At 40.3% G+C, this 72,089-nt stretch overlaps 1 long non-coding RNA gene across 1 annotated transcript; it reads right to left on the bottom strand.

Moving 5' to 3' along the window:
- Positions 1-43,956: 43,956 nt before the first annotated feature.
- On the bottom strand, positions 43,957-57,517 carry LOC103482504 (uncharacterized). The gene is made up of 3 exons (XR_536482.2): positions 56,844-57,517; positions 55,466-55,564; positions 43,957-44,230 (listed from the first exon to the last, which is right to left on the bottom strand). It is a non-coding gene; the product is annotated as an uncharacterized LOC103482504 (long non-coding RNA).
- Between the last annotated feature and the right edge of the window lie 14,572 nt (positions 57,518-72,089).

The following is a 72,089-nucleotide window of genomic DNA, read 5'->3' as shown; positions in this document are numbered from 1 at the left end:
AGACATCAGTTGGATGAAACGAGTGTAATTGGGGAATAATGTAGTTAGTTTGGTCTAATCTTCTGCATAATATTAAAATGTTCCCAATGTGTACCAGCTGCAAGAAATCGTCCTACTCTGAGGGAAACTCTGGACAGCACTGTTTGGAGCGAGACTGAGAAGGAGGTATGGAGCAGATCGGAAGAAAAGACGGCAAAAAAGGGAAGAAAGCTGCTACTAAGAGGCCTCTGCCTACACGTACAAGCCCTTCCTCTGCCTTCTTCCTCCTCACATGGAAAAGCAACTCTTGCTCCCTGCTGCTGATGAACTAATTTGTTCTGGTGGCTTGTTGGTTGCCAAGCTTGGTTATGGTGCTGGTGAAATCAGGAGCAGTGGGGTCCAAAACTGTCAGCATGGGCTTCAGATGTTCATTTCCGCCATGCTGCGTACAACCTGATACAGCCCGACTGGCAATGCACGGCTGTGCGACAGCTGAGATATGAGCCACATGTCAAGTTCTTTCAGAGCTAAGGGACGTATTTTAACGTTGCCGTTTTATCTATTTGCTTTTAAATTGGAACCATGGTCAAGATGGGGGAATATTAAGTTTTGATTGTTCCTCAATATATAATTAGGGGCTTTAAGTTGTAGTGTAAGCAATCACAACAGTAGCCTCACTGTGGAATTAAGGGAGAGGTTTTATTAGTCCCCCTTTGGCTTAGCCTTGTCTGTGATTTCAAGGCAAATGAAAAAAAAAAAAAAACTAGCTCTGAGGCGGCTTTTTAACTGGAGTTATTGTGCAAGGAAAATTGTCATTAGACAGTGGAACAAATAACCTCGAAACGTCATGGGTGTCTTCACGAGGGATCTAAAACAACAACAAAGAATTAATCAAATTAAAAGGAGGCCTTGTTATGCGATTTCAAATTAATTTCCAAAACCAAGCCTGTATTTAGTGGTTGACAAAAACTAAAAGGGGCAAGTCACAGTTTAGGGGCTCAGTAACAGTTTTATATTAGTGAAGAATTATCAATCCTTTAAGCTAATTTGGGCAGGTTGGGGAGCCATAAAGTGGGCTAGGAACATGGAGTAGTCTGTTTGTTAAGCTCCCATCCCCTTCCACAGTCTTTTTATTCCACTAGGCCACTAATAGACTTTTGTTTTCCCTTGTTGATCATCTGCCATTTGTGGCACATTAAATCCAGAAAATTAATATAAATCTATGAAAGCAATTATTAATTTCTACGCTGTGTCAGGCAGACAGAAAGGCCTCCCCGCTGAAGAGATCCCACGTGATCCTAAAACGACGTAAGGTCTCCGTAACGCTGCAAAATGTTCTGAACTTTTATAGTTTTAGGAAACTTTGAGTTTATGATTTTTTTTTTTTTTTTTTTTTGTGGCCTTATATCATCTGCAATTCCAAATCCCAAGATCCGCTTTTTTCCCCATCTCCATCAGAATTTCGCAAGATTCAATTTCTTTGCTCTTACCCAAATCATCCCAACTCCTCTCTCCCCCCCCCCATTTCTCCTCTCCTCTCCTCGTAGGCAAGCAGTTTAGGCAAGTGCCATATGCCCTGATTAAAGCTAGCGGCAGGCCAAGGAGCACAGGGAGGCTGTTTTGTCATTAGCCCCTTGCGCAGCTGAGGTGGAAACTCATTTAGCCCCATGCTGGACCTTCATTATGATAGACTTGTATCAGATGGCATCTCTGGCTGGGATCTGTGGCTCCTGGCTAACGGATGGGAAGATGCTGCGGCTTCGGCCCCTCTCCAGCCCCAGCAGGGAAAGAAAAAGGGCTTTAAATGGGGTGGGGGGAAAGGCTTGAGGAGTGTTTTTGCAGCAGAGTAATGGGAAGTGAATGGGGAAGAAAGCAAAGCAAAGTGACTCGCTGACACAAAGGAGGAGGAACAGGTCAGACTTTGGGGTTAGGGTTGAGGGCCTGAAGGTGGCTCGGGGAAGAACCAATGCAGCAGTTTTGTTCCAATAAGTTTTGTGAAGTAAGCATCAGTGAAAGTTCCCGTACATGGTGTGAGCAGATGTCAGTGAGCTGTGTAGGAAAGTAAAGTCCTCGGAGAGGTTTTGGTGTTCGGAGCCAGTCAGGCGGCTTCTGCTGTAGAGATGCATCTCGTCTCCGACACACCAATCCAAATGAGTGGTTGGCTACCGGGCCTCTGCATGTGCAACAGGATGGGATGTGTTGAAGGAGGAATGCATCCGAAAGATGCAGGACAACAACTCTTCACTTGCACACCTCTGATTTAAGGTTTCCATCCATTTTTCTAACTCTGTTTGTTTGTTTTAGAGCCAAAGAGGGTTAGACCTTATTTTAACTTTCATCAAGTGAAAGGCAACTAGGTCCTAGATGTATTGCCAGCTCATCAGAGGGACTTCTGATGAACAGTAACTGCTCACATGAGAAAGACTGGAAATTAAATTACTATTACAATGGTATATTTTCTTATTTTCTAGTTCTTAAAGAGAGTTGAAACTGGCCAGTGTAAGTATCAGCAAGTCAAAGCGTTCCAAAAGAACAGATAATAAAAATTCTACTGCAGATATCTTGAGTAAAAAAAGCAAAGCTTCCCTTGCGATTACAACGCAAACATTAAAAAAAAGAAAAAAAAAAAACATTACAGGCTATGCCATTTGTATTGTTCTGTATGAACGCATGTTGAAAGAACTTGGCCTTTAGAATGGAAGAAGCTGGAGAAGAGATATGCAAGTAGGCGGTCTTGTAAGTCTAAGGTTGATTGTGCGGAAGAGGCACATGAGGGATGGAGATAGAGGAAGCTTCTGCTGAGACTGCATAAAAGGAAAAGACATAGGCCTGGGGGTCCCAATTCAGGGCTACTAACATGGTTCGGTGTGAAGACAGAGAGGTGTGGGGCGGAAAGAGCTGAAGAAGACAGTTGGGCCCGGAGGAGAAAGGAGTTGATGGGGCTCTGGACCCGAGATGAGCCTGTGGAAGGATCTGGGTCTCGCTCAGCCTGGTGCCTCTCTGGCAGATGCTGCAGCAGACTGGATGAGGGGACCACCACTGACACACTGCTGGCGGCAAGAGCTGTGTGTTCCTGGTAGACCGAAACCACCTCTCTGTCTGGCTGTCTCCTTCTCTCGGAGTTCATCTGCCCCTCCCGCCCTCCTTCTATCTTTCCCTCCGTCTGCACTCCTTCCTCTTTCTCCTCCTTTCCATTGTACACACACTCTCTTCTCATGCTTACAGCTTGCACCCTCCTGCACTCGGACCTACACGCAGACAGCGAAAACATGCCACAGCTGCTGACGCGCCGAAAATGCCGTACGCACAATGTGTAGGCAGGGTGCAAAAAAATTATAAGCTTGAAATGTTGCAAAGTAAATGGCCGAAACAATTTTTTCCCTATTTGCTGACAGCTGTGCTAGCTCCTGTAATAAAAAGTCAATGAACCAAGGGCAGTCAATATACTCCTATATAACAAAGACTTGGAGATTTGTCATTTCCCATTTCGTTTTGTGCGTGCATGCATGCATGTTTTTTTTTTTTTTTTATTTGAATTTTTTTTTTTTATTCAGAAAAAAAACAAACTAAACAGCCATTTCCATGCGCTGTTCGAAGATGCAGATAGCCGTCGAGCCCCACGCGCGCGCACGCAGGAACACATTTAAGCTGTCTCTTAAAATGAAGAAATCTGAAAGCAAATGCCTTCACAGCCCGTTGCAAAACGCAAACCTGAGGAGAAGGCATCTGACTGTGACAAACCAAATACGCTCTGTAACAGAATTTTCCATTTCTGCAAAACTGATAAGGGAGAGAAAACATAACAACTGCGAGTGGCACATATCTGAGGGAGGTGATTTCAAAGAACAACACCCAGGCGCTCCAGATGCCTCCTCTCTCGCTGCGTTCTTACATAAATATGCCGTTAAGCAATATGATGTATTATTATTACCTGAGAACATGCTCTGAGCACGGGTAGGCAGCATATGAGCCAAGCGCTTAAGTTCCCCAAAGGAGATTGTCTCGACACCACATATCAGGCACTGCTATTGGATTCCCTGACTTTTAACTGGGTTAACCCACTTCCTGGTGAATACAAATTCAATTTTAACTGCCGCAGTATTTTTATTTGCCATGCATTTGGCTTATCCCCTTATGCCCCCCCCTCCTACCACCCCACCCCCAACCCCTCACCCTCCAACCGCATTCCCTTTTCTCGCTCTCAATAGACTGGCATAACCAAGTAGAAACAATTTTCCTCTATTGAGCATACGCAAACTCTAAAATTAAAATGAAGTGCTATTTTATGTTTGGCAAAAAAAAGAAAAAGTGGTGGCGGTGAGGTCTAGAAGCACAGACTGATCCATCTGATGTGTCTTTATTCCCTCCACTGATCTCATTCTACATGTGGTAATTCCTCCACCCTCTTGTTGTTTTATTCGAGGCAGTAGATGTCACACCTCTCTGGTTGAGAACAGAAGCCTGCTTGTTTGTTACTTACTCTGTAACACAGGGGTCAGATTTGATTGCAAAATAAACATTTCATGTAGAAAGTTCAGAAACAGTGCAATGTTATTCAGCTATTATTTGAATCCGATAGAGAAGCTGTGGAGAGGGCTAAAGATTAGGGTGATGGCAGAGAGTCCTTCCTCAAAGAGCTCATCACCCAATTGTCAAAATATCAGTAGAAACGTGAGAAAAGCTGGTCAGCAACTAAGAGAACGGTTTGTATGATGCAACGCCGATAAAGACTTTTTTTATTGACAACTGAGAAGGATATGAATACCGTTCAATATAATGTTTTCTTTAATATAATTTATCTATTTCAAACTGATACGACTTGTACATCTTTTGAGTCTTTATCAGAAAAAAGTCACCTGAAATGAATGAGAAAATAATTTTGACAAGGGTATGAATAACTCTGGGTCTTATTGTGTTGAATCATGTTTTTCTCCCCCCCCCTTTTTTTTCAGTTCTTGAAACAAAAGAAACAAAGATAAAATTATGTAATTAGCTGTAATAAAAAGGATTATCAAATAATTGTGGCTCAAACAAACATTTTAATATGATCCTAAAGATCAGCTTCTGGTACGGCAGCCTCTGGTTAAATGCAATTTCACAGTAAGGCACAGCATATTCTTTCATTTTAATCATAAAATTATGTTTAAATGAAATTATGTTTAAACTTCCAAAACTGATACAGTTACATGTAAGATTAGTAAAGTAAATTCAGATTGTAATACGTAGATTTCTCCAAAAATGCAGATTAAATATTCACAAAATTTAGTGGCAGTTTATAACTATGTAAAAGTTATGCAGTCATATTTCCAGTCTAATTAGATCTGGTTAACTCGTGAAATAGTGAAAGTAAAGCAGCTCTCTTCAGCCAGCTGACCAGCAGTGCACAGGGAACACATAAGGTGCAGAACAGTGTTACTTTAATGTTTCACACATCCACATGTTCCAAAAGAAAAAAAATAAAAAATAATAAATAAAATAAACTCAGCTATTTACCCACGCAGCTTAAAACGCACTTCCTGTCTGGTTATGTTTGGAATAGGAAAAGATGAATAACACGCCATCAATGTGTTAAGTCAGCACTGAAGAGGAGGCGTGGGACCGGCCTCAAAAACCCACCAACTGAAAACATGCATGTTTTTAACCGTGCAGACCTGTCTTCCAGGGTATATGTGACTGTCTTCCCAATGGGTTAATGGCTTCCTCAAGCAAGAGGAGCCAGAGCTGGGCCTAAACAAAGCCAGATGAGGGACTCAGGAAGCCTTTCAGGACTTCATTAGGTTCTCTCTCGGAGAGGGGAGGCTAAGAGCCCAGCAAGCTGGTACTGTTTAGCTGCTTTACGTCAACAGGAATGCTCACGCAGCTGCTTTGTAGACCCACCAATGAACACACACAAACACACGTATACGTCCCACACCGTGCGGCGTGCACGGTCGCAGCCCAAGACGTGGTCCTCGGCTCACATGCATGCCCCGACTGTCCCCACGTAGCCTCCGGTTCAGACGACAAGCAGCAGTAAATTCTATCTTGTTAGCATGAGAGAAAAAGGGGGCCACACAAGGACTTTCACAATCACTCCCCTCGGTACAGTTCTAATGTTGCTGTGGGCACCGGCGACATGCATGCACACTCTAATGCGGTGGATCTCCAGGCCTGGGTTGTTTGCCATCGCGGATTTATATTATGCCGCTGAAATAGTGTTTGGCTCAATTAATTTAGACTTTATTGATCTGTGTTTCTTCATGAACACTTGACATTTTATCAGGGAACAAGTTCACTACAAATCCAGATGATGTTTGCTGTTAACTGGGAACGCTTATTTACTCCGTCTTCTCACACGTGTTCCTGCGCCCGAATAAACTATTAGTCGAGGGGAGCTCAGTTTAAGCTGTGTTTTTACAAGAGCTCTGTGTCTTTCGCTATGATTTTAGAGGTATTGTGTTGCAACGGGTCGCCTGGCCTGCATACGACCGCGTCCCTTTAGCGGCGCTGAAAGGAAGCAGAGGAGAAAGGGCCCCGATGATTAGATGGGTATCATGGCTTCGGACACGTGTAGCAGAGATTTGATGAGTAAGGTTGAGAGAGGTGCGTCTACGCGTGTGTGCGTGCATGTGTGTGTGTGTGCGTGTGTGTGTGACAGGCGTGGAGGGAGGGCTGAAAGGGAAGCCGATGAATATCAAATGAACAGAGGAGAGGTCTGTAAGTCGAGCCTTGTATCCCCCCCCCCCGCCCCCCCCCTCTGCTTTGTGTGTGTGTGTGTGTGTGTGTGTGTGTGTGTGCGTGTGCAGGGGTGGGGGTGTTTTGTTGTTCTCTTAGAGTGAAAATAATGGGAGCTGATGACTGTGTGTGTGTGTGTGTGTGTGTGTGTGTGTGTGTGTGCAGACGTAAAGAGGCGTGTGTTATCTGTGTAAGAGGGTTGTGTTTAAGCACCACCTAGTGCCCGAGTGCAGCACCTTACCTGTGCTGATAAACAAAACAGTTCCATTCAGTGGCGTGGAACATGTCGACTGATTGAGAGATAGCAACATCCGATCAGTCTCCATAAGTTCGACTTGATTTTTCTTAATAACTTAGTTGAAAGAACGGGTTATGGAACACTTTTAGTGTCATTTTATGTCAAGTGGCAAAGCATTTTTACAATAAATCAGTTTAAACTATTAGCCGTGGACATCCCAGAAAGGCAAAAACGTTACAGTGGCAAATTCACTTTCCGTACTCTTACAGATAAACTCTAACACACGGCCGTAACGTAGCCACAATACAGAATGTGACGCGGTCCTCCCACGTAACACCTTGTCGCTGTTCTGAGATGTAGGGGCTATTGTGAGACGGAGATAATGTCACAAGCGATTCTTCAGTCATCTGACAATCCCAACCAGCCACCAGATAAGAGGCATGAGGAGAGCCCGGGCTAATTATGGCACACATGGCTTAGCAAACTTTCCCCCATTTCATCCGCTCATTTCAATGTGCCCTTGAATGCAGTCTACTGTCAACACACATCCATCGCAGTTGGCTTGCTCTAACTTAGCACCGCAGCCCCATCAAGCCCTTCCAAACAGGCTGGTGACAGTGATGTGAGGCTGTCGTGGTGGATCAAGGTAATTCAGTCTGAGCCCCCCACCCCACCCCAACCCCCCTCCGCTCTGCCGCCCCACCCCTCCTGCACCCTCCCCACTCCCCCGTTGTCAGTCGAGCGCGCTGTGACCCTCAGGCCTTCAGATTCAGCTCCCCAGACCTGTTTATTTTTATCACAACAATGAAAATTAGCATGATGCTGAACGCCTATGCACAGTGAACGCCTTCAAGGCTGTTTGTGTGCGTGTGTTGATATGTGTGTGTGCGCGTGTACACGTGTGGTTTTCAGTCAACAGGATATGTGTGTGCGTGCGTGCGTGTGTGCGTGTGTGTGTGTGTGGGCAGGAGTGACAGTGTCACCTTCTTATCACGGGGCCAATGCTGTGTAGACAGGGAGATTTAGCTGAGAGATTGAGGGGGCTTGGTGGTTACTACTGTGTGCTGTGACAGGTATCACCAAAACAAGGATTATCAAAACAAAGATTCCATGAAACTGTCACAGAAGCAGAGTCCCACAGGCATTTTGCAGAAGAAATGTCAAAATTCTTGATTGTAATGGTGTTTCTTTTTTATATATATATATACTTTATCTCATTTGGTTTTAATGTCAAACTGATTTCATTCCCAACAGATTTGCATCGTGAATCGACTTTGTTTTGGTGGGCAATTTCACAAACTTCACTTTGCAAGCTCAGCTGTAAGACTTAAAGAGAAAGTTTGGATTTTTTTTTTTGTTTAAGTTACACCTCTGTTCTGATCTCTAGCGTGTTTTAGACTGATGTCACATCACTGTGAGTTTCTAGAAAGGTATATATGAATATGAATGAATACTCGAAACAATGGAAGGCCTGAGGCTAGTCTGATGGATTCCTCTTAGCAAATCGAAACAATTCAAAACACGTCAAACTGAAAATATCCATTGTACACTACAGTACATTTGCAGATATGGATACTTTCAGAAAACAGTTTTTTAAAGGTTTCTAACAACATGTTTCTATGCTAAAGCTAACTCTGTAGAAAAACTCACTCAGCTTTAGTTCAAAAGAGTTTTTTCCACTGTAATTTGTAATATGGATTTTGTTGCTATGCCCTGCTCTGCACCTATTCCTACCTTCCTAGTTTAACTTTTCTTTAAAAACTTTTTTTTTATTTATGGTAATAAATACCAAGTTTCAGACTAAAACTACTAAATTTGACTACAACTCTTGTACACACCTTTTTTGTGTGTGTGGCTTTTTACCAGTGGCAGTCAGGAGTGCTGCAGGCTGAACATTTTGCTTGAGAAATACTGAAGTTGTTGAGATGCATGACACAGAGACAGATGTTTAATGCCTTCTCTGCTTGCACACATGCATTTGTGTGCAATCTGGCCTCTCACGAAAGCTTACCGATGCACGTTTTCTTTCCACACAAGCACCGCAACAAAAAAAGTCTTCCAGTGTGACTGGCAGCAGTCCTGGAGGTGAAGATAAGTCTGATTAAAAGGGAAGATGAGTGGAAGTGGGAGGCTGTGCGGTGCTATTTTAGCGAGACCTTTTTTCTGCATCGCAGACGGCTACTCAATTTGACAGCACATTTATTTGACCGCACCTATGATCTCCATATTGCAAAGTAGCATTTGTCATCGCTGAAAAATGAGCTTCCCGAAACAACTTTGACACTTGACTTTAACATTTTTTTCTTTTTTTTTTTTTTGTGGTTTAGTCTCAAGAGAAAAGCTGTACATGAGAAACATGGTTTAGACTATTTAGCCCACCAGGGTTGAGAAAAAAAGAGTGCACTTAAAGTCAAACCATCTTTCTGCCTGAAAATCATGCACTGGCTACAGAAAGTTGACTCACAAACACTTCCTCTTTAAAAAAAAAAAAAAAAAAAGTATTTGTGAAAAAGTCAGAGAGATTTTAACAATATGACCTTTAATATATGAAATGTGTGTGTTAAAATGGACTGAACCCATGTAGCACTTTTTTTAGTCATACTGACCACTTTAAGCACTCTACGGTTCAAGTCAATTTATACACAGATTTAGTTGGCATCGACATGTGACAGGAAGAACCTGGAATCGAACCTGCAACCGTCAGACAAAGTTCACTACTGAGCCACAACTGATTAAGAAAAATAGAGGTTTACAATGTATATTCCACATTCTTCTATAAGATGAGCAACGCTTATATAACTATGTTGTCAAATTGGTCGAAACAGAGATTCGATTTGGCAAGTCTTATTTGAATATTTGGGGGAAGAAAATGTTTTTGGAGAAAATATTATCTTAAAATAAATGAAGGTGGACTAACTCTGGACTATCAGGTTTACGCTGAAGGGAGGCCAGTCCAACATCTGTTTAATCCAAAGTGAGATATAATTAACAAAAAAGCAGACGCTTGAGGAGTGGTTTTTGCCTCTTTTCTGGTCAACACAGGGGTAACTGTATCCATGTTTAAACTACCCAGCATGATGGTTTGAGGGAATTTTGAGTTAGTCCACCTTTATAATTTTGTTTTACAGTTATAAACCCTGAAAGCATGCAGCTGCCTTCGGGACTAGAAGATGGCGAAGTGTTTTTGAGGTGTAATGCCTCACCTATATTGCAAACATTTCTGTGGCCGTCGTGGCCAAAGAAGTCAATCTTTGTATCACGTTCGACAACGTTCTTCCAGAAGACTTATTGCCTTTATTCATGCGGTCGGCAGCAAACTTTCATTTGAGCTGCAGGGTGTTAATTTTCGAGGAGAGGAGCGATTTATAAACTGCACGTTGTGGCCTGGCCTTACCAAGTGGAAAGATATTTTAGACATTTTTTTTTTTTGTACCACTGAATTCCAAACTAAGAGGACATACGCTGTATGTTTACACGTGCTGAAATGCTGAAACGTCAACGTAGAAGTAGAAAGTTTGATTTTGGTATTTGTGAAACATAATGATACATTTCGGTGCTTTAACGTGCCTTACTGTTTGGATGAAAATACCAACAACTTTAACAATTGTCACCTGTGACGCAGAAATTTGACACCCACTAAAACGCGAGAAACACTTTTCAGTTTCAGTTGTTTTACAATGCTTCAATTATCTAAAACGATTTGTTTAGCTGCTAAGATTTTACCAATCTAAGGATTTAACCTTACTGTAAGATTTTTTTTCTTTGTTTACTTTAGTTTTTTTTTACAAGCAAAGCACTAATCAAAGTATTATCAAAGAAACTGATTTCTGAGTTACAATTCCTTTGCAAAATGTTTTTTTTTTTTTAGTTCATAACAATTCCAACATATTTCTGTGTTTCTGCTTAAGTGTGAAAATGTAATCTTTAATTCACAAAGGTAAATGGGAATTTTGTAGCTACACCCATTGTTGGAGGAAACTTGCCCCTCTATTTGAAAGCTAAATATAACCTATATGCAAAATTCAGTTGGGTGTAGGTTGTGATATAACGATCCCTGAGAGCACTCAGTCAAAACTGCATGGCGAAAGGCAGATATAGCAGACTGGTGAAGATCCATTCAAATATGATTAGAAGTGAATTAATAAACATTGACATTTGTGTTTGTTCCAACGTAGCGAGCGGCCCGGCGTTTCCTGCCAATGGCCCTGTGGATGACACTAATACCTCGTAATCAAAGGAAATGCGTATAGCCCCACAACGATTACATTCAGATTTTGTCTCTTTCGTTTTCCATACTTCACTCTTGTTTGTTTCGCTGTAATGCAGATCCGTTCTGGGTTTATTTTCTACCCTCAAAACTGAATCTTTTATTTGATTTGTGGCAGAAGAAAAAAGAAAAAAAAAGAAAAAACATCATGCTTGTGAAATTGCATCCACATGGCAAAGCCTCTGAGCCCTCGTTGCAGCTTTACTGAGAGTGACAAGTTACAGTAACGTTGTTTTTTTCTAGTGATAAAATCGCTAGGAGGTTAACTTTTATAAACTTGCATTTTTACATTTTTGTTAAAACTGTCACAAAGTCCTGACAGTAAAATATCAGACAAATAATATGTGGGGAAAAAAAAAAAGAAATCGCCCCACTGTGAACCTACTGCCATTTGCAGGTCACTGCCCATCAGGAACAACCAATCAGAGCCAGGAGGAAAGTCTTAGCAGTGTCAATCACAGTTGTGCTCACACCTTTTCTCCACACAGCTTGAGATTGAACAATGGTTTGTTCAAGCTTTCTGTTTGTGCACTGATTGGTGCACAGCCACATCGAACAGTTGCCGGTTTGGTGCAACTGTGCTAATAGCAGAGAAACAACCTTATGTTACAGGGGGAAAAAAAAGCCAATTACAAGGTGAACGGGAGGGCGGGGGGAGGGGGTAGAAACAGGAGGGACCTGTAAGGTGTGCTTGTTCAAGTTTTCAGGCTAAGTTCACGATTTTCTCAGAATGTCCTACTATAGCTTTAAAGAGCTTAAGGCTGCTACAGCCACATGTACCCAGTAATACTCACAAGCAAGAACACATTCATACTCTGATAAAGAGATCGGCAGGCAACTGGAGGTTAAATGTAGCAGAAGGAGAAAGCTCGATTCAAACCAACAACTTTGAGATTGTGAAAGACTACTCTTACCTTTCAGCTTCTTCCCACAACTGTCCCTTAAAGTTTGGGGTTTGCAAGTGAGTGGCAAGAAGAAAGCTACAGTTTAAAGCAGCGGTGTCCCAGAATACCAGAGTCTTGCAACTTTTAGGTGTGTCCCTTGTCCTACACGTTTGAATCAAATGGCTAAACTGCCTCGCTAACATGTGGTCAGGCTCTGCTTATGAGCTAATATTGGAGCCAGGTGCACTGAAGTAGAGGGGCATCTAAAAGTTGCAGGACACAGGCCCTTTAGGACTGGAGTTTGTGACAGCTGGGTTAAAGGTGTCACATATGGCTGTCAGTTGTCTCACAGTTATATGAAAGATCAGCAAATGTGTGAATGACTATTCTAGACTAAAACCCAAAAAGGATTGAGGTTCTATAAAGTACTTATAGAATGAAATGCATGAAAATACACTGAGGATCAAATTTGCAAGCACATGTGACCGTCAACTGTCTTCCTTTCTTAAACCGATGGAAATGGTCCTGTCATTTACTCAACATCTTAAAAGTTAAAAGTGCAACTTCTGCTACACTTTTAACAGTGGGATAATACTGACAACAATAAAATAGCAGGGCCCTCCCACGCAATCATTCACCGTGTCCTCTTCACCTCAGGATTTAGTTGACAGGGCATGAAGGGATCTAGATGCGCTCTCATATCTATCACTGGGCGACTTTTCTTTCCTTTTCTTCTCTAATGCCTGTGAAGACAGTTCACCCTGAGGAAACAGGCGGCTATGTTTTCACCTCTTCTGAAAGCAGGAGGTGGGGGGAGGCGGGTGATTAGCCAGTTGAAAGGTTATGTGGTAAGTCAACATTAGCTTTTCGGCTCACTTTAATGATCGAGCCCTGTAATTACATTACACAATCGCACACCTTTTATTGTGGAATCCTAATCTCCTTATACCTTTTTAAGTTCCACGAATCAAATTGTTGGCCGTACTTGTATTCTATTTGTTGACGAGTCTTGAAGTGGGGAGACCCATCAGTCTGACTTTATTCCTCTTAATGAAATATTTGCTTTTTAAGTGTGTGAGGAGAGTCCTGTTTTTGCACTGTATTATACTCCTTTCTGAAGAATCTGTATTTGCAACCACTGTATTTAGAAGGTAATCACAAAGAAATGCCCTTAGGATAAAGCTCCAACATATTATATATCCGCATATCATGGAATGATGGGAAATCCACAGATGAAAGCCTCACGTTTGGAACTCCCGATAGCTGCCTTTCTAAACTGTTTGCTGCACAAATGCTATATTTTAGCAGATTTCCCTTATGACGAAAACAGGGGGAATTACACAGCATGGACAGATCTCTTCATCTTTGTAAAAACAAGGATGAAACAAACAGAGCCTACTCTCCTGCTAATATGTATATTTACCTTAGAGCTAAAACACGCGGACATGTCTCCTGCTGACACTAATCCACAATAAATTAGTCTTTTCTGTGATTGTTTATGAAGTAAAAAAAAAAAAAAAAGACAAATGTTGGTGTTCATCTGGATTTAATTGACAGACTTCTCTTGGTTAGGACCCTTGGTGGGAGAGGGGAGAAACAGCATTAATATAATAAAGGAAGCATTTGCTTGTTGCGCTTTAACACACGGTAGAGATGCTGAAAATCATTTCAGCTGAAAGATGAGGTTCATAGCATCAACATATTTTATACCCCGTATTGTGTACGTGCGGTTGAAACCAGACATTTACCGCTTAATAAGGCACATACACATCTTTATTCTCATTATCTGGAGGTAAATCAGAGCAAACTTCCAATTATTTGGGGTTATTTAAAAATGAGAGGAAAAAAGTTCTCTGAACCAGGCCTGTAAGAAAAAGTAATTGGATCCTCAATCTATTAACCAATTTTGCAAATGTTTACCTCGTTTAAAATCAAGATACTGGATCTCAATCAGATAAAAGCCTGGACTTGGATTAGACCACTCTGCAATCTTCATTTTGTTTAATTATTCATTTTATTCTGAGTCATTCAGAGCTAGACTTGCTGTTCCTGCTGCAGAACTCAAAACTGTTTGAGATTAAGGTTATAAAATCACAACTGGACAGTCTCCTTCATTAAAGCACCTCAATTTTGGACTGACAGTATATTTATTTTTCTGGAATGTTGCGTTTTATGCCAGTACACGGAAAATATTTCCAAATATCCTGGGAATAATCAGGACGTTTGAGTTTCAGAAAAAAAAAAAAAACCTGTATTCATGTCTCCTAGTTTCATAGTCCTCAACTACAGAATAATTTTGATATTCTTAGATTTTTTTTTTTTTGGACACACTTGACTGGTAGGAGCTGAAACCATGCTGCTCAAAGGTCCCTCACCGACTGTCACCTCCACACTCTGGAGAGGGAGCCAGGGCAATGAGGAGAATTCTGGAGCAAGACGGCAAAGGTGGTAAAGGGCCAGCTGCCTCCGTCTCGGTCTATGTCCTCTGACCCAGTTTCCCACCTCTTTCACCGCCTGTGAATTCCCAGAATCCAGCCCCTCTCTCAAATCCTCAGTCAAGATTAATGGTGTGAACACAAACCTGCTGGCAAGCTGGATGTAAGGAAGATGTCTGAGGTAAGACGAAGCAGAAGCTGTGAGGGTAAAGTTAGACTCCTGCGCGGGTTATGTATGGACGTGTGCTCAAAAAAAATATGGCAGGCGTATAGGGACTTACCTCGTGGTGAAGAGTTATCTTACTAATCTTGTTGCATGAGAAAGTAGCTCATATTTCACTCTCTCTGATCTGCCAACTTCTGTCTTTCACTCTTTCTGTCTCTCAGCCTGACCGCCTTGGGGGAGAGACGGCAAATTCTCAAGGCCTGAAAGTATGTGAGAAGACTTGGTTGGACAGAAGTTCAAAATGTCATAGAGAGCGAAGTTGTGTTTCGACATGAAGCCTTGTTTGTGATTATCAGCAAACCTGTCAGGAGGACGTTTGATGTAGTATTTGGGTGATGTCCTCGGGCGCCGTGTTTGTGTTAGCTTCTATATGGATTAGCCTCATATAGCTAGGTCTTGCCTGGGATGATCCATCAGAAGACACGGCATGCCTGGTGTTACACTCATCAACATTTTCTTGGAATGCCTTTTTTCACGTTTTTGTCAGAGTACAGCCAAACGATTTCAGTATATATTAATGCGAAATAAAAGATCTACACGAAGTACCGCGTAATTTTAAAGCGAATAGATAAAACATAGCAAATATTTCTTTAAAAGTTTTTACAAACAATGTGGTAGTCATTTTATTTTGATGTGCCTTGAAGAAATATTGTGCAAAGCTCAAGGAATATGAGAAATTATTTAAGGCACTGTTTACTCCATTGCATTCCCAAAAATCTATATACTTATATACTTTCTATAATTTCAGTGCATATTATATTGTCTAATAATATCAACATATTTGCTCTGACCAAGCAGCTGAAAATAAATCAAATTTTCTTAAAATGTCCTTTATGAAATTATACACCTGCAAAAATTAATAACAGTGATGAAGCCAACGACCCTGTGAGCTTAAACCTTATTCAACAGCCACTAATTACAAATATGTAATATTCCCAGTCTGCTTCAGTCAGCCTTAAAACTGAAGGTTAAGAAACATTAAATATTAATGCAGATGGCGAACCTCAAGGTTAAGGAGACTGGTCATTTAACCTCAGCTTTAAAATAAAAGTCATTTCCTCTAATTGTCTTAGATGAAACCTACTAACTATATAGCTGCTGGAGGTCATTCATCCAGTTCCACCTAGGTAAAGGTGAATTACTGCTGTGCTCTGATCAAGGCTTTGCTACTTTCAGCCGCTCTCTCTTACTTTAGCTAGTTTCTGATATCTGAAACCTTTGCATGCTGATGTAAATAGTTTTGGTTTCTGGTGTAGGACATGTTTGTATAGCCAGCAGCTGTTATGCTTCGCTTGCTCGTCTTTGTTGTTTTTCAATTAGCATACCATCTTTTAAGTACCTGAGCCAAACAGGTGCATGTCGTAAAATGCCTAAGCTGACAGACTTGTAGAGACGCACAGTTCTTCACTGTCGTTGATATCTCATCAACGGCCACAGGCCTTATTGGGTCATCATGGGGGAGACACAACGAACACTCGGTGTTCATCATGCACTGAGAAAATCTACTTTGAATGCATCCTAAGCACTAGCAGGGAACACAAACAACAACACTCTTCAGTGTGCAGGATGTTACTGTGGGAAGGAGGAACTTTTTTCAGCTTTAGTAAGGTGTTTAAATATGAATGAATGAATGAATGAATGAATGAATGAATGAATGAATGAATGAATGAATGAATGAATGAATGAATGAATAGAGTGGGCCAAAGATGTTTGAAAGGAAACTAATTTCAACATTTGTCTTTCAGGTTGCTAGAACAGACAGTCAGTCCTGGGTATGTTCCTCCATGTGCTGCAGTTTCAGAAATTAACAGGAGGTGCACAGCGTCAGTTCTCTGAGCTAAGATAAGGGGCTAGCAATATGGATGTAGAGAGAGTTGTGTTTATAAGCAGTGTTCATGCTAACTGCCAACAGAAAATGCTAAAAACATGAACTCTGAGGATTTTGTCCATGTTTTTAAAACCGTATGTCACGCTAACAGCTCTGTGAAACTTGATGCTGAAACCCATTCGGAGATGCACATCTCGGATTGGTGCATCTCTGAATGTAATCCAAGACATCAATAAATTCCAAGCATATTTCAAGGTTCACTAGCAAGATGCAGGTCTTTGTGTTTAACTGGTGCAACATTAGCAGCTGCATAAGAGCTGCATAGAACAAGAGGTTTAACTTCATTCCTGTGTACATCCACCTCTTCCAGAAGGAGTCTGGCTGCTGACTTGGGGTCTGACTGGGGACTGCATTGGCCATGTGTCAACGGTGGAGACCAAAGAGTGGTGCCTGGGACTCTGAGACTGGGCTTGGATCCCATAGCCTGGAGGCTGTAGACCGACTGCTGCCCCCTCTGGCCTGCACCAGCCCAGCCCAGCGCAGCATAGAGAGGCCCTTCCCAGCTCTACACAGCCCCCCTCTTCTCTGTGGCCTTCCTGCACCTCCACCAGCTGCGCTTTTCTGGCTCCAGCTGCTAGGTGTACATGTGAGTATCCTGCCCACCCCCTCCATAGACCCTGTTCTCCTACATCTCTGGCCTTTCCTTTTCTGGTTTTCCCTCGTTCTCCTATTTTCTCATTCCTGACTTGTCCTCTCGCCGTGTTTCTGCCGTATCCTCTCTGTTTTACCTTCCGTGCCTCTCGTCCTCCCATCCCCTGCCAGACACAGGGGTTGTAATAGTGCCCAGCAATTACTGAGTTGGCATGTGCTGCATTGTTTACTCACAGACCTATTCCTACTGGACTTTATTAAAACACCATCTGCCGTCAGCTCTGGAATGGTAGAGGAGGTGGCGGAGGAGGAGATGGGAGAAGAAGGCAACGCGAGAGAGAAAGCGATAGATTTGGCTGCTGAATGGAGAGAGAATGACTGGACTCACGGGGAGAGTGAGTCTGCCACAGTGGTCTCTTGTCAGAGGGACAGCGGCTGTACGTGAGACCGAGGAATCCAAATGAGACTGCTGCAAATGAACAGTTTGGTGATGGGAATAAATGCAGGGAGTTCCAGGAACCGTTGATCCAAAAATCCATGAAATATTGCAGATACTTAGAACTGTGGAAGTTTATGAAAAATTTAACCGAGCCAAAAACACTGAATCACTAAAATCACTGTGCAGTTTTACCAACTGGGTGAAGTTCACAGAATGAAAAGTACATTTTCAGTCTCCCTTTTAGCTGCTTGTTGTCACTGGCTGAATGAAGCGCTAATTCTTAGCAGGATAATAATAATAATAATCTGCAACCACGCCTAATTGTAGATTCTCTGATTTCCACTCTTTCTTTCATACACACGCATGCATGTGTTGTGCCACGCAGAGCAATAATACAGTGGCGTTGCCTATGTAATGACACGCTGATGGTTATTTCATTAGCTGTAATTTGTTAAGGGACATGTCATGTTGGACAATAGCCTGGATTGATAGGGTAAGCCGTCGAGAGGAGGCAGACTGGACCCTCTAAAAGCTGCATCAATTAGTCAGTAATTGCAAAGCCTTGGCATGAACAGTACCAGTTTACTGCATGCTTGTATAAATGTGTTGTGGGTGTTTTTTTTGTCGCTTATGAGGCTTAACTACATTAACAGATACGCACAGTTTTCACCAGATCTTTGAGGGGGAGAGAAATGTGCTGGTTTGCAAACTGTGTATTTAGAAAAGATGAAAAGATTAATAGGAAAGAAAGCATAAGATGATTTCTTGTACCACATCCATCCTGGGCAAATGTCAGGAATTGGGTAAAGTTTAAAGCCTCAGTACAGTCCAAGCCTCCAGGAGGCAATCGTTTCTCAACAGCCGAGAGCCCAGACCCTCCGCCTGCACCAAGCAAAACGTAGCACCGGCGGCTGGTTTTTACCAGGCTAAGAATTAGCCAAGCGTATGTAGAGTAGATTAAATGTTTCCAACATTGTTTTACAGTCTTTCATATTTAGTTCTTTTCCCTACTTAGAGGAATATATATATATATATATATATATATATATATATATATATATATATATATATATATATATATATATATATATATATATATATGTGTGTGTGTGTGATAACTTTCTTTTCCATATTGTACTCTTGACATTATGTATTTATTTCTGGCCAAACATGAGTCTGTTAGAAGCAACATATTTAAAAAAGATAGTTTCAAAATGTATCTAGGTTAGCCAAAAATTCAAATGTATGCACTTAAATAAGTATAAAAACATTTAAAAAAAACATGTTGAAATGTCATATGACATAATGACATGATCTCAAATTTTCATTGAAAAAGTTTATTTTTTATTTTTTAATTCAGTATTTCCACACTTATGTTTCAATAAAACCTGACCAAGCAGGACATATTTGCATTGAAATATATACATAAAATAATTTCAATGCAGATTTTCTCAACAGCATCTATATTTGCAACATCTTGTTGTGTTGGTTAGTTACGCAGGTGGCTTGGCGATACATGTGTGTCTGCTGTGTCACACAAGCAGCTTACTGTTTCAGTCCTCAGCTGGTGATGCTGTCTGTGTACAGAGGTCAAAGGTCTGAGTAAGTTTCATTTCAGCCTGCCAGCACAGAGAGCAACGCCCCATCAGCAGCCCTACATGACACAAGAGGATCAAATGAAGGATTGTTGTCATTTAGAGACGTACACCATCCAGTTAAAGTCTTTTGTTTAAGCTGCGGCACACACTGAGTGATGAAAAAGTTTAGAAGAAAGACTGAGAGACACATATAGCAGTGGAAACAAATTTAAAAATGAGTCATTATGGTAAAAAAAAATGCTTCCTCAAATACTCAGACCTATTTCACTTTTTGCGGTAGTACGACTACAATGCTCAACGTCATCCGTTGGAAATTTGTTGCAGCCCGACAAAAAGTACTGCATAATTGACAAGTGAAAAGAAGAGGATGAGTGTTTTCTTTTTTGTGTTCAAGCTTCTGTCCTCTGCCTCTGAATAAATCTGAAGTCTCTGTCGTTGTGGACAGCCCACGTGTGAATAGTTTAGTCTTACATTGTACAAGTTTTCAATGGGGTTTTTTTTGTGAGAGAATCTGTAAACAAACAGCATCACAATTTGGTTTTGCAAAAATATGACTAAGATGTGGATGTTATTTTTATTTGTAAAAAACCTTTTCTATTTTACTTGTCATCGACTACATAAAATGACAAAGTAATGCACTGCAATGTGTATCTGCAATGCGACAATACATGGAAAACTTCATGGGATATTAATAATATTGTTCAGTAAGTGTACCATTAAAACCCAAAAAGTCACACGCTAGCCTCCACTACGGTGCAGTTATCCTTAACGAGAGTGAAATCACCGTCTCTTAAAGAAAACACACACTGTTTTATAGGATCCATCAGAGCTACGTTCAAAGCAAACATCCAGCAGAACAACAGGATGGTATGCTTACCACTTCCTCCTCCAGTTTGCTTCACTTCCTCTATTAATGGTTTTATGTACTATGAGCTGGACACAAATACATGCAAATACACAAACAGGCACGTATGTAGAGGGATGAATACACATATAGCATTTGAGTCAAGTTTAAATTTCATGTTGCAGATAAAAAATTATTTTTTTTCTCCCAGAAACTTAGAAATACATCCGGTAATTTAATAAGGGTAAACTTTTAAGGATGGCTTGTACAAGATTTTCAAAGTTTGATCACATTAAGTTAAAATACTTTGGCTCCATGGTATCTTGGTGTTACCAATGCAAAATGAAGCAAAACTGAGTGAGTTCAATTATAGCAGCAACTATTATTTATTGCTATGGTTAAAAAATAGATAATATTTACTAGTGCATAGTTATTATTTTGATTTAGATACATAGACAAAGCAAAAATATAGAGTAGTTTTCACGTGAATGCAGTGGCGCAAAAAGTGGGTATGCAGGGTATGCAACGCATAGGGGCGCAGCACCAGAGGGGGCGCCAAAACCCCGTCTGGAGGGGGCGGCGCGCCGATGATGTTTTCCCGTACACTTCTGCGCGCCTTACGCTCCTTCACCTCGCGCACATAACGAGGTAAATGTAACGAGTTTTACCCTTCACGTATCGTCGCTTCGGGGGTGGCTGAGTGAGCCTCGCTCCTTCACCCTGACGTTCCTTCCCTCGGTCGGGGAGAGGGGGGGGCGACGATCTATGTTTTTGCATCCACCTCAATAATGTGTAGTTGCGCCACTGCGTGAATGTGTTTATTTGTATGATTATCATACCATTTTGCCATTATGCTCGTTGGAAGTAGAGCTTCGCATGCAAGATGTAACTCAATGAAATTAAAGATCTACATATTTTAGGCTGTGTCTAAAATGGAGATGATTAACTTTTTGACAATCTAATACTTTAAAAAAAGATGAATAAAACAGGACATGTTTTTCATAACGCGAGGAGTTGCTACGTATTCTTTCTGTGATTAATTTGGCTAATGCCAACTTTGCTAAAGAGTGGAGTAACATTATTATGGCTCCTTTAGCTGCTGCTCTGCTGTATGTTTACATGCTATCAGGCGGTGTTGTTTTTGTCCTGTGGTCTTCAAGTACGCCATCAACATCAATATTAAATCGAGAGAGGCTAGCTGAGGCACTGCTTTGTTACAATTTTATTCAGTGCCCTGACGTGTGAGGCACAATTTTGAGTGCGAACGTGCGATTGGAGCGTGGACAACAAAAACAAATTCAAGAATTCAATTATCGCTCAGCGCAGTGCATCGACTGGGGCAACAGTAGCAAGGCTGAGGTGTCTAACGTCATGTCACCACGTCTCTATCACCTCAGGAGTGACAGGGAGGCCAGCTGAGGATGGACTCTTTTAGCCGTGTTCCTACAGCCTGTCGCACCCTCCCCTCTCCTCCCATTATTCCCCCACACCCGGCCTCCTACAAGCAGCTTTTGTTCAGCCTAAAAGGGTCTGGATGCACCCCTTTAACTTTGATTTCCATTTCTCATTGTCCGCCCGTTGACGGGGAGTGTGACTCCATCTGTGCCTGCCTTGCGTGGTGCCACCCTTTCAATAGACATATGCTCCACATGTGAGAGCCCGAAACCTGCAGAAGAATGGCGCGGAGGGAATAATGATATACAAGACGGGGGCCCCCACCACCACCTCATAGACCAAGCGAGCCACTGTGGAGGGGAGGAGAGAAAATACTCTATTCATTAATTTATTGTGTGGCCCTTAAAACCCCACAGCCTTTTTATGTATATTCAAGAGCGCAGAAGATACGGCACAAAAGCCCCCTCTGAACTGATGCCGTTTTAAATTGCGGTCAAGCTGCTTCGCTCGCCTCCTCAACTGTGCTCGAAAATGTGCGTGTGTGTTTTGCGCGGAGGGGAACGCAGCTTGCCGTGCCACTGGTCACAATGGGAACGCCGTTGAACAATTGATAACTGTTAACCGAGGTGTCGGCCCGGGTCAGTTTTGACTTGGAAATGTGCAATATGCTGTGAAAACAAGGCCCTATGTTCACCCCCGCGCCCCGACTTCAGATCTTATCGCCACATGTGATAACACCACTTAAGATCTCATACAGTAACACATATTAAGTCATTTCCCTCTGCAAACAAGCTGAAGAGGAATAAAGTGAAACTTGGTACTAAGTCATTATTAGTTGGGGGATTTTTATCTTCAAGTCCAAGTTTGATTTTTAAACTTTTTTCTCCCCATGTTAGAGTCCCCCCCCCCCAAAACCTAATTTAGCAACAAGGCGAATGGAGGAGGCATAGCTCATGGCTTCCATTCCACTTCATTCATTTACTTTTCCATTCATTGCCTCTTTCTCCCCGTCCATCAACCTTATCCTAATCTCTCTCTTTATCCCATTCCCGCTACCCTTATTTCAACACCCATGGGGTCCCACTGCTTCCACTCTCACCCTCACCCCACCTCTCACTGCTCCTCCTGTTCAGTTATAAGGCTCTATCGATTACAAGGCTGTCGTACAAAACGACCTAATGGAGGGTCAGCTTTAATGTGAGAGGCGGGGTTGGCCTTGTCTTTAAACACCCCTTCTTCCCCTCTCTCCTCCTGTGTACCCTCGCTCCCTCCTACTGGGCTCCACCTTGTCCCTCTTATGCCGTTTCCATTGGAGAGCGGGAGTCCGTGAAAAATCAACAGCGGAGCCATCCATACCCCCACTCCCCACCCTCCACCACTCCCTTTACAAGGCCCACCGCCGGCTGCAGCGATCGCCCATGTGCGAGGGTATTTAGTGGGGGCCCGAAAGCTGAAAACAGAAGCGCCTGGATCAAATGTGCGTATGTGTGTGTGTTGGGGGAGGAGGGCATCGTGGGTGGAGGGAGTGACGGAACAGAAGGAGCCCTCTCAGGAGGGGTGCTGAGGCCCTGGCTCGTTTTATAGACTCCCCTGAAAGAACGTGATTACAGATCATTATCCAATTGAAGCAGATTGATGGGCCGGGGTCAAAGTAATATAGCTCATAGTTGCCGAGCAAGAAGGGAGGGGTGATAGGAGAGGACTGCGAGGAAATTGGCGCGAGGTGCAAGGGGGGGGACAGCGGGGGTGCGGACAGGGTGAAGATGGTATAATGACCGGATTGTCAGCACCAAATGCAGTATGAGGAGGGGGAGAGGAGGCGGAGGAAGACCCAAAGTTGTCAAATGAAAGACTGGGCTCTTTCTTTATCAGGAGCGGCTTGTAGTACAACAAGTGCTGATGGAGAGGAGAGATGCTGGATTGGCCTCGTCACTCCAGAGGGGAAATAAAGAGATCTTTATGAGGAGAATTTGTCCAGGGTCTCTCGGTTGAGTGTCTTCTCATAAGTTGTACAAACCCCTGTTGACACTCTCACTCTTCTTTTCAAGAAGATTGTTGCTTTGTCAAAAACAGTATACCTAAATTGTTTTAGTAATCAAAGGCGATACTGCCCTGGATATTTGGCAAAAATCCGATTTTTCATTCCATTTGGACAAACAGTGGAGCTGTTTATATATATATATATATATATATATATATATATATAAAACATTTTTTTCTTTATTTTCCTCTCATCAGTCTGGCTTTATCCTGACCACAAGTTTCTATTAAGCTTGCAGTATAAACCCAAAATGTATATGAATGAAAGAAAAAGCACACCATCTTTTGTAAACATTTAGCCAAGCACAGCTTTAGTCATTCCAAATATCTATGAATGTTATATTTTGAGGGAATGTAATTTCTACTCCCAAGTCTAAAGTCTCAATAATTTGTAGAATCTAAAAGAATTTATAGAAGCTTTGTTTTTTTGTCCAGAAACAGACGATTAAAACTTTTCTGAATAGCTGGAGTCTGCAAGTTATTTAGAAATGCTGCCCTACACCTTTCTAGGTGTGTTTTATATCATTGCATATAATTTCTGGCATTTTAAGGTTTGTAAATATATTCTAATACTATAATTTCCAAAACTGAATGTATAAACTGCAGTTATTTATTTTTTTCTTTAACTAAAACTGCCTCTAGAGATAACATAATCTAATAAACATACAAATAGAGAACCAAGCAAAACCTTTGTATAATTACAGTAAGGTTACAGAATCAGCATATTATCTCTAAAGGTTATTTTTCTTAGAAATTATCTAACTGAAGGAAGACTTGTCCTAAGATGTCCATGAAGTGATGAGGAAAGATAATTAGTAACTTACATGTCAGCAAAGAAATTTTAAAGACTTTTTGTCTATAAAAAACTCATTTAATATTCCAATTCCATCTTATAACAATACATATTTTGCCAGCAATAAAGATCCTTATTTCCCAATTCTTTCTGTCTGAGTCTTTTTCTACGAATAAGTTGAACAATAGCAGCAACCCAGCAGCAGAGTTAGTCACCGAATAGCTATGGTGTTGAAATTCTTTGATGGTATATTTCAAAATCCATCATGCGCGTCCAATTGCAGCAAACATTGCTCACACTCAAATTCATTCATGCAGGAAAATCACGCTAACATACCAAAAGCTGGTATGTAATGGTCCTCCGTGTCACACCCGTGAATCTGATGCATTCATTAATGGTTAGTTAGCAGGATCTCGGTTTTGTGGATGGTGCCAGTGGACTGGAGACTCGTGACAGGGAATGTCTTCATCTACAATGCGAGGCTTATGGCCGACAGTTCTGAGGCTGAATAGTCTTTTGACATTGGTTCTGACAAAGTGTGTCTTAATTTTAGTTCCTTTCAAGCTTTGCAGATGTTGAAAATGAAAAAAAAAAAAAAAAAGCTCTTTGAAGACAGGACGGGCATGTTTTAGATCAAGCTTGACATTTTGCTTTTTCACTTCGGATATTTCAAACAAAACGGATCCTAAATGATGCAGAATTTGAGGAGTTTAATCAGTCCTGACAGATGCACATGCTGCCCGCCTGCACTCGACATGCAGGAACTGGCACACGGTGATTAAGGCAACTGTGCATGAGCATAAAAGGACAAATCCTAAAGGTTTACAACTTTGCACTGTACATCCTATGTGTAATTATTGGATTGATGAATAATGCGCTCGTCGCCACTTCAAAAGCCTCATAAAAAAGGAAGACACTGTGTAACCCTGTAAAGCTTTACGTATTTCCTTTTTCTTTCTTTTCTAAAGCTCAGAAGGGATTAAAAATTGCAGTCATATGTATTCAGAAACAGTGTGCACAACTATTTCAGTATACACTGAAATGTGCTCGACCATGAATAATATGTCATATCAGGTGTCCATGTTTATGAACTTACCAACTTTATTTAGAGATTGTTGACTGATGAAAGCAATTTAACATGAAGTATTCCTTCCTTCAGGAGTTTATCTGACACTGAGCAGACTGACATGATTACTAACTCTGAGTAGTTGGCGTTTGGATGGATTTATAAATGTGCGTGCATAGTAAGGCGTTTCAAAGAATGAACATCATATGTCTGACTACTGCAATTCATATTCATGGTTTTTCTCTTTCATCCGTACAAACAGCATTCAAAGAATTGTAATCTCTTTCCAGGTGATGCCTGTCTCCATTTGGTAAAGAAATATGACAGCACAGTTAGCTTAATGCAACACATGGCCATAAATGAGATATGTACAGAGATCAGCAAGCCATAGCTTTATGGTAGCATCAGAAAAATGGTAAATAAAACTGAGACATGAGGCAATTTATATTATTTAAAACAGAAAATTAAATTATTCCAACTGAAGTCAAAAAGTATCGGGTCTATAGCAGTTAACGTTATCGCTAACGTGTATTAAATTTTGTTTTTGACACATAGATGTAAATATTTAAGAATAATTTAAGAATATGTATTTTAGGTAAAGATGCATGTTATTTGTATTTATGTAAATATTTTATGTATGTTAATATTGCATTCTTTAAAGGCCAACTGTGCCATTTGAAGAAGCTGTTAGTTGTGTTCAGCTGCCTGCTATTGTAAGTCTGTAAGTCAGTTCATGGAGCATTACTTCAGGTGGAAGTAGAGCGATGGTGTGAGTTTTTTATACATTTTTCTAGTAACAAGCACTTAGCCATATTTTTATGGTTCAGTTATATTTAGAAACATTCAAGAAAAAAGGTCAACAATTGTAATTGTGAATAAGTAATGGTAACAATAAACATGAGACAAAACGATCTTCTTTGATTTGGCTGGAAAAGCTGCTACCAATAGCACAGATAACAACAAAGACACCAGTTGCATAATTAATAGTGTTTATTTCACACGATTATTTTATACTGGAGGCTTATGAAAAATTGCTAAGGCAAGGCTGAGAGTCGACACGTATTACCATGTATTTTTCAGTAATGCAACCAAGATGGCAAAATTAAATTCAGGCATTTCTCAGGAGAGCCAAAATGTAGCAACCTCCATTCCAGGTTTTTGCCTGTTGATATGAGTATTTACACGTGGCAAAAGGTCTCCCTTTGTTGCTGTTGCTGGATATTTAGAGATGAAAGGAAAAACTGCACTAATACAATCTCTCCATTTCTCTTTTTTTTTTTTTTTTTTGTAGCTGCTTCATCCGTGAAGGTTCCCAGGGAGGCTGATGCCTTTTCCAGAAGGCAACAGGCAGGTTACACTGAGGACAGGTCATGCAAGGAAATATGTTGGATTGAATCATTCTGTATCAGTACAGCTGATCTTTGACGAAAATTGTCTAAATCAGTCATATTGAAACTCAGCTTGTATTCTGGCAGTCAGGACTGTAAAGTTCAGAGGTTGAAATGGGGGAAAACAGATAACAAACCTATCTAGGCTCTCAACCCAATGCATAACCTGAATAGTATAACGGGATTGTGCTCTCAGAATCTAATTTATGGGGTAAACATGCAATTGCCTGTTGACACATATGGCAAATCAGACATTCACATGACCACAACTAAATGCGGAGATGGATGTGGTGAAAACGACTGGCTGAAGTTCAAGCCGAGCGTCAGACAGGAGATGAAAGCGTATTTAAATGCATCTGAACGTCACGTTATCGTCGGAGCCAGACGGGTAGGTCGAGGTATTTCAGAAACTGCTGATCTCTTAGCATTTTAACATGCAGGTGTCTTCCAGGTTTACAAGGAATCTTCTGAAATGGAGAAGGCTGCGTAGATGAAAATGTCTTTTTGATGTCAGAAGAGAATGGGAAGTCTGGTTCCAGGTGGTAGAAAGGCAACCGTAGCTCAAATAAGTAGCTTTCACAGCCAAAGTATTTGGAAATACGCGACACATTAAAGCTTGAAGCAGATGGGCTACAGCAGCAGAACATGGATCCGTTGTGTCTAGTACATGGTACCAAAATATCTGATACCTTACTGAATCTATACAGCAAATAAGTCAATTTGGAATATGAGAGGCATTTTCAGGATGTACCTAATAAAGTGGCCAATGAGAGCATGTTCTATATTCGTCAGAACCAAAGACAGACGAAACTAAATGAAACGAAAAGCCTACTTCTCCACCAGTCCCTGTCCTTTCCAGGTAGAACAAAGTTAGACACACGAAAACGCTCAAACACAAAGTTAGTTAGCCTGGTAAGTCAATTAAACCATCGCGTAAACAAGTTCCCTTTGAAGACATCACAAACTGTAGCTACAGCTCTGCGACCTGCATGCTAAACCCAGTTACAGGCAAGAGATGAGGCCCTGACTCCCTCTGCGTTACACTTAGTCAGATAATTGGAAAATGCGAGGGCATTAACTCCAACGGGATTAAGAGGGGGAATTAAATATGTTAATCCCCAAAATAGGTAAATAGCCTTAGTGATACAATAACCAATTTCTAGGGTTTTCCTCCCCCGAGGACACGTCTGCCTTTGAACGCAACCCGCTCGCTCGCACGCAAGCGCCCCTGAGTTTGAGCAAAAAAAATCGCAAGCAAACTACTCGCTTCTACAGGCTCAGACACAAAACATGGAGACGCGACTGGCACGTCGAGAGATGGAGTGCGTGGCGTTTGAGAAAGTTCTCCAAGGTCATGCCTGTGGCGTCATGTGGCCCGACGCCTGACTCCTGAACCTGTTCTCCCAGGTCTGCTTCTTTGTTCCAGAGATCATTACCTCTGTCGCTGCGCTCCCCTCCTGAGACCGCTTTGTCGCCATGTGTTCATCTGCCTTGTAATTATAGCACGGTCCTGGATGTCATGGTTTAGGGACTCTGCTTGGGTGTGAGTGAATGTGTGCGTGCGCCAGGGGACCGAACAAATGCGCAAGACGTGCAGCAAAATGTCAGGTTTTCATTTGGAAGCATGTAAGGTATTACTGCAAGCACACTGGTTAAATTGGAGTATGCGTTTCTGGGAGAACGCATCCTCAATTGAGTATGTTTCATTATTTCTCTCTCTGAGCAGCAGTGATGCCTTTTGGAGTTTGGAGGTCCATTATGTTCCTATCAGAGACATGAAGCAATGGCATAAAAAGAACATATTCATAACAGTGATGCACAGCACAAATCCAGAGTGTTGGGTTACATTGGCTTTTTTTTTTTTTTTTTTTTTTGGCACAAAATCACCCTAAAGTTCCCAGCTGAGTTCAAAGTATATTTATATGCACAATTACTGAAGTACAATTTCTGATGGAACTGAAGCGTGGCAAAAGAAAACCTCGAGGTCAATTGCTGATTGCCTGTGAGAAACCTTATTTTTATGTCTGCATCCAAAGATGAATGTCTTACAGCGGAAGAGGAAATAATACGAAAAGCTGACTCTGAAACAGAGAAGTCAGTCAGTCATGAATGCAAGGCAGTAATTCACCAGTCAAATTCAATAAATCCTTTTTTTTTTTTTTCCCAGGATATCCTATGCCACTTAACGCAAATTCCCCTTTTTTCCTTTGCTGCTCTTTTTCTTCCCCACTCTGCAGTTTGGCCGCAATGGCGCTATGGTGGCATAGATACTCTAATTATGCAACACAAAACCCTTAATTTGCTCTCAACAATATTCACAATTGGGCCCAACCTGCTGAGGCCACCTTTGTATAATGGGGAAAGGAGGCGTAATCATAACAGGGCTCTACAGATCACCGCTGACGCTCTATTTGAGGGATTACACATAACCGTTCCAAAGAAGTAGCAAACACATCGCTTGAAAGTTTCTGATTCGGAAAGAAATGGGAATTTAAAGCGCACACACCCACAATCAGGAAAGCTTTTTTTTTTCTTTTTTTTTTTCCTTTCTTCAGCTGAATGATAAACCACACACAAGCAGTCCAAGCTGTACTTATCAGTGATTAAGTATTCTAATTTTAGCCCAGAGAGGAATTAAAGATAAGAAGTTAACCAGCAGAACTCACTTCAATAGATTTAAAGACAGTCAAACTGCGCCACATCTAAAGTGTCTTAACTCAGTTTGTCATTCAGTAAAACCAGATGAGTTGTGTTAACGCATCCGTGCAGAAGCACTGCTATGTTTTGTGTGTGTGTGCGTGTGTGTGTGTTTTTCATTAATTAATCAGAATCAATATTTACAAATGTACAAGTATCACAGAGATATTATGATGACTCTACCGCCCGTTGCTGTGCTAGACAGTTAGCAGGAAAAGACTCTTAACACTTTCTCCCACTTAAAAACGACTTCTGCTGTTTGAAAATGTGTCCAGTCACAAAAAAAAGAACATATTTGGAAACAAGAGGAGAGAGACAAATCACCCTGACACTGCTTTATAACACGTGGTAAACTACATGCTGCAGCCAAGTGCAGGATAGCTACCAGAACAGACAGCATGACTCATTAACCAGCTAAGGTCAGACTCATAGACTGCCAGTGTTACTGTTCACAGAGCGGCAACAGCAAATGGGAAACTCTGTGCAATAAGTTACTGAATTTAACATGTGTTCATCCTGTATTTCTTCTTAAGTCTGTATGGAAATTGTAACATTTTATAGGTGACAATGTCATAACAGTGATAATCAATATGCTATGTTATTGTCTGGCTAAGTAACTACAGCACGGTCCAAGATAATAGGATCTCGAAAACTGCAACTAGCTTAGTATGTATTGTTTATTATGTATTTATAGAATATCGAAATAATAGTAATTCTAAGACGGAACCTCAATGTAATGGGTAATATCATATTTTGGTAGAAACTTTGGTAGCAACTTTAATTTCTGACTGAGATAATAATAAAAAAAAAGATTCAACCCTGCTGTGTTGTGAAACTTTTTACTTTAAAGTAACAGTAAAATTCTCATCATGTCCTTTTCTTAGTTTTGTGATATGAAGATAACGACACTGAGGAGTGTTTGTTTTGTTTTTGTTTTTTTCAACTTTTAAAATAGTAGTGAACTGTATTTTTGGCAGTTAGTGCATTTGGAAGAAATATTTGTTTGTTCCACCAATAATAGAAAAAAATAATAATGTCAAAACCGATTCCCCCCCACCCCCCGTTCTCCCCCATGATACTCTCAGTCCAGTTGCTCACCATGGAACAAATTGCTTCACCTTTAACAAACTTTTAGTAGGTTCACAAAACGAGTCTCCTGGCCACTGATGTGGGTTGAGGGGCATTAATTTAGAGAAACAAGCACAGGCTAAATAAAGGCTGTCTGGTTGCTGTCCTAACAGGAAATGCTATGCAGGAGACCAGTGAGGGAGGTGGGAGGTGAGGGGGTGAGGGTGGGGGGCAGTCTGGGGAAAGGCTATCTGTTCTTAAAGAGGGTGAGGGGTGAAGGAATGGCGAGAGGAAACAATTATGACCTCATTTAATAGCCCCCCACCCCCTAAACCACCACAACCGCCACCTTCTTCTCTCGGCTCCCAGCCGGAGAACGGAAAGGAATGCCCCGTTTCCAAACCACAAGTCACCTCTGAACATGCGAGCATTTGGCCTAAGTGCTTCCTGTTGCAATAAAAATGTATGTCAAGTATGTGAACCGAGATTCCTCTCTGCGTAAAGCCTGTGGTGCGAGCGAGCGCGCGTGTGCGCATGCGTTCACACCGCAGTACTCTGGTTTGGAATCGTCCAAAGGAGAAATTAGTAAGTTATAAACTCCACTGCCAAAGCTCCAACCCAGCTGTGTGATTAAAACCAAGCTCGGCTGTGCGGAGAGCATTTGTGTGAGCGTGTGTGGGGGTGTGTGTGTGTTTTTTTGTTTTTTTGGTGAGAGAGACTGGCATTGTGAGACGGTTTAGGGTTTCTGCACGATACAAAGCCCATTCCGTTCTGGTGTCGCACTCACGATAAGAGTTTGGGAAGTCGTCACATGGAGATCGCCACAGGCACAAATGTGCAAAAGGGGGCTCCAAGTGCTAATTTTATTCATTTACCTCCCTCTCTGGATAATTGTTTCTGTCAACCAGCGACGGCTTGATAAAGGATTTCACGCTGCTGAAAACAGTTACACGGCTACTTTGGAAGGTGATCGCCAGAGATGATTATATTTATCACCTGCTTTAATATCCATATAGTGGTGTAAATTGATTCATTCTCTGAGGATTTCTGCCACAGAAGGCAAGACGTAAAGAGGTCTGCATCTGACATTTGACATGCAAAATACAACAAAAAAAATATCTACACTTAACGGCACAGACTTACAGTAAGAACTCTCTCATTTGTAGGCCTGTCACAATGAAACATTTTGCTGGACAGTAAGTCATCCCAGAAGACAAATCATTAATACTGTTGTTTTGAGGCAATTTCAAAGTAATATGATGGCAATGGCATAATCATGCACAACCATTTAACACTGGAACACTGGTGGATATCTTAAATAATAAATCAACAAAACAACTGAAACAAAATGGATACTGGAATCTGTAAACAAAATAGTCCTTTAAAAAAGAGCCTATAGTTGACACCAACTTTTTGCCATCCAGTTTTTGGTGGAACGCGAGAAAAAGAAACAATCGATGCAAATGAAAATGATCAAACTTGCTTTAACTTACCATGCGATTGAGTGATATTGACTATTGTGAAGGGCTTAATCGTATGTCGCCATGTTGTTACTTTTTGGATGATACGAAACATTTCACTTACCTTTCGCTCCCTTAAAAATAATACAAGTCAGAAATAATGGTGTGTTTATTCCTAGACCTGTGTTTTTTTATCCCAAAGTTCAAAAGCATGCTGTACTGCCTCCACTGAGAAAAGATAGTTGTTGTTTTTTGGTCTCTTTGTGGAACATCCTTTCTTCCCGCTCATCAAAGGAAGAAGAACATATCAAAACATGTTTGCATTTTTTTCCCTCCCCGCTTTATTGCCATTGTAATAATACTGCATATTAGTCTATACCTTAAACTTGCAGCTATTAAATGTGTTTTTATTGGAGAATAGAGTGTATTCTAAGCACTCCTCACTTCTCAGGCCCCTCTGGTCCCCACAAAGTCCTGCAGAGGAGCTGGTGGCGATTGTCGAAGATCAGGAGGAGGTGAGCTGGTGCGCTGGACAGCCATTCCCCTCTCTGAATGGAATGAATGGTATGGGGCAGGAGTGAGCATTCATGCATGCTATTCTACATCCCTAACCCCTTGTCTCATTCACTGCACAGCCTTGAAGTTTTCCTTGTTTTTTTTTTGTTTTTTTTTTTACGTGCAACAGCAAAGGGGGAATCAAGCAATAAAAAAAGGTGAGAAGAGAGTAACATTTCAGAGAGAAGATAAAATGGAAAAAAAAAAAGAAAGAAAACACGAGAGTACGAGGCAGACTGCAGAATGGAAAGAATTAAGATTTAGAGGCAGGATTCCAGTCGCAGGGCCACTGGAGATGAAGAGCAGCGCAGCGTAAAATAGGAGAGAGCAGCAGCTGAACCAGAAAGAACCCAGGCTGCTCATTACAAAGGCCTGGCCCTGACTTCTCCCCTTTGACTAACTGTAACGCACACTCACGGACACACGCGTCCGAGGGGACGCGGTGCACGAGGAAAACGAAAAATAAAGAGGAACTCGCACACTTCTTCCTGCAACGTATGTTTGCATACGTTGCAGGAAGAACGTTGCTTGTTACTTTTTTTTTTTTACTATTCTTCTATAGAAGAATAGTAATAAAAAAAAAAGTGGGAAGAGGAAGTATCATGTCTTATTTGGTTATGCTTCTTTTGTATCGTGACAGATGATGCAACTTTGATCATTTATACTCGAGTGTTTTCCTTTTATTTGTGCGGCTTCCTGACAATGAATGGACTAGGAGGGTATTATTTAAGAGCAGGAAGAAGTGAAAAGACCTTGACAGGATAATCGTGGATTATATCAGACAGAATGAACCCAGAGCATCGATTCCCTAAAGCAGAATTGTATGCCTTTGCAACATATACTTCAATGTTTTAGACTTCATTATTAGAGTATTATTAGAGTACCATCCGTCAAAGACTGTTGACACACCATGCAGACAATGACTTCATTAGTGGTACCAAATGAAGTGACTAACAATGTGTCACTTCACCGCAATTTACAACTTTGGAGTTTTATTCTGTAAACACACGTAAGATGAGCGTTAGCACCGGTTTTACTCCCATATGGGAGAAGTCAATATTAAAAAGAAAAATAGAGATGTAACTAGAAAGGCAAGGACAATATGCTCCTCAGATTTTCTTTTACAAGTTCTCAAAAGACTTTTTTTCTTTTTCTTTTTCTTATTTGTTACCCAGTTCAAACAGAAGAAGCTGGAAGCTGGTGCGGCGCTAGTCCCTGTTAATCCCCCACCTCTCGGCTCGCCGAGACATATTCTGTGAAATACTGCCATCTCTTGGAATTAAAAATGAGGAGTTTCATAGGAAAGGACTCTGAGCGGCTCAGACCATCAGACTCAAACTCTGCTGAACGCTGAAGACATGATGAATTTATGGGCTGATGTCATGAGTTGTACATGAAAAGGTTTTGTTTTTTTAGTTCCTGACTAAATGAATTGGCAGGGAGGAACTTAAAACACACAAAGATCTGTGCTTGATCAGAAACAGATTAAAATAAAACAAAATGTCACAAAATTAGGGCTGAATACCTAAGCCTAATTTTAGGGAAGCACCAATCAGTTTTACAGTTTTCAATTTGTCTTTCACGATTGATGATCAAGCAGTTCAAATAATGGAAAAAAATATATATATGATTGTTTTCCCCTTATTTACTAAAGGCTCAACACTTTGAGCTTCAGAAACATCTGATAAAGTGCATGTGTTGTGATAAATCCATGGGTATTATCTTGAAATTGTGTCTGATTTTGTTGGATTTAAAATGATTTTCCTGTCTGCACTACAGTTTCCATAGAAATAAATCAGAATCAGCCTTTCAGATCAATCAGGAAAAGGCTGATCGGTGCTTCTCCACACATGCTCATACACAACGAATCAGTTTGTTTTGTATGGTGTTATTTTAGGCAACCATCTCCTCCAATTTGCCAGAAAGTCTTCACTAAACATTTGATCTCACTTACAAAACGGATTTGAATAAAAACCAAGATTACGGTTTTATGTCTGAGGAAGGAAATGACTTTTTCCTCGGAGGCTGCCTCAAATCCAACCTCGTGCAGAAAGACATGAAAACGCCAGGCGAGTAGAATAAAGTGAAAAACCCATTTCACTCCAGCAGCAACGCGAACGACCTGCTTACAGTAGACTCATCCGTACAGTTGCTGAACACAGAAACACAAACCGCGGCAGCCAGTCGGGATGCGGAGGTGCGGTTCAGCACGTCGGAAGACTTATTCAGCAGGTTTCTGAGTGGCTTCTGTGGAGAGATGAAAAGCCGTGAATTTTGTCTTGCGCGTCTGAGATGCGCCGATAAAAGGGGGACATCTTTAGAGAGGAGAGCGAGAGAGAGAGAGAGAGCGAGAGAGAGAGCTCCTCTCGCTGCTTCACAGCAAAGCCGGGGCTGTAATTCAATACTCCCCAGTCAGTGCTTTGCAGCTTTTTCTGTTGTGTTTCACAGAATGTATTTCCAGCATGGAACAGGTTGTTCATCACAAGGTCTGTTGATCTTAAACACACACACTGAGCCGGGAACTTTGAAGTGTGAAAATAAACATTTTCACCCAACCACTAATCTCTCTCTCTCTCCCTCTCTAGCTCGCTCTCCGTCTCTCACTGGCCTCAGCCATTTTAACGTGAGCTTCATTTACAACTTTCATTTCAATTTGTCCTGCTACTCCATTTGTTATTGCAGCGGAACCGGCGTCGAGGCCTCTGGTTAGTGAAAATGTCAGATTCTTTGATTTGATTTTATAGGATTTCAGCGGGGACCCAGGGGCCCGTGTGGCACCGGCCCCCTGTTCGTTGTGAGCGGACCGACTACTGTTTGCATTTAAACATCCATTTGAGCAGGATTTCCCAAGAGGATTCATTTGTTGCACTGAGGGGTCAATTACCTCTCAACGCCCCATTCAGAATAAAAAAAAAAAAGAAAAAAACTGCAATTAAACAGATTGTTCCTGTTTAGCTTAGAAGTAGGATGAAGGTGCCTGGCTGAGGTCAGCGTTTCAATTAGGCACTATTTAAGAGCAATAACAAACAGTTTATTTGCCAAATGGCTCTTGCAAACATAGTGACGGGCAAGGTTCTTTTTTTTTTTCACTCTCGGCTGCTTTGTGTCACAAATCTCCCTCTATTGAGGTTTCTATGACTCTTATTTCCCCCCCTCTCAACCTGTCCCTGATGCTTTATCCACCTCCTGCGCAGTATCTTTGCCGCACGCTAAGTAAATACGTGCTCTTTATGCCTCTCGTTGCCTTTCAATATTTGGCAGCGTGGCAGCGGGGGATCAAAATGTGTGTGCCTGCTAAATGTCAGTGGGTAAAGAGGGGTTGAGTTTAGAGAGGCACACACCATGAAGCACCTGCTGTAAAGCGAGCAGCGGGAGAGGAAGTCTCATCTCGGTTTGATCCCAAATGGAAAAGGCTATGAGCGCCATGTCGACATCAGCGGCAGCCCCTCGTACTCTCCACCCTCCCTTACTCAAGTTGAGCTTCAGCTTAACCCCGTTCAACAGATGACTGTGGAATGCCTTACATAGCTTGGCGGGAACACCGTCACAGGTTCTGATGGAAAACTTTGCATTTCCACGATTTTTCAATTTTGAGTCGATCTCGGTGCTTTAAAGTTGATTTTTTCACTTACCACTTTTAGTGTTTGTTTTTGTAGGATTTTTTTTTTTTTATCCAGTAGCTTGAGTCCACACACAGTCCACTGTAGCTGTAATTAAAGGACTGATGGTAAAAATAAGCATTGACACGATCCTTCTGCCAGTTGCAGAGTTGCTAAATCTAGCAGCAGGAGGACGAGGAGTTAGGAGGCAAAACAGACTTCAGAACGTAATGGTAGGATAAACGAAAGCACTCAACAACTCTATGGATACACTCAGGTGTAAAATTGTCTTAAAAGATGCTTTATTGGGCGAAAATGTCTTGGTCACTTTAATTTATTAAGCCTTTCTGTCATGAATTATGTGTGGAGGTTAAAGTGTGTGTACAGGAAAGATTCAGAGAACGGATACCAAACAGCACAATAAGATGTGAGTTTAATAGTAAAGATAAATTAGGTGAAAAATATGTAATAGTGACATTTTTCAGACAGTTTTAACAACTTTTATTGAGTGAGAGCTGCTAGCTTAAACTGTACATCCTTTTGTCTGCAGCATTGCACTGTAAAAAGTCATAACTTGTGTCAAAGTCTTCCAACACACTGCCAACATGTCAAATGTTTTAAATACATTTCAAGATAGACTTTTAAAGACAAAAAGTGAAAATGAAGCAAATGAAGAGAAGTTTTAAAAATATTATCTGAAATAATTACGTTTTTCATTTCTTTTCCTTCGACTGTCACTGGTGTTCTTAATAAAGGCATTTACCACAGCTGGTTGTAGATTTGTTGTTGTTTATAACATTGAATAAGAGTTGGATCTGAAGCGATCTGAGCATGACGATTCATTGGAGGAACTTCTGGCCTTAAGGTACTGAAAGGAAAAAGACAGGAAGCCCCGAGGAGCCTCTGCAGGCCATCTTCCCTTACCCCTTTACCTCATCCCCCCTTTTCGCTTCTTGGCCTTTGTCTTTGCTTGGCGACAACGTGTGTGTGCGTGTGTGTGTGCGTGTTTGAGGTTGCATCTGCATCCTGTCGTTGCTGCCTGTCCCCGGCTGCGCCGTCGGAGGCAGCTGATGCTATCTCATGGCAGCGTTGTGGCAGCCCCTGCTGCGAATAATCAAAGGCAGCTGTTTGGAAAATACCAGAGATGCCTAATAGGAAGCACTGATGGCCTGGATTCACTCTTTACCCAACAAGCCTGCATCATATCAATTATAATTATCAGCATGAAGACTTTATTCCTCCTTTTGTCTGCAGCGTTGTACTGGAATTTGCAACGACAAGACAGACTTTACAAGAAGGCACTATGTTTTTTTTTCTTCTTTCTCAAAAGTGACTTTCTTCTCTTTTGTCTGAATGTATTTTTAGCATGATTACGGCTAATCATTCCTGCAGTACGACTTATATCTTTAAGTGTTTGTGGGGTAAAAATGAAGAGGAAAAGAGCTATTATTTCTGTTATTTGGACTGTGCAACTAGGCAGCTTTCGGGGGTTTGATTGTGTTTTGTTTGAGCGAGTTAGTTAATGAACGCCAATCGCTGGATGCTGGTACTTCTCGGCTCATATCTGATGATCTGGGGGTCCCAGCAGATCTTGGCCAAACACGGGCCGAGGCAGAAACAAATCTGTCTGTCAGTAAGGGGTTAGGAGTCCTAATTAGGGGTCCTGACTCTCTGTCCTCAGCTCCAAGTCAAGCATCAGCTCCCCCTGATTGGTACAAATCTCGTTTTTCTAAGCCCGAAAAGTTCGCAGGGAGGGTCAGCAGCTCGCCCTGGTGGTGATTTGCTTATACCTTTAAAAGGACATTGATTATGTAATTAGGCAGAGGGCCAGAGGGAGGGGTTAGGCTGCAGAGTTCCTTTGATAAGTGGTGGGAACGACTGTGCAGCCAAAGTGTCATATTGGAGCAGGATATTCAGAGTCTTTGCTGTAAAAAGACAACATTTTATCAAGTATTTTTGGTTTAGGTCCTGGTGCAAATATCTTAATGCACTTAAAATAAGATAAAACTAACTTATAGCCCACCTTTCAGCAACATGCAGGAGATTGTTTTCAGTAAATAATTCCTTATTTTTGGAATAAAAAACAAAAAAACAAAACAAGAGTTCCGCTGGAAAATTATTTCACAACAAGAAATAATTTCCCACGTTACAAATGAAATAATTTATTAGATCTAGTCCACTTTTCTTCAATATGAAGGAATTATTTACTTAAAACCAGCTTCTATGTCTGGCAGAAAAGTTACTTGCATGTTAGTACACTTCACATAATACAAAACTAAGACAGAAACCAGCAAAAAATACTAGAAAATACTAGATAAGATTATGTTTTTGCACTGTTTGCAATTTAGAGATTCTTGCTGAAAGACACTGAATATGAGGAATGCAAGACCCTAAAAAAAAAAACACTCAATTCTTCACTGTTGACGTCTTGATTTAAATGTGTGGTTTTTTTTCGTCTGTAAAAATGCTAAATAACTTGTTTAATTAGCGTACAAGTTCTTTTTCTTGAAACAAGAAGAATTTTTAGGACTCGGTTGATAAGAGCACTTTTCCTAACAGATCGTTGCTCCATTGACTCAGACTAACAACATTATGTTTACAAGCAGGGTACTATAGACGGCTCGCTTTTGCACAACAACATCATGAAGTTCATGGTGTTAAAGATCAACCCGGTGATCAAATGAAACTGTATTCAGGTGTGAGTGAAGTCAGGAAACAAACGTCTGAGGGTTTAATTTCACACTGAACTTCAAAGCATCGTGGGATTTGCGTTAGAGCAACTTGAACCATATCATGCCCCTTCTTCGCCCATGTTTTAAAGGTGAAAGGGTGAAATAAACGGCCACAGCTTCTTGCAAATTAGGCCCACCATTTTTGGATCCACTTAAAAACGCTAAGTTGCTGTTTTAGAAAACGCCAGCTGCTTGCCCCCCCCCCGACCCCCGCTGCCCCTCTCCCACTGCTGTCCGTTTGTCTGTGCAGGTTATGGATGGTCTGGACCACGAACACTTGCAGAGAGCAGAGGCCACATGCACAAAATCAAAATAAACTGCAGGGGGAAGGAAGTGGTTAACATTAACAAGGATCCAATAAGAAGATTAAATGTAAAACGCAGGACCTGGTAATGGATGGCTTTCTAACTGCGTATGTGTGTGAAAGTATATGCTCGGGGTCCGTGTAGGTGAATGTGACTGTAACAGTGTGTGTGTGTGTGTGTGCGTGTGTATGCGTGTGTGTGTTATAAATATGTGCTCTGTGTGGACATAATTGCTCCCAGACCTGGAGCATAACTCTGCAGCTTGATTAGCAAATGTCTTCACTGTAAATAGCTGCCACTAATCATGTAACACTGAGGCTATTAGCATAAATTGGAAGAATACGATTGAGCAAATGAAGAAAAAAAAAAAGAAAGAAAACCAGGTTTATCTGTGAAACGTGGAGACAGTGATGTGCCTGTGGTTTTAAAATAATTCACAAATGGCTGCACATCTCTTTATCCTTATCAAGTGTAACCTGGAAATGGTGAGGTTATCAGAATGGCCTACTGCTGCTATGTTCTTGTTGTCATTATTGGCTTAACATGATGGAAGGGGAAGATTAGAGTAAATCTTGATGGTTCATTTCCTTATCCACCCGCCAAGCTCAGCATCTGAAGACAAGACTGTGACTCCAGCTGCCGTCCTGTAGCGCAGCAGAGCTGAACATTTGGTTCATGTCCAAAAGGCAAAGGCAAATACAAAAATGAAGCAAGCTGAACCTAAGCCAAACTTGATCTTGAGTGATGATACTGTAAAAGTTATTTTTATTTGAACTGTGGTAAAAGTGTACTTATAAAAAGAAAAGTAAAGATTAAGAAATAAGTAAATGTTGATGTTCTGACTGGAGAACATATGGCCTTGAGATGACTAAATAGTCTCTTTTTGTCAATATTTACCTTGACATCAAACTCTAAATAGAGCATTAGGCAAGGCAAGTTGATTTATGTAGCACATTTCAGCAACAGGCAATTCAAAATGCTTTTACGTTATAAAAACAAAACGACAACCAAATGTAAAGATCAAAGTCATCAAAAGTCATCCTCATATGCTGACGGTGATCATCATATGAGGATGATTAGTATCGGTTCCAGTTACTGTTAATCACAGGTAACTAAACAAATGGGATGTTGGCCTTGATTTGAAGAAACTCAGGATTCCACATGATTTGCAGTTTTTTTTGTTACCCCCCCCACCCCCCTGTTTTGTTTTTTCTTTTTTCACAGATTCTTTGATATCTAAAATATTCAAAGAAAAATAGAACTTCGGAAACTGAAATACTTTGGCACAGTGCTGCTTGACACACCGCTGGATATCGTTTGTGAAGCAGCCAATCCAGGACCACCATTCATTTTGCTTGTTGCTGATTGGTTGTACCCGTAAGGGCGGAGATAAGGAATGCCATGTTAGCTTTTGCGTTAGGGCTAATCCGGTTTCCACTGCGTGTTCATACAAACTAAGGCGTCTGAATGATTAAAATAAGCAGGTTTAAACGTTTGTAGAGAGGAATCCAATTATTGTCTAACAGCAAATACCAGCAGTCTATTGTATCTCAAAAAATACAAAACGTTTGATTGCAACAACTTGTGGAAATTATTTTATTCCTTGAATTCTTAAGATATTACAATAAAAATTATGTAACATTGATTAAAATGATTTTCTAAAGTATTGCTCTAAATTCATCAAAATGTACAGATGTTTTGTTTTCTAGAGATTTGTTCTTTTTATATTAAAATTTGTAATATTTTCTTGCGTTTTTTCTTCCCCTCTTTTGCCCAGGGGTTTTATCGGAGTTCATCAGTTTATCTTTAAAACAACATCTCCCCTTAACTGAACACCAAAAGCTTTAATGCTTCTGTTGTAGCAGATTACAAATAAATTGTCTGTGTTGCCCAATGTAAACAAAATGCTTTTCACTTCTCATAAACAGCCACATAGCATGCTATTGCATTGCCTTTCACATGCTGCCATTCTCAGTGTTGTGTTGGGGTGACAGAAGCCCAAGGCAAAGTTAGAAAGCACTAAATATATGCTGTTATGGTTAATAGATTGAACAAAATCCAAGACGCTCAGAGATTATCTTTTGAGCGGCTGTCAAGAAGAACAAAGGATGCCATCGCCGTTCTTGGATACTCTAAACCCGAACACCTTGGCGTGGAGAGAAGAAAAAAAACAAAAAAAACGGAGATATAGGGAATCAGGGAAAATGAAGTTAAAAATAAATATAGGATAAAGATCACCTAAGGGTGAGGCGGGTGGATTTAAGCAAGTGTTAATTCCACCAAGCATGCGCTGCCTCTTTACTGCACCACCTATATAATAGGGTAGTCGGCGTCTGCAGCGCGGTACGTTGCGTGTGAGGGTGCGGGTAGTAGTCGGGAATGTGAATGGTTTTTCAATAACTGTATCAATACGCAGTAATCCAGCACTCTGAGAAGTTGCAAACTGAAGTGTGCATCTGATTATTTTCATGCTTGACAGACAGCGTAGACTCAGTATAAAAGCTGATACAAATCGAACAGAGAAAATCTCCATTTTGAGAGGTGAATAGTGCTGTGTGGGTGAAGTATGGAGGTTAGGAAGAACTTTCATAGGGTGAAGATTAAAAAAAAATAAATTGAGCACTGGAGATAGTGTGGTCACTTTAAGGCCAACATAAGATTCTGTAGTTATAAGAAAGGATGATGTCTGTTTGTCTAACGGCATCGTTGTGTCTGCCAGTCTAAACTGACATTGCAGTCCTTACATTTTATTTTCAGCACGAGGATAAATATACATATATTCTCTCATAAAGAGTGTTGTGACTTCAGGCCTTCTTGTATGTTTTATGCGCAATAGATAAGGGCCATCTACTCCTTCAAAAAGAGAAACAAGAGGTGGCATATTCATTAATAAAGCTGCCCCAAACAACGGCTTGTCAGGCTGCGAGTGGCCATGCTTAACATGTTTAACCTTTAGCTCAGAATTGGCCATCTTTGCGCTAAACTCAGCAACACAATGTCAGCCCTGTCGTAATGAAGACAGGGAAATCAATCGATTGATGAATGAAAGATTAGTCTATGGACAGAAAGCTAATTAGAGCCGTTAAGCCAGAATCAAGCGTGAACGCTGATGGATGGATTGAGATTCTATGCTTGGGATATACTTCATTTGACACCTCGAGGAGAATAACTGAAAGAATTGTGCTATTGATGTTTAATGTCGTTTTGTGTTGTAAAAGCCTACGTTAAAGAGAAAGTTGTTCTTTGTGAAGAACAGATCTTCTTAAAATCTTAGAAATGTTTATTTCAATAGACAAACTTAGTGGCCAAGTCAAGAAATACATACAAACTCTATGTTTTTAGTTTCAAACTCAAAGTTTGAGTGTAGGTATTGTATACAACCTGTGGTAGAGACATTGATGTCTTTCCATTTGTTTTAGAGATCCAATAAAGAATGTGCAGTTTTCCACAAACTCACTACGATATGACATCTTGACGCTACAAATAAGGGACCATTATGGATAACTTGACAGAACCTGACAAAGAAAAAAAAAGGTCAAGCTACCCCTTTAATGTTCAATGTTGCATCAATACACTGAATGACTGACTTGATGGCTGCCTTTGAAGGTTTTATTAACTATTTAATGGCTGAGCTGCATTTTAGAATAAGTAACTGATTCATCAGAATCATGACTGTATCCTGTACTTTGCCTATTCATCGATCATGCAAGCATTGTTTAGGCAAAACAATGTTGTGAGTAATGATACTGATGAAGCCTCATCTGCTCACAGTTGTCTGGGAAAATTGAAATATAACGCTTTACAGAGCAGATGTCTCATAAGGGCAGACTTAAGTGATTAGAATAATTGTCTTTGTGCAGATCATCTCAAACGGCAGCCACGACTGGCTGTGTGTTTCCGACTGAAAAAAAAAAAAAGGAAGAAAGTATGTGGTGGATTCCTCAGATAATTTCCCATAATCCACTATGATAAGGCCCCATGGTCCTCGTCTACCTATGCTGCATAGCAATGTGATGCACATTAGTCAATTAATAGTGTGTTAAATGACAGAGGTTCCAGTCAATTGAGTTTCTCATGGGGAAAGGGGTTGCCATTGTCCTACAATGTAAGACACAGAGAGATGAAGACAAAGACAGATGAAAGATAAAAATAGATTTCCTTTTTTTTTTTTTTTTTTTTTAAATAATGAAATAGTATTCTGGTTTGTGGTAACTCCTGTACACTTACCCTTAGTTTCACCTCTACCCAACCTTAATATTACCAATCCAGTCCTTGTACGTTGGTGATATTCAGTAACTTAGCAGCTGTGAAGAGATATAGATACAACATTTAAATAAATTTCCCCCACCCCCCATCCTCTATATACCCTGGCGGCCTCAGTCAAAGGAGGCTGAGTTCACATATCAAACTGAGATCTTTAGAGTCACGCATTCCCACCGGAGAAAGAGGGAACGGCTCCCCCTATTATGAGAGCCTCAGACGAGGTCTTGGTTCCTGACAAGGGTATTAAAATGAAATAAATCAGCCATTAAGAAGCGAGCGCTAGCAATTGAAACCCTATTAATGCGGCAGGCGGAGAGAAGTAGCCCCGGTGTGATGTGACAATGGAGCACCACAGTGCCCCTTTAATTGCATTTCGGTCTGCTTTTTATTCCAAAGGCTGGGTGCAGAGGACAGGTGTACGTGGGAAACGAGTGTTTAAGGACATTTGCTTGCACTTTAACGCGCACGTGGACACCCAAATGAACATGCTGATTTTTCTTTTTTTTATTTTCCCAGAGAATTCTGAATGTTTCAAACATCGATGATTCTCGATGGGCTAATTCTAAATCACAACCTGAAACAAGCGCCTCGACGAGAGGGTCACTCTTTCACCCGTCAGCGCCATTGTCCGTGCATCGTCGCCAGCCAGGCCCCATCAATGTTGCATTGGTCCCGTTCTCATTACCTCCGCTGTTAGAGCAGACACTGGGTGATGGATCACGGCCTCGACTGGACCTCATTTGGGTGATGAATCGCCGGTATTCCGCTGTGAAGTGTGGAGGTGATTATATGTGGACACAAAGACAAACACAAACATTCACTCAAAGCGGAAGACATCAGATAAGTTCTCTGCATATGGTTCCTACTTTATTTTACCATAGATGTGGAGTATTTATTCTGAGAGATGAAAGGAGAGAGTAGAATGCCTTTTTTTTTTTCTTTTAAAAGGATCCACAAACAGTTTTAAGTGTAGTTTGGAGTAAAACAAAAACTTACTTTTTTGCAGAATTCCGACTCCTTTTTTAATATATTTTTTATTTATTTAATAGGAAAAGAGAGGAAGTGACATAAAATGCATTTTACACTTCAAGATAGTGTCCAACATCATACAGATGTAATGCAAATGAATCAAAGTCCACTCTAAAAGTTGTGTATATCGACTTCAAATTAAAAACACATAATAAACTCCCTAATATTTTTCACCCTTTCCAACACACAGTTTTCTTGAGTTTTCTGGTCGTTTTATGACACTAGAATAAAACACTCCAGTTGCTTGGTTTTATTTACTGAAGTTAGTTTGCAATTAACATTTGAGGTAAATGACTTTGTCACAGTTTCTCTGACATCCTGGCTTATTTATATCAGCTACATTTTTATAATACCTGGAGTAACATGAATTGGATTACTCAAAATTAAAAGTGGGTCAAATAAAAACTGGTTTTGATTACTGATTTTGGTGCTGTTTGCATTCTACGCCAAGAACTTTGGGTCTTATCTAAAATCTAGAAATGAATTATCTAGAGTCTTATAAACAGAGATGCATTCAATTGTCTACAAAGTTCCAGGTTTTGAATGAAATCAAGGCACCTCAACAAGCATGGTGTTGGTTTATCCGTTTATACACGAGAATGTTGAAAAAGTTTAATAGTTTTGATGTATTTAATGAGTAGAAAAAGTATGAAGATTTTCTTAGTGACCTGCTGACCACCAATTAGAACCAATTAGGGCGAAATTGGCCGATTTCAGTGTCTCGCTGATAAACTGGTGCATCTCTGGCTGAAAGAAATTAAAATAAAATGGACAACGCAGGTTGCTTCCCTCATTTTTTTAAGGACAAAACTGTAGCAAAGAAACATGCAGGACATGGCAAACCATACAGATTACAACACGGCTACGTCTGATCATAGTAAAAAGCAGCAAGACTCTGAACACCTCAATGGTTTATTGAAGACTGCGACCAATGGAGGGAGAAATGTGTCAGTAATAAGCAGTGAACACATAAAACAAGACAAAAACTTTCTATCTTGCGTTTTGTTAACAAATAGAATGAATGAATTCAAAAATTTAGGAAACAAATGGATTGTCTGTGATTGATTTATGCACCGTCTTTTTTGCTTTTAATTGTGTTATTTACTTGTTCACCATGACAGGGTGTGCCACAGGAAAATAAATGAAGGCATCCTGGAGAGGTGTTAGTGCTTATTTGAAATTTCGTCAGGAGCACTCTTTCACCTGTCACTGGTTATTGATATATTCATTAGAGTGCCCTATTCTCTTTTGCTGGTATCAGTTTCTCTTGACAGTAGCACTGTTGACAACATCACTCAATGAATCACTTTACAATTATGATTGTTGATGGCCCATGACACAAACTTGGAGGGGATGTCATTATGTGAACATTAAAGTGATACACAGGGATGCTGGGATGGAAGACCTGGCTGCTGCTACCCCACTCACCCCCCACTCCCACACCCAACCACCCCCCACCACCAGAACAAGGCCCTCTCTTGTGCAGCATTATCCCTCAGTGCAATGCTGTAACACTTTATTCAGGGGACACTCAGTCAACGGAAAAACAATAAAAATGTCTTTGCACTGCAGTCTTCACATATGAGCAAATGCATTTGCACACTAGAGTTAGCTTAGCCTGCATCGCAAATGATCTTGTGATGTTGATTTTCTCCCTTCTGCTAATAAGTAAAGACTTTCACATCGAACGTTATGAGGGTTATGTTTTCTGACGCATTGTGAGAAATCGTCAAGTGGGCGGCTCGTGCGTTCACGCGTCGGCAGTAAAACGCGTTCCTGTGTGTTCTGAACCGATCTCTCCACAATCAGTTGGGGCCAAAAGCAGGAAATCAACACTTTTTTTTTCTTTAATCTTAAAGGGAACAAGTCGATATAATTTTCATAACATCAGCCCATTCAAAGTTAAATGTTGCATAGTTTTGACTCTTGTTACTTTTTTTTGCAAGCTTTGAATTCTGCATTTTGCAGGGAATTCAAATGCTCCTAAAATTTGGAGATGAGGTTATGATAATAAATGTTTAATTATAAACACAGTGAAAGAATTATGAAAAAAACAAACAAAACTGTTGTTGCAGTTTAGGAATTATAGGAATGTTGTGTCAGTCTTGCCAAACGGAAAGTTTTCTATTCACAACAAAACTGCAATCCGTAGGTTTAACGCTGCCTTAATCTTCTCATCAACAAAAATAAAAAAAAAGACATTTGAAAGACATTTAACACACTAAGAGGAATGATATATAGGAGATCTATTGACATATTTGCAAGGCGAATTAAGAGGAAAGTAACTTAATGTTCACAGGTAATACAGTGGTATAATGGCTGATGGGGTGATTTTGTTGTTTTGAGACATCTTATAAATCTTAATATGTAAAATACGTTGCTACATTAAACAAATTTTTAAAATCAAAATTAATAACACGACCAATTAACCAATGTTAACAAGGTGCGAGTTGACCATTTTTGTCCCATACATAGAGTATGGATCCAATATTTATCCACAACAACAAAAACTCATTGAGATTAAAACCCATTTTTCAGTAGTGATGGGCAGAGGCAGAAAATAAAACTTCAGCTCTTCCTGCAGGAGAGTTTTACTTCATCATCGTCTAGTAACACGCAGTGTTGTGTGTACGGTTTCATGTTGCTGCAATACTGTAAAAATTGTGCAACATCATTCTGAATCCTGTCCTTTTCTGAGTTCTCATGTTTGTTTTTAATTTCCACTTCCACAGCCCACAATAATGTTGGCACAGTCACAGGCCACAAGCAAAACTCTGCAAGCATTTGGCCCAGATCCAGTGTAAATCTATCACCTGCACAACATTGTTCTCACAATGTGCCTTTAGTGGATAGGGAGTGTAGAAGTGGAACAAAGACTCTACACAAGTTAGGTTAATCTGTTTTGAAACACGAATATTTCCTTCAATCTATATCGTCTACTTTTCTTTCACTTAGCAGTTTGCCGCATCTCCCATAATTACGCGCCAAGCACAGACTTGTCGTAATCAGTTCGGTTTTGTAAGTAAGACGGAGTGGAGAGGTTTTCCCACTCGCCGAGCGTGGCTTTTCAAGTGCAATGACTTCTGCTGCATGTTAAAGCTACTATCAGCGAGGAAATTGGCTTCTCTTCCTCTTCTGTGATCTCCATAACCACAAAATGGTGACTAGAGTCTAAAGGGAAGCTTTTTGATTCTAAGGAACCACATTTGTGCCAGCACTTGGCCAGCCATCCCCACCGCTGGTGTACAGTTTCCAGTTTCCCATAATAACAGCATGAGGTAAGAAGGGCTCTTCAAACCAACTCTGCTGATAGTCGATGTGCTGACCTGAAACCAGGATGAAATATCGCATTCAGCGGGGAAATATCCATGTATGTAAACATAATCAGTGTTGTTGAAATATTCACAGGATGAAAAGTTGAGTTCTTGTGGTCGGTGTGTGATCTCTCTATGGGGTCTGCATATTTTGTCCTGAAATTGCTGCCAGTAAATGTGTACCCCGTTGAGAGATAAGGCTCTCATCTCCTTTTCACATTGCTCTCTTTATTCCCAGTACTCTATCTGTTCGCGCACACACACACACACACACACACGCACACACACACACTCACACACAGAAAAAAAAAAAAAACAACACACACACACATGTGGCTGGCCTTGTTGCCATAGCAGGCTAACGGGGTTGCAGCACTGGCAGATTTGATTGCCTTCCTTGCGTTGAAGTGAAGAAAAGGAGACAGCACCAAATGAAACACCATCCATCTTAATGAAACACAATTATTTTCCACTTATTAATCATTGAAAAATCAATATCCCTGTTCTTGGCCCAGTGTCGGCCTGATTTGTCATTTGGGGGCGAGTTGTTATGTATCATCTTCTGGGCCGAGGACAGTCATGGGTTCAGTCACCTGTGTCCTTTAGGAGGAACAGGACGTGAGGGAGGAGAGGAGAGCAGCAGAAGGTATGGACCGAGACAAAGTTCAGACAAAAATGTTGGGGACTTGTAAGTGAAAAGTAAAATGAGGGTGGGAGGGGGAGAGAAAAAGCAAATAAATGAGTGAAACAAAAAAAAAAGACTGAAAAGGAATGGAAGGCTGTTCATTATGCTTCCTTGCTGCTCACTGAGACAAATGGGAACTCATTAGTGGCTGTTGGTGATTGTGTGTTTCTTCACAGATCAATTTACTAAACACATTGTTTAATGGGTCATTATTAAAGTCTAACGCCTGGCATTGACTGGGATGAAGAATGCAAAAGGGGAAAATGAAGGTTTTGTGATTACATGTGCTATTTGTTATATTAAACTGATTTGAAAAATATGCGTGGGCAATATTTGTCAGGAGATTGCGTAGCTTAACTATCCAAACATAGCGTTGCACTGAAAAGCAGCATGAAATAACACACTTCTTTTTTTTTTTTTACATGGTTTATTTTTAATCCCTTTTATTTCTAATTAGCATAACATTTATACATATGTGCTAATACCCACGTGTTATACTGATATCTACACACTAATGGGTCCTTAACCTCAGTGTTGTTCAGATCCATGAAGTATTTGGAAAAGTCTTCTGTAAGTCACAAAAGTATGGTATACACCAATTTGCTTCAGGACGTCACTGCAGATTACTGAATTTGCAATCTGTGAAATTTTAAAGTTAAGATCAGTGGTCGGTCTCACTTTACCTTAAGAAATATTAGTTGTTGACATAAACAGTGCATTTACATACATGTGATTTAGCACTGAATGACACAATTTTTTATCAAAATATGAAATCTCTTACCATTGGGATTAAGGTAAGCTATTACACATAAGTGGAGATTTATAGGTCAGATATCTTTGGAGTAATTTAGGCATAAATCCTAGCAACTTTGCGGTACTGCATTGTCCCTTCCTGTTATCTACTGACACTGCACTCTCTCTTGCAGCCTGAATAAAACATAGCTGTCTCAACATGCTGTATGAAATGGTTTCTTCTTTAAAAAAAAAAACTCCGTATATCTTTAATGTTATACTGAAACACCTCAGATACCGGAAAAAAGGAAAAACTGAGTCCTTCTCCATAAAGAACAATGTTGTCTGTACAATCTGTGGCAATTATTGTGCTGCGTTCACTGTTTAGATTATTTTATTTATTTTTTTTTACCAGTTACTGGCCCTGGCCGTTCAAACAGAAAATCTGCTGATTTTAATCATAAGTTCCTTCCCCACTTCATTAATAAAAAAGTCATGCATTAAAGTGAATAGACAAGCATCTTCATCAATCACAAGTTACTTCCCCAAACTCTCAAATTTTGAAAAAAAAAAAAAAAAAAAAAGTAGAAAAAGAATGTCATGTGCATCGTTCTTATTTTTCTCCTCGGTGAAGGACTGAAATCCATCAATCTGCCATTCATCAATTTTATCGCTCGCTGTCTCCTCCTCGGCCACCTCTAAGGCCCAAAAGGAAAGCTTTTGGTGCTATTCTGAAAAATTGTCTTGAGAAAAAAATAATGATTCCAAACAGCTCAACCCTTTGTTTTTGCTCTCAATAAAGCCAACGACAAGGCCGGCGCTTGATGAACGAGCATCGTGGGCGCCCGGGTGTGCGGCTACGGAGCATAAGCCGAGCCATGTTTCATGACAAACAGTGTTCTTTACAGTCGCCACGCCACCTAGATGAGGATATAATGTTCTGCAGCACATAACTGCTCCGGGTCAGCACAATATTAACAATATCGACGGGGTGTAGGGATGCATTACAAGCCCCAGAAACTGGACACGGACGTGAAGAGGTGGAAGAGGGGCGTATGTGCCATGTCAGCAGTGGCAGAAAGTCCACATTCCCTCAAGTCTGTGAAATTATCACCATGCAAGGAAAGAAAAACAAAAGAAGATAAAGGAGCATCAAACTCTTGCATCGACTTTCCATCTGTATTGTTTGTGCTTTCTATTGAATCAGTTTTCTCTTTCAGCAAAATGCTTTGGAAACGTCATCTCTAAGAAAAACGAAGCCTCTGAAACATAAGTTTTATATCCATATCCACAAGGCCACGGCAATTACTTAGTGCTAGTGCTGGGTGATACTCCTAAAAAAATTATCACAATATAATCCTTTAATATCAGTTATTATTGATGATTACTGATTTGTTTTGTTTTTTTGTTCTAAATATCCAAAATACAGATGTGACCTTTCCTCTTTGATCCACAATTTCCTCTTGAGATGTTGTACTCATCTCATCCTTTGACTCCACCCCAATCTTTTTTGTTGTTAGATGTTTTGCCCCATATAACCGATTAACTTGCTCCTACATACTCAGCTTGATGTCACGGTAAGCGATTACACACAGAAGCTGATGTTTATGAATGCTAGCTACATGAGTCGGTGATGCTGCCGTAAGTTTAAAATGTAATAATTGTCTTTAAAATATTAGTAACATTCTGATATACTCCTAATGTAAATAATTCTTGAAATAATTGATAAAGCTGCTTTAACTGCTTTTCTTATAAAACATGATTTTGTTCTTGAAGAGAAGTTGGAATCGACTGAAATCAATAATCAAAGCTGGGAATGAAAATCAGCCAGATCTATTCAAAGATTGAGATTACCATTATATATATAAAAAAGGGTCTTTTATGTCACTGTTACCGAGTTGAAAAGGATGATTAAACATTCACAATTTCATGAAGTCATATTCCTTAAAGCTCAGCTTCTGATTTTACACTTGCTTTTATCTTGTGTCTGCAACCAGCCGCGCTCGACATATCAAAGGCTCATCAAACGGCTTCCTTCGCAGAGAATAGATACCTGCACTCCCAGTTGTCACACACGAGTATTGTGGCTCTGAGAGCTGAGCTTTGGATGCCGCTTGTGTCACCGAGGGACAGCAATCTGTGAGTGTCACAAAGTGCCCAAATAATGTATAAGGGTGAAGGGAGTTGCTGAGGTTCCTTAAATATTAATGTTGTTGAACTGCAGTCCATCTCCACCGTGACACAGCGCTGAAAGAAAATCACTCGCCCTTTCAATAAGATAAAACACACTGTAGACATACCGCTATCCATACGACTCTATATATGGATAGATGAATTATGAAATCTCTCATGAAGACGCCGGCGCTGATTGACACTTTGCTGCTGGAGATTTACGAGGAAGGTAGAAGCAAGAGGCCAGAGGCTTTGCGGCGTGTGATCCGTGCCACTTTTGTTGATTGTAATTTCTTATTTGTTCCATGTTGCAAACTAGGACTCTATCCACACTAACACAGGTACTTTGCCCAACAGAAGTTAAGATTCTTGAAAACTAAATCTGAAATCTGTCTCACTTTGTCACAATGAAACTTCAAATGTGAACTCAAGAACACAGTGAGCACGAGAAAAATCTAAACTTACAAAATAAAACCTTCAGCTATGATAGTTTTTGAATTTCACTGGCGGGTTGTTTTTGTCCTAGTTCGACGTCCAAGTCGACTTGTGTATTTAGTTTTAGTCTATATATTTTGTTATGAAGTGCTATACAGAACACTAAGAACCAATTATAACGTTGAAAAATAAAATTCAAAATGAAAAACCAATCAAATCAGAGGTAATAATCAGAATTTTAAAAAAAAGGATAAAACTTTTCAAGTAAGCAGAACAGAAGAAGCTGCAGCTATAAATGTTTCACTGGTACTTCGGATAATTGTACTAAACCGTTTGCACTTGATGTGCTGTGCAGCTGGAGAAAAATACATTGCAACCTCTTTTTATATTTCTAATAGCATTTAGCACCATCAGCAACTTGTAAATTTCTCAAGTTTTCCAGCTCGCGATGAGAACCCATTCACCTCGGATGTGATGTCATTTCCAAATCCGAGCTCAAAATTCCAGAAAAAGCAAGAAAAGCACAATTAGTCTGGTGTGGTTTAACCGTGATATTTATCTATTTATTTTTTCTTAATTTTATAGTCGTAGGAAAGTTTGGAGTTTACGTTTCGTCTGATCAGATTTCTTTGAAAATAAAAATTATGTTTTGGTTTATTATTCAGCCACATGTGTGCAGTAATGTGTATTTGAGTTCCCCTAGCCCTTTTTTTTGGTAACTTGCCATTTTAAATGTCAAATTAATGAGCCTACTCTAAACCGAGTGTTCCTTCTGAAGGAAACTATTAATTTGTGGTGTTAGCCTGTAAAAAATTTTTTCTCCCATTTGCCTCTTTTTTTTAAACACAGCTTGTCACAGTGGCCGGCTTCAGCTTGCTTAACCAAGTGTGGAACCCTGTTTTTATCGTGGCGCTCTTCCAGAGCCCCTGGGTCCCCTTACCACATTGACCAGATGAAAGGCCTTCCCCAGATGTTTACAGCCTGTGAAAGTGGCAGGGAGCTGGTGTCGGATGCTGGCACAGCGTGCCAACAGACAGAAAACAAGCCAGTAAAGCCCCACGCTGTATATGTAGCACTGAGGGGGGAAAAGAGAAAAAAAAAAAAAAGGAGGGAAGAAACCGGGTGGAAGGGTCATAAAATTTGAAGAGCAAGTATGATGTATGCTGTAATTCACCAGTGAGGTTTACTTTCTTATGTCGCCACCAGTGATGCAGAAAATAATAATAATTTTTTTTAAAAAAAGTCCACCAATTTGCAACATATCGGGTCACAACTATCAGAGCAGTAAGCTTGACCTCAGATAGCCAGATGGCGCTCGCAGTGGCATCGCTGCTCACGGGGCACTGATCTCCACCGCTCTGAAAATGTGGCTCTTTTTGTATATGTGTGACGTTGAAAATATGTCTAGGTGGCCAGGTTGAATCCTACAATTCCAGTAACATCACATTTTCTTTGTAAACTGTATTTTAAAGAAGCAGAAGCTGAAAAAAGTTTTGAATAATAATAATGGAGAAAAGAAAATCTTGAAATAAAATACATTTTTTTATTTTATAAGAAAACTTTAACTATTGGTCACTAAAAAGAATCCAGTAAGGGGAAAAAGCACCAATAGAGAACAAATTTTTTCCAATAAACTGCAAATATTACATGAAATATAGCAATTGTAAAAAGAAAAAAAAAAACAATCTTGATCATGTTTTTTTTTGTTGTTTTGTTTTCATTCTGAGGAAGAATTAGAAACAAGCAAGAGGTTTCTACCTTTATTAACCTCAAAACCACTGACCTGATCTTTTGTTTGAATACTTGAGTGCAGTTTGGCCTCGGGGTACTTTTTGTTAAGCATGGAATTATGTAGATTTCCCCTCATTATTGCACTTCTGTGTGCGGTGTGCACTGGGATGCTAATAAACGAATGAATAATTGGTCTTAAGAAAGATGACTAGGATCTGAAAGCCTCTGCACCTCTCGGCTTGTCTGCGGCAACCCCAATTAGGCGGCCGCCCTAAATGAATGCGTTGTGTGTTTGAGGAACCAGGCCGTCTCGTGACTTAATCTGGATTGAGCAGAGCGGTCCTTTATTAGGTTACGCGCGGCCGCAATGTGTCTTGTCACTTTCCAGAGACAGCGGGCGATAAAATGCGATAAACGGAATTAGATTGTCATTGATGAGTCAGTAAGATCGCGAGAACAACAGATCGATGCCCGAATCACCGAGCAATATCTGAGGACGCAGACGGCGGATAAATAAACAGATGGAATTCAGCGGGGAAAGTTTGAGCTCACATCGGCCTCCGTCTGCCTCTCCAACACACACGTGGAAAAACACACGCGCACACACACACACACACACACAAACACAAACAGGTCTTTTCTCACACTTTAGCTTGAAGCGATCTCACAACGCTGAGCAACACAGAGTCAGTGAGAAAGGGGGGAGAGAAAGGAGCCAAACCAATTCCAATACAGCACTAATGGGCCACATCATGCCAATACAATAAATAATGGCCCTTTCAGCTCAGTCAATAGTGAGTAAATGAAAATTTAACCTTTCATTAAATGTGGTTGTATTATTTCCCCCACTTGCTTCCCGACTCTATCTCCCTCCGACACTGTATTTCCATCTTGTACAAGGAACACTGTGCAAATGTTATGATGTAGGGCCTTGCGCTGGTGTTAAGTGGTGTATTCTAATATAGTTTACAACTCGGTCTACATAAGAGTAAAATCTATATATCAGAGGCAAGTTTTGTTTTGTGCAATGAATAAATTGCAATGTACAATTGTGTCAATTTGATCAAATAACAACAAAGACCGATAATGAGTTTAGGAGAAATGTAAAAGTACGACAAAAAAAAAAAAGCTAGCGCAAGCTACCCCTGCTAATTCACCTGTTCTTAAATCTCTGCTGATTTCAGAATGCTGCGTAGTTTCCATCACGGGGAGAGGAGGTGATTGGTCTCTAGGCATTTTGTCTGTGTTTTCTGCTAGACGAAAAGGCTCTGGGCCCATTCTCCGCTGCAGCCAACCTGCCCTCTTAATTAATTAGCGCTAGCAGGAACCGCTGCACTGGGGACAGCACGGCCCTCCAGAGGACTGGACAAGGTGATAATGTCCTAAAGGGGAGACCAAGTCCTCTGTGCTTTGCTAGCTAGCGAATGCTACTGCGTATGAAATACAGAGAGGCAATCAGGGTGGAGAATTTTAGTAAAACAAAATTTTTAAAAATGAAATTAGGACAGAAATCTCAGTAGAATGAATCTTTAAAAAAATAAACTTTTTAATATGGATTCATTATTTTTAACCATGAAATTGTTTTAAAATGCTATATAAAGGCTCTTTGGATGCTCAATGGCCTTGTGGTTCCTCTTGTGATTCTCGATCACAAATATTTTGAAACAGAAATAATGAAATGTGAACTAAGTATGGAAAAAAAACAAATATCTGGTAAAGAATCAAACATCTACAGCTGTCTCCCTACTCAAAGTCTCTTCCCTTTCTTTGTATTGACAGAATCTTAAAAAACAACTCATTGGCGACAGCATTAACTTTCTGATAATTACAGTCACAGTTTCTGTAGATGATTTTGGTGCAGCTCTGCTGTGGTAATGGATCCTGGAGTCCATTATAAACTAACCTGTATGTTGGAGTGACACCGATTACTATGGAGATCCTAGTAGTTCAGCTCTCAGCGTGGTATTCCCAAGGCCTGGCCCAGTACTTGGTAATCTTCAGTCTACAAGGTCCGAACAGAGAAATTGTGAATTTTATCAATAGCTTTTTTTAATCAAAACTTTATTTTCTTCTTTCAACTGAAACTTTGTGAGCATTTAAAGGAGCAGTTGTGGGCAGACAGATTAAGGCCTTCCTGAGTAACTTCCACTGCTTCCATCTTCTGGCTGTCATCAACCTTTAGCTATAGCCCATCCTTGCTGAGGTCATATACTGTGTGGCTGACTAATGTCCCTTTTGTCCCACATGCCTTTCTTGCATCCACAGCTTTCTGCGTGGATCTCATCTGTTTAGTCCTTTGACATTTTCTTTCTGGAGCGTATTGTGTATTGCACTAATACAGTGAATGCCAGTACAGCCAAAAATGCTCCTTTGTTAACTTCAAAACAAGTTACATGTCAAGTGCATCAAACTCGAGGCTTTTGTTTTGTTAGAACTGTTTTGCTTGAAGAACAATTAATCATGTAATGCACCTTCTTTATTGATTTAGACTGACGAAAATAGGACATGCGATGCTATGAATGCATAATATTCACATGCATTCTTATTGCGATGCCAATAAGAATGCATGCAATGTCAATAGCAAAGACGATTACTCTGAACTGAAAGTTCAGCCGAGTGTCGTGCATCATATTACAATGCATATTTACATTGAGATGAGTCTTCAACACCTCAAACAGTCTTTTTTGTTGCACAAGTACACACAATGCTGTGAGCGACGCAGGATAAACGATGAGATGAGATTAAAATTCCCTTATTCATCCCAATAGCAGCATTCAGAATGGATACTGTGTGCTTCTCTTAGATTATGGAGCCCTAAACAGTACATGCATTTGAAGTTGTTACTTGAACTTTTTTACATGGATCCTAATGACCGAGGTACTCTTACCAAGTGTAAGGAGCGATCCCTCCTACTTTTGTTTGTGTGTGTCCCTTAGTGCATGTGTGCAAACTTCACTCTCTTTTTCTCTGTGTCTCCAATAATGAGCATGTGCACCTTTTCTGCCCGGGGCCTTCATACACAATTTAGCCAGAAAGCCATAGCTGATCATGATTTAGCTTTTGACACAGCTCGCCCTGAGGCAGGGGGGGACTAATACAGATATCTGACTCCCGGACCGCGATGGAGCGAAGGAGAGAGAGAAAGTGAGAGGCCTTTTATTGACTAAATGATAAAGAGGTTGGTAATGATAAATAACAGTCATTTTATTGCAGAATTCCCAGAAAAGACACATTCCCCACAATATATAAAAGGAGAAATAATAGACAGGGAAGTTTCTCACCGTAGTCTCGGTGCACTCACTCCCCGAGAAGTCGCCCATTGTTAAACTCCCAATGTTCCTCAGCTGGGTTGGAGGTCACAAATTGTGTTAGAGGGACCTGCTGCTATGAATACTACATAAGAGTGATGCAGAGTGGCAGAGTCATCCCTGTCTCTGGAACTACGAGGACCCGAGCAAGACTGAGCCGGCGTTGCCTATAGGCATCGCTCACTCACAATCTCCACTCTGTGGTTCTCTCTCCTCCTTAGTGCACTTAATCTCTCTCTCTCTCTCTTTCCAGCGTTCATCTCCCTCTCCTTTTCATTTGCTCCCTTTTTCTCTGCTCTATCGTCGCACCGTTTGGGCACAGCAGCGGAGTACCGAAGAAGGATGTTGCCGCTGCTTTTTTTTTCTTCTCCCTCTCTCTCTGTCGCCACCATGTCTCAAGGCCACAGCTACCAGTAATACTAATGGGTGGCACATGCTTACATTAATGTAATATCTAAGGGGCAATTCCTCTGTTTTAGTGCATAACAGAGAAAAATATAGCTTGTGTACACAGAGCAACTTCCCTACTACCTGTTATACGTGATAACTGAAAAGCCTGTGCTGGTGTAAATATTAAACAGGGCCTAAGTGGATTAAATGAGGGAACATAAATTTCACGATGCCCAACCACTCATGATGTATGCATGCAAACAGATTAGAGGAGTGGAAAGGTATTGCATAGTAGTCATTGTGTTTTAACCAGAAACAATTATTTAATCCTAGTAGATTGTAATTTTTTAAGCAACCACACACAATGTGGCTTGAAAAAAAAAATCACAAATGTCATCAAACTATATGGAGCAAAATGTTCACATACTAATGTCATGGTAGTATTCAAACTTTTTTTTATCTTTATTTAGGAATCCCTAAACTTAGAAAATGTCGCCAAAAGTTTAGATCAGAAACTTTCAATATGTTTCAGAGGTTTTTTTATCTTTACATCTACATTATGTAAAGGGCATGCTCTCCTTGAACATCATGACTATTTTGCACCTTCAGCTCTATTTTTCACCAGTTTTTTAAAAACCATTTTCCATAGGTTCCCCATATTATTTAGATTTAGAGAGTTTCCTAGACACAATTTCACACTTGCGATATTTTGAGCTCTGCTTCACCAAGTTTAAAAAAATGCTCGTCTTCATCAACATATGTGTGGATTGCTGGAAGAGGTACTTAGGCAAATAATTTTCCAACTCTTCCAATTAAAAATAGGCTTCATAAGAGGTTATGGCTCTGCACCAGCCTTCAGGTGTCCATCTCTAGCTTAGATGTACAAGAACTGACTTGGATGAAATTGGAAACTATGAATGCCCTTTCTACATTGAAACGTCGGTTTAAAAATAATTCATGCCTGTGCTCATGAATTGCCTGAATACTTAAATGAAGTTAGCTGACAATTTCACACCAGGAAAAATAATACAACAAACATTTTTGACTTATTAAACATCCATCCATCCATCCATTTTCTTGCACCCTTTTTCCCTCAATGGGGTCGGGAGGGGTGCTGGTGCCTATCTCCAGCAAGTGTTTCGGGCGAGAGGCGGGGTACACCCTGGACAGGTCGCCAGTCTGTCGCAGGGCAACACAGAGACACACAGGAAACACAACCATGCACACACACACTCACACCTCGGGGCAATTTGGAGAGGCCAATTAACCTAACAGTCATGTTTTTGGACTGTGGGAGGAAACCGGAGTACCCGGAGAAAACCCACGCACGCACAGGGAGAACATGCAAACTCCATGCAGAGGGACCCCAGGCCGGGAATCGAACCCAGAACCTTCTTGCTGCAAGGCAACAGCTCTACCAACTGCGCCACTGTGCAGCCCCTTATTAAACATCTTACAACTATTTAACATCACCTTATACAACAGGGAACCATGTCAGATGTTTTAACAAAAAATGGTCAAAAGACTCCAAATTACATTTGTGTTCTTGACCTCGTAACAGTTTGTGGTAGCAAAAGTGCAACTCTGTTTTGGACTAATGGATATTGCTCTTCCTCTATAGGGAAGAAAAAAATGCAACAGCGTGCTTTATTAATACATTTAATCAGTGAAGAGAAGTTGGAGAAGGTATTTATTCCTCAAATCACAAATGATGTCTCTGGCCTTATCGAGCAAAGCCATCTTATGGGACGGCCCGAACTGTGTTGGTGTGAGGAACTGGTGGCAGTTAGCGTGCATTTGCCTGAGGATACCTCTCCGGTTCTTGGATACTGAGTGGAGAGTGGCCCAGAAATGAGCAGTCAAATCCAATTAAATTACTCAAATTAAATTGTACAATGGTTATGGAATACCTGATCGAATTACTCACATTCAGGGGATTTCGACAGCAACCAATTAGTTCAAAGTATAAAGTTCACATGTTCAAATTAACACCAAGCGAAGACAGAGCCTTTATTTGAGAGAAATGATACATCATAATTACATCATGATGGGGAAAAAAAAAAAAAAAATCACAAATTGTGGAGCACACATTTAATAAGAAAATGGAAATGGTTAATAGGTCTTGATAAGACAAATATAGCCCTGTCATTGGTGCTGCATGACTAGGTTGACTAAATTAAAGAGGAACATTTTTATTGTTTCAACAGAGCTTAAAGACCGACTGCTGCATATTTAAAAATGAGGATTTAGAAAGAGTTTGTGTTGTAAAATGCACAATTAAAACCAAAATGAGAGATAACGTAGAAAAAAAATGAGACAAATGTTATTGGTAATTTCTTTGGTCTTTTCATGAAGTTGTTCTGGCACTTTAGAGACTAATTTTGTAGTGGTCAAATTAGACCCATTTCCATTTATTTTGCAATGACAGAATTTTTCACAGATTGTGGCTTAATTGTAAGAGGGACATCCTGACCTTTTTTACATTTTAAATTAAGCTTTCCAAGGTGCCTTTCCAAGGTGAAATATGTGAGTAATGAGACACAAAATCAGCCTGTTAATTGACTTTCAGCAAATTTAGATCCACTAGACCAACGTATACATTTCCCTCTTTTAAAAGTGAACCATTTTGGCTAATAAAGTTATTAATCTTGCCCATACAGTAATTATCTCTGCAATTATGCTGTAATTGCACATACATCAAGGCCACCTCATGCAGTGGGCAGCCTTGAGCTTGGCACTGATGATTTTCTTCATTGCATGTAATGACATTGCTCATCGTTACTGAAACACTTTTTTTTTTCAACCTTCAATGTACACTTTGTCAGACTTAAACATAAAAGCCACGTTCACAATATGACCAAAAATACCTTCTTACAGACTTAAAGTTCCTTATGACAGAGATAATTAACACTTGTTGCTACGGTGGCTGATACGAGCATCCCTGCCTGCATGGACAGCACAGAGCCTCAGAAGCACCATAAATGCTGTAACATGATAATGCCGCTTTAATTACCCCTTGGTCAGCCCACTTACAAACCTATTGCTGCTGCAGTCAATATCCCAAAAGATCCATTCATGCCTCGGCTGATGGTTGACTTGGGAGCTTTTGCTGAGTGCTTTAGCCTAATTGATATCCTTATTTAGCAATGAGCCAGTGGGAGTCGGAGGGGAGTTAAATGGAGCAGTTTACCAGGCGGCGAGCACGCTCAACCACATCCCCGACATCAACACCGTGCCTTGCTGCAGCCACTTCACTTGTGATTTCAAATTGATTAACACACTTCAGTTTTGTAGTCAAAAATGTTTTAGATTTTTTTATCATCGTTTTGGTTGTTTAAATATGATATCTAATAAATGTAGGCACTTTGTTTTAAACCTAATACTGAGAGCTAATTGCGCAAACGTCAGAATCAGGTTCGCATGCTGAAGGGACAGATCGGTGTTTGCTCGGGTCCCGTTCATGCACTGTGGAACAAAGGCGTCATTGTACCACACCAAGCAGACTGGACTTCCCAATTTTCACACCTTGTTTCCCATTTTTAAAGAAAACACACAGTGCAGTGTGACGGTGACGCTTGCAAACACGTTCAACGTAATATTGAAAACAATTTTAAAGGCATTGTTTCCAACATAACACAAACAACAGGTAGATCCCTACCCTGGAACCAGCAGCTGCAGAACAATGCATATCCAACAGGTCAAACAAAGCCAGCGGGAGCAATGGGAAAATCAGATTCTTCTTTTAAACTGGGTTTGTAGGTCTCTCCCTCCTGCCAGTCTCCCCAGATATGTCTCCCTTAACAGCTCAAAGTAATTAGCAACAACCACATGCCAAAGGTAGGGTAGCTACTGTACACAGATTAGGCAGAGCCTATCTTTAATTTCAGACATTAAGATGCTCTGTGGGGGCTTGAGTAGAGCTGGGAGCTATAAGGTAGGCACCCGGGCTCATCATCCCAAGGTCGCTTCAGTGAGAAAACCTTGTCAGGGGACAAAGGATACCCGCTGTATGGAAGCTCACATTATTGTACTCGCAGTAATTAATTTCTGTGAAAACACAATCTTGAGAAGGAACTTTGCAGAAGAAATGTGCCTTATGAAGTTGCTAAATATTGGCTCCTAAAGTCTAACAGTAAACATAACTCTCTCTCATACACACACACACACCATGTCAAACTTTGTTTTGAGTGATATCACTGAAAGTCCTGCAGGGCTTCCCATTAGTCACGTTGCTCAGCCCAGGACATAAAATGGCCTCCAATCTTGGCCAAACGGCGTCAGCCCATTCTTTATACTGTCAGGATGAAGAAGAGCATAAAAACTCAGAGTCAATAAAGTCATATGAAATGCCTGATATCGCAACATGGCCCGCCACAGTGACCGATTAAGCGTCCGGGTCCACTGTGATGCTCGCACACTTTTCAAAGACAAAACACAGAGAGGAGGAGGAGGAGGAGGGGGAGAAAAATAGTGGTGAAGGATTTTTCTGTTCAAGGGTTGCTTTTGTATCGCATTGTGTTCCACAATCAAACATTGAACATAAACCTGTAGGAAACTGTTTTTAGACCCAAGCTCGCATTTATCCTAATACTCTTGTCAAACATAATACTTTTTGGAACAAATGTTACCATTTAATGATCAACTGTTTTCATATACTCCAATTGGTACCAAAAAAGGTTAAACAAATATAACAAACAGAAGATGGAAAAAGAAAAAAACATTTTTTTATCTATGTTATGTTTTTTTTAATCAACAGGTTATTACTGAATTACAATTTAACTGTAATATATCACTGGAACCAACACACAGCATGTTTGTTCCAGATCCTTGTAGTGTAAAACCAAAGGAATGCCTAAACTTTGGTAAAAATTCACAAGCGCATAAAATTGCTATTTACATAAGCAGACTAATGTAAAATGTAGAAAATGCATAGTGGTATTATTTGATAAATAAAAACCAGACATTGGGTACCAGTATCAACACATAGAAATGATTAGATTTAAAAGGTTACAGTCAGGCATAAAAAAAATCATACAATTAAATTCAGATAAATTTAAATGCTCACTCATTTATTCTATTTTTTTAAGTTACCATTTTGATGAACCATACTGTTTAAAGATTTTTTTTCCCACTAAGATGCAGAAAGGATTTTTTCTGATCACTAGGTAACAGCACTTCCCCCTGACCCACCTGTTGCTGCACACTGCCTGTCAGCTGGACGAAATTCAGACAGTCGATGCTTCTCTCACATAAAAGGCCGACAGCTTCTGCTGACTGTAAAGACAGCAATCATGTTTAATATACTGAAAACTTGTTCTAAATACACTTATGTTTTTGCCTAGATCTGTCTATTAAAATCAAATAACAATGGATAAATATTACAAAAGGTATTACACCCTTAACTATCAATAAGCTATTTTAACAGGATTACTTGTTGCTTTTCCGCTTTAAATGAAAACCATTTCATACAAAGAGCATATGATTAAATTTGCCTCACTTTTTGTGTGAATACTGAGAAACCTCACCTTGTTGATCAGTATTATTGTACTGTGAGAATCTCAGACCGGCCCAATCTGAGTGTAGAGATGACGGGGATATAAGTGTGATTGAGTTCATTTTAATTCCGCCAACAGGAAGTTGGAAGCCACTGCTTTAATACTCCAGTCTAATGCCATGAACTGATAACAGCAAACTCTGACATTTGCTTTTACTCGCACAGTATTTGGAATCCAACAGACTCCCCAGAATGCTGCATACAAACACTATCTGTCAGGCTGCAGCTCTAATTTGACAGTAACACACAGAAACATTCCTGACTTTGGTGAACCTCCATCTTGACACAAACGGGTTTTTTTTGCACACACAGAAGGAAAGAGAGCGGCAGAGCGCGGTGTGGTTTAGGACAGACCGGTGTTAAGATCAGCGCTCGGGGCTAGGCAGGTCGCTATCCGCTGAAATGCTAATAAGCTTCCCGGCTCTCGTTGCTGGTCTGCTGGCCTGTGCCGACTCGTCTTGACACTTCACACACACGCTGTCTTCCACCCTTTTTAATCATTTTTGATAGGCCTCCCTGGGATGCCATCCATTTAATTTGAAAGGGTTGAGCCACCCAAACATTTTCACCATCTCTTCACTTGAGGTTTGCTCCGACTTGTCTGCTGCACTGCGACCTGACGAGGTGGAAAGAAATGGAGGGGGAAAAAATGCTGCTTGGGTTCTGGAAGATTGTATTAGACCGAAATTGTTGGAGAAGGTGACTGGTGTGCCAAAAAAAAGTGAAGGAGAAACTCTTTTCATGTATTTTTTTTTATGTATTTTTTTTTAAGACAAAAATCTAAACTGAATGATATTTAAATTTAAACTAATGGTTGACCATAAACTGTTTTCTGGAAGGAGAAATAAATATAGCATTACACAAATATCATGAAGCCAGACATAAATCATTGGTTAAGCTGTCAAAACGGTTTTACGAAGTCATTTTTGCTTAAGATGAATCGTGTGATAATGTGTTTTCTCTAACAGAGTTTAACAACCACTGTCCCACTCTGTATATCACATAATTTGCTCTGAAAAATTTCAGAGCCCGCAGCCAGCGCCGCATAGTCAGAAATGAACCCCCACCATATTCTGTGATTCATAGGGATGAACTACATATTTTATTGGAGTCCAGGAGATTTATTTACTCGGGCTTTTCTTGGTTATGTTCTTTGAGGGACGCAATCATCTGGGAATTCTCCATCCAATTTAACTGGGTACTCTTTCATAAGCATCAGTCAGTGAAAATGGGACAAATGCTGCAGAAAATAATCATAAACAAACCATTACATCGCATTTTGGAAATTGTCAGGAGACACTCTTGACGATACACTCGAAGAGTCAAAGGCAAAAGAAAAAAAAAAAAAAAGCCCAAAAGGCAAAAGGGGATGTCTGGGTGCTCTATAATATTAGTGTGGCTCTCAAGATACAGATATCATACATTACTGGCCAAGGCTGAGGGAATAAAAAAAAAAAAACATGTAGGGATGAGACAGGCACAATGAAGACAGACAGATAAAATGTTAGGAGTGGCATAAATGCTCCTATACAAAACAGCTGGAGCTCCGGATAAAAACCACACTCGACTCCACAACAAGTTGGCTTGTTAGTTTCAAACAGAGATCCTGTTTCCTGCTCTCTGCAGCTCTTTTTGTGCAACATGTACTGTAAACCACCGTTTGCTCTGGTCTAATTTACTTGTGTGCATTTGCATGCAGAGAGGCTCATTTTTTAAGATGCAGTAAACAGAACTCCTGAGCAGGCTTTCATCCAAAAAGAGAAAAAGAAAAAAAAAAAGAAAAGAAAAAAAAACATGGTTGCAATCATGCCCACAAAACCAGCGTGCAACCCAAAGCTGAAGAGGGGCGGGGGGCTGACATAATTATTAATTAGTCAATATTACTGAATGGAAAAAGTCTGCCTTTGGTTTCCTCCCCGGAGCTTAATCGAACCCAGTCAAGTCTAAGCTAAGCTAAACAATGCCAGACAGCTCCGCTACCATGAGCTTCACATGCTGATAATGTCCAGGGGAGATCATGTTGTTTGGATTTACTTGTTTGCTGTTGTTTGCCATCTTTAAGTCCACCATTATGAATGCCAGTCATCTTCAATTGAAGCCTTAATTCATCTCAGCTTCTCAGGGCTAATGTAAACATCAGATTTCATCATTCAGGATTAGTTCAATTTCCCCTTTGAGATCTGAATGGTGTCAAACTTTCCTAAAAAAAAAAAAAAAAAAACAATCTTTGAATAAAAATGCGTAAACGTTGAAGAAAAACTAAAAAATAGTTTAAAATTTACTTGAACTCTTAGTAAATCAGCGTACATTTTAACATGATGTATGTTTATGTATATGTGAAACCTTAAAGTTTTGGAATATTTGAACACATTTGTCTGTGCACACACCAAGGATTCCCCTCAGACCTGCAATCTGACTGCAGACAGACACAGCAAAAGTAGCTATATTACTGTTGTTACCCTGCCATCTGCTGGCTCACATCATTCTAGGCCTCACATCCCTCCTTCGGTCACAAAAGAAAAACACTCTCCTCTCGTGCTTGCTCTTTCCCCTCTTTCTCTCGCTCCCTCTTCTTCTCCAAGTTTATCTCCATCTCTTTCCGTCTCCCTCTGTTCTCGCTGCACGGAAATATCGTCTGGCCTGCGTGCCCCTTTACATCAGCCCTCCTTAGAGAAAGGAAATAAAACGGAAGAGAAAACGAAGGGGACAAAAGGGAGGCAGTGGGCAATTGTTATCAAAAAATAAGCACGGTGTTTGAAGGGGATTTTAATTGAGGCATTTGTTATATTTGAAAAGGTGAACTCCCGAGGGGATGGAGGAAGAGGCACTGCGACCCTATTCATAAGCTCAGACATTCATAAAGAATGGCATCTTTTGACTTTCCCTTTTAAACCATGCAACCTTAAATGGCCTAAATATAGAGAAGGGGTGCTAGACAGGGTAATTCCCTGCACCTTAGGGGGTGGCACTGGACTACCAGACAGTGAGATACAACTGAGGACTACTATTCGCAAAGAGGGAAGGTCCAGTCACCAAAAATAGAATGGAAACGTCCTCTTTACGAGGCCCTACCAGCACAACCGAGAGATCTCCTTTACGCGTTATATTTTGTTGGTTCTTTTTGAAATAAAGTTTTTTTTTTGTCTCATCAATCTCTCCTCCCGTCTGCCTGTTTATATCATTAATAACGTGAGGGGCCACTGATTGTCCCGCTGAAAACGGTTGTCCGGTCCGTATTAACCACAGCTTAACCCAGGGGGAAGTCAACAGAGTGCTGATTTGTTGTTGTTTGGGAAGGTCAGACTTTAACAAGCCCCACTTCCAGTCAAGCAGACGGCCCCTGGTGTTTTCTTTGCTGTATTTTGACTACAAGCACCGAGTCAACCACAGCGTGTAAGTTTGTTGTAAAGTTATTCTACATGAACAATATCTCTGGGAGAAGAACAAAAAGGCTTGTCCAGGTTTTTTTTTTTTTTTTTTTTATTACTCTTTGAAAGCAATTTTAAAACTTTTGTCCTGGAATCTGTGTTCCTTTTAATGTCAGTGTCCATTTTTTGAATGGCAATTTTCAGGCAAATGTCCTTTTTAGTTTTTCCACATTATTACTAAAAGGTTTTATCTTCATGCTTTTTGAAATACTCATGGGCACTTTTACTGTCTAGGCATCCATGATGTATGTACCTCAAAACAAGCCAGCGTCTTTATCTATGAAGGCGTAAGACTTTCCTGGAAGTATCCAATGGACACTCATAATCAGAGTTCATTTTTCTTTATTAAATAACACAAAAGCTAAGTTGAGAGAGATGAAAGTCTTTGCGGACTTATATCAAAGTCCGCAAAGTCACATGTTGCATTATTTTAAAAAATAATGCAACATGTGAATGATTTTCTGAACCGTGTTTGGATTGGGTTGATATTCACACAAAAACTGATGTATATTTACTCAGGAAATGGAAGTGGAGGACGTGCAACACCAATGATCTTCCTCCCTGAAACCCCCTGAGAACAGAAGCGATCAGTCGTTTTAAGACAGTAGTTGGTCATGGCCTCTCAGACTGGCCATCAGCTTCCACCTCCATGGACCAACTAATTGGGATTTATGCTAAATGATAGCAACCAGAGAGCTACATAATGCAGCCAAGCACATTTTAACAACGTATAGCTTTTCAACAGAACCTATACCTCAAAGAAGCTGAACTATTTATCAACACAATCCATGTAGGTCTATTATTTGAACTTAGTGCATGCATGTAGATCGTTATAAATCCAAATTGCTTTTTTGACTGCTTCTTGCTTCAGTCAGCTTTTGACTTGTCATACTGGATGGGGATAGGTCATATTTAACTTTATGACAGATGATTTAATAGTAGATTATAAGCCCTGCAAATAATGGTTATTATAGATAATAGGAGATTCAGTTGATGAAAGTGAATAATTCACAAGCGATGTAGAAAACTGTTTGCCAGTCCTACAAATCCAGCAAAACTCTGCTGCAGGTATTCTAAGAGGAGTAACATTTTCTCAATAGTCGCCTTGAGACTAGATTTTGGATCTGTTCATTACTAAAACAGTATCAGTTTTTAACTTGATTTTGACCTTTTAAATTTAAATTTTAAATTACATTTTGTTCACAATAAAGATAAGGGTATCTCATTTTTGTGTTTTTAACTATTTGAGAGGGATTATGGCTTACAGAAAAGGAAAACCCAACATCAAGTGTCTCTGTAAATTTGAATACTACATAATATCAGTGCAAAAAAATTATATTTTAAACAGAAACATCAGGCATTTCAAAAGTGTGCCCATTTCTATGCACTTAATACTTGGTAGGGCCTCCTTTAGCATTAGCATTGTTGGCTCTGGTGTCATCTTATTTAGATAAAGTTATAAAGTTCAGGTCAGGCCAGTTTGCTGACCACAGTAACACCATGTTCACTTAACCAGCTTTTTGTACCTTCGGAAGTGTTGGCAGGTGCAAATAAAGTAAAAATCAGCATCTCCATGCAGCTTGTCAGAAGAAGAAAGCATGAAGTGATCTAAAAGTTTTTAGTTCATGACAAAAACTAGAAAACGGTGAAGCTACCCAGGCAGATGATTTGGCCTCTCAAATTATCAATGACTTAAGGAACTTCACACTGGATTTTAAGCATCATAGATTCTGTGCTTCTCCATTCTTCCTTCTGATTTTGGGATCTTGATTTCTAAATGAAATGTAAACTTTACTTTCTGATGAGAAGCTTTGGGCTACTGAGTAACTGTCTATATCTATTTCTCCTTCACTCAGGTAAGCCTTTCTGCATCTAGGGTGCAGGAATGGTTTAACTCAAGTAATGGGACAATTATTGATCGGATACAGCTTTGTAAGCAACCAGCTTAATTAGCAATTTGTGCTTTACCCTTTTTTATGGAGGGTATCATTGACTGTTTTCTTTGTACAAAAAAAAAAGATCTCAAATGAATCTGCAAACATAAGTCAGTCCTACAGCAAAACCAGCAGGAAAAAAAAACATTTCCAAATCCAACATGTTCATTGCAGAAGTTGAAAGCTCAGTGATAAAACGGAGCCCATTATTCTCATCACTCTTCCCGTTTTCTACTTTAAATGTTGCTCTCTTGCAGCCTAAATAAACTGCAGATGTGTCTCATAGGACTTAATTTTAAACAGCTTCTCAAAGCTTTTGTGCTCCTTTAATTTGACTTTTACAAAGCTTAACAATATTAAATATGGCTAACTTTGAATCTTCTTCACTCAGTAATGTTATTGACACTAAATGTTATCGTCAACACAACCAGGTGGATTTTATGTTGGCGTTGTAAACAGGAAAAAAAACAAACTCACTAGTCAGGGCAAACCAAGCTGACAGTCAACTCATTTCCCTCCATTACCAGAATTGACACCAGCAAGGAAAGATCACATCCTTCCATCTTATTTAAACACAAAACTTAATATTTGTAATGTGCATACAAAAAAAAACACACTTCTGTTACCGTCCAGCTGAAAAATTCATTCCTGCTATGAATTTCATTTTTTAGTCATATTTCCTGAAATGTAACTCCTTCACAATCATAGTCAAAATTGGAAAATCATATTTGAAATACATTCACTTTGCTAATATGGGGGGCGGGAGGGGAGCTGCAGCAGCTCTGATTTGCAATACAGGCAAACTTCTAATATCAGAGCGCACGTTCTGAGCAAGTGACCAAGTTGAGGTGCGATCAGTTATTTAGACAGGCTGGATGCACTTCCTCGCTGCCTGAAATTTCCCCCGGGGAATCTCTTCCATTTCTCACTGTCATGGATTTGAATCTTTTTACCACTTGAACTCTGACAATTACTGAACATTCATCACCTGCCCACCTTCTTAGCTACCTAGATACTGTATGGAGACCAGAGATATGGGGAAGTCTGGCACAGTCGGGAATATCAAGTAACATGGGCGCTTACGCAGTAATGGGTTCTGACATCCGAGAGCGTCAGAAGTGGAGGCACTTTTTCTTGTTTTGGGATAGTTTAACGAAGCGATGTTCCACACCAACGGTTCCGAAGTGAATTATTTTATTTGGTCAGAAAGGTGTTTTTAATTAAGTACTTAAAATATATGCATCTCCTATTTGGTTAATGGACAATACAGTTCATGTTTCTGACAAATTAGCATAACCTAGTAGAAATCCTTCATGTAAACACAAAGTCTTATAACCTAATCACAAATTCCCTCACCTATCTGTGTTGTTCCCCTCTCATGAATAAAAGGCCTCTTCTTCGAGGTGAGGGCATTTGCCCCCATGGTACCCTGGGCCACCGCCTCCAGTTCTGGTTGCTACTTACTCTTGCTTGTAGGAGTCCCTTAACACCAGCCCAGGAAGCATAAATATATTATAATCTCATCACCTGTCCATTTATACAGGTGTCACCCTGTCATGCAACTTGATTTCCAGAAGGGCAGCAGTTTTTCCTGTGGCAGCGACTGAAGTCACAGTGTTATTATCAGGCAAAATGTATTCATGATAGCAGAGGTCCGAGTGCCCTGTGGGCTTTGTAATATAATCCCAGACCTCTTTATCAAATTTAACAGTTTATTGAAAACAGCTTGTACACATGATTTAGGAACAGAGTACTATAGCAAGGCTCCGGGTATCTTTCTTACACACACCTCCACACTCTCCTAGATGCACATGAGTACATAGACACACACTCTATAAGAAGTAGGAAATGCACTCGTTTGCAGTGACAGTCCAACACACACACACGCACACTTAATCACACATTTTCCTCGTTCTCCGCCTCCTCTGCTAAGTCTGCGTCCTCCCCTTTTCCACATCATGTCTAATAAAGAGCTCTCGCCGGATGAGGCAGCGTCGTTCTGTGGAGGTCTTTTGTGCGATTTGCTGTTTGTTTTCTCTGAAGAAAAGTGTGATAACAAAAGCGTGACGTGACAAATGGACTTTGTGCCCCGCAGCCAGATTTAAGTGATAGGTTACTGAATGGGAGCTGCCCTCCTATCTAATAGATGCACACACACAAAGTGACACGCATGCGCATGATTGCTGACACTTGTAGGCATATATGTTTAGACTGGACGTGGGCCGGTACGAGACTGTCACGGTGCGATTACCTCGAGCAAAGATGCTACAGTTTTAAACAAATTGTACATGAAAACCTATAACATAGATTATATAGAATAACCCACTTGCTATTTAAGAAGTTTTTTTCTAGTCCTGCCAAATTGAAACCATCACAAATATAATTAGAATCTATAAGATGGCCTTGATGTTCCTTGGAATGTATTAAAACAGATTTGAGCAAAAACATTAACAATTTCAAAAAATTTAATTGTATGTAGTCCTACAGTATACAACCAAGAAAGACATGTTTTTTTTTTGTTAAATACCTTCAAAATATTATGAGAAAAATCTCATGTTCATTTTTTAAAGTGATTACTGTGGAGAACAGTTTACTTTTCTACTTTTCGTCTCCAGAAGCTGAAATCAGCTGGTTAGTTCACCAACGTCCCGGTTAAAGCCTACAGTCGGTTTCCTAACAGACATCCTGCTTGCATCTTCCCATTATTTTATTAGTGTTACCTTAATAAAGTGATGGGTGGTGTCCCTGTAGCTTTTACCCCTTAAGGGTCTATGCTTTATTGTTCCTGTAAATATTTCCAAATGGCCAAATACGTCTCTCTTGTCTTATAAGAGAAAAGGCAGTAGCATAGTTTTAGTTAGCTGGCCAGTCGTGCAGAGCAACAGCTGAAAACTCTAGTGACTAACTCTTTCCCCTGGTATCTTGTTAAAATGACAAAACACATTTGTAGCTTTAAAACATACCTTGACATTGGTACCCAGCCCCCACAACTATTACCAACTATTTATTGTCGTTTTCCGTTCTTTCTAAACTTTACCACAATAAATAAAACAATAAATACTTCTCAATAAATGTCCCTTTTGAAGAATATAACTACATTAGAGTAGGGATTTTAACCAGGTTACTGAGAAACTATCTCTTCTTACAAAAACAAGCGCAACACATCAAGTCAGTGTCACAATATCCTCAAAACAACAACTCTTCCTCTTGAAGATCGTCTGTGACAAAGGAAAACAGAAACCATCAGCAGCCCGGCTAATGGTTTAAAGAGATGGTCAGAGGTCGCGCCTGGCTATTAATGATACCTCCTAACAAAAAGCATGTGCAGGATCTGTCCAATTGCAGATAGTCTAGACGTCATCTGGAGCCCAAACATGCTCTCGTCTGGTTGAGATTACGATTAGAAACAGCAAAAGCAATAATTGTTATTTCCTCTTCACTTCATATGGAGTATGATGTCTTTTTCATAGTTTCTCCCTGTATGTTTGCTTAATTTGAAACTGCAGCAAAAAAAAAAAAAAAAAAGCTGTGAAGCGTTCGCAAAAGCTGCAGAGTTCTGAATCGAACCTGTAACTTCGTGAACAAATTTCTCTTTAAACTCAAGAGGGTATTTTAGGTTGTGACTGGAACATCTGTTTATCTGACGCACTTAAATTTGAAAGCTCTCCATTAAAAGATGAAAAAAGAAAATCACTGGGGCTCCAGATTTACCAGACTCTTGCCTCTGGATATGTACGTTAACACTCTACCCCGCTCATATTTTGTTGGCATCATTGCCATATTCAAAGTGCTGGCTTAAAATGTTGCAGGCGTGCCACAGCTTTAAGGTTTTTTGATGTGTTTTGCAACTGCTCGGCTTCAAGTGTAAATGTTCATTAATCCTTTCAGCGAGTTCTGCTTTCGACAAGAGCTC

The sequence above is a fragment of the Poecilia reticulata genome, chromosome 20 (genome assembly GCF_904066995.2).
Source record: "Poecilia reticulata chromosome 20, P_reticulata-male-v2, whole genome shotgun sequence".
Taxonomy (NCBI): domain Eukaryota; kingdom Metazoa; phylum Chordata; class Actinopteri; order Cyprinodontiformes; family Poeciliidae; genus Poecilia; species Poecilia reticulata.
This window is presented reverse-complemented; position numbering and strand designations above follow the sequence as displayed.